We start from the raw sequence: 72,089 nt of genomic DNA, 5'->3' as shown, positions 1-72,089 counted from the left end.
CTTCCCTTGGCACCGTGCACTCGTACCACTGCACGCTTTTGGGTCAATATATCCCGTCACTGCTCAGGGACGTTGTCTCTATTCCCTCTCTCTCTCGTCCCAGCACCATGCGCTCGTACCACTTCGGGTCAATAGACCTCTCTCTCCCTCTATATCTTCCCTTGCGTCGTACCCTGAACGCACTGCCGTGCTCTCGTCCCAGCACCGTGCACTCGTACCGCTTCGGGTCAATAGACCTCCCTCTATATCTTCCCTTGCGTCGTACCCTCACACTGCCGTGCTACCTCCACACGCGCGTTTTAGGATGCACCTTTTGACCCCCTTTTACCCCTAGATCGTCTTTGTCCTCCGTCTCCGTCCCTCCGGGACTCACTACAGATGGTTCTTTTGTACGGATGTCCTTCCCTTGCGGTTTACAATGCCACAGCTCTAACTTGAAGGTGGTAAATTAAAACATACTCACCCCAACAGCTGGGTCATTGTTCCATTCGGGAAGTCCGTACCCTGCTCGCTGCGCCAAATGTTGGGGAAGAGAGGGAAGGCTTCCTCTCCCACGAGCGGGCCCACTGATATAGAGGGTCGACGCTCGCCCCAGTCCACGAAGCAATTCTCAAAGTTAGCAGACAGAGACGGATGGCAAAGTATAACGATCTTTATTACGAACGTCCGGGAACACCTCTTATCACAGTAGCCTGTGAGTGGAGATGCTCTCCGAACAGCACAATCATACAACTCTTATACATTTCAAAACCCCTCTGTTCCCGGACAAGACCTCCCTAGATTTCTAATTGAACTACCTTATCAGTACTACTTCTCTAATTGGACTACCTTATTAGTGCTACTTTGGATTGACAGGCCAAGACCCTCGTGACCGCTTTAGGCCGTGACTAGAATGACTTCATTAGGTCGGAATTTGTTATACATTTCCTTGGTGCCTGTGAGTCGTCTCGAGCCTCTTCGCAAGGTCTTATCAATGTCTGTTTAGGTTCTCACATCATATCCTGTCGGAATATTATTGAATTGATAACTTCTGGAGCCTTGGTACAAGGCCGACGAGGGGCCTTTTACCTCCTTGTGGGCCATTGCGGGAACCAGCACTTTAACTTTTGTCCCGCTGGTACTCCTAATACCAAATTTCTCTTACAGTGTCCTCTGCTGTAAAGACTGATACAAAATATTTGTTCAGAGTTTCTGCCATCTCCATATTCCCCATTACTAATTCCTTGGTCTCGTCCTCTAAGGGACCAACATTTACTTTAGTCACGCTTTTCCTTTTTATATACCTATAGAAATTCTTACTATCTGTTTTTATATTTTGTGCTAGTTTACTTTCAAAGTCCATCTTCCCTTAATCATTTTTTTAGTCGTTCTTTGCTGGCTTTTAAAAGCTTCCCAATCTTCTGTCCTCCCACTAGTTTTGGCCACTTTGTATGCCCTTGTTTTTAATTGGATACCACCCTTAATTTTCTTAGTCATGGATGGCTATCTTTTCTCTTCCAACCCTTTCCTCTTCACTGGAATATATTTTTCTTGAGAGTTGTGAAATATCTCCTTAAATGTACACCACTGTTGATCAACTGTCCTACACTTTAATCTATTTTCCCAGTCCACTTTACCCAACTCTGCCTCATACCTTCATAGTCTCCTTTACTTAAGCTTAGTATGCTGGTTCGAGATCCTAATTTCACAACCTCCGAATTTCAAATCCAGATGATCATGCTATGATCACTCATTCCAAGGGGATCCTTCACTAGGAGATTGTTTATTAATCCTGTCTCATTACACAGGACTAGATCTAAGAGAGTCTGCCCCGTTTGGTTCTGTTACATACTGCACAAAGAACCTGTCCCTTATGCATTCTACGAACTCCTCCTCAATTACCTATCATATGTAATATTTCCTGGCAATGCAAAGCTCAATGAGCTATGACTTGCATGTCAAATGGTGTCTTGCTCAAGATATTTCATTGTGGTCTTTGAAACTGACTTAATTTATGGTTCTGTATTTGATGGCTTTTTACATTTTGCAATAATTATAGACTTTACTATTGCCTGTGTTACATCGTGATATTTTTCTGTATATCAGAAATCAGGAGTGTATCATAGGCAAGCTATAGAATTTCCAGTATAACAACAATTTACATTTATATAGTGCCATTAACATAGTAAAACGTTCAATGGCAATTCGCAGGTGAATTTTCAAACAAAATTTGAGATATTGAGGCAGGTGACCAAAAGCTTGGCCAAAGAGAGAGGTTTTCAGGAGCGTTTTAAAGAAGGAGAGAGGCGGGAGAGGTTTGGGGGGGGGGGGGGGTGAGGTGCGGGTTCGAGTTTGGTGTTGAGGCAGCTAAAGGCACAACTGCCAAAGGTGGAGTGATGAAAATCGGGGATGACAATTGGAGGAGCACAGAGATCTTGGAGGGTAGGACTAGAGGGGGTTACAGAGATGAGGGATGAGGTCACGGAGGGATTTGTAAACAAAGATGAGAATTTTAAAGTCGAGGCATTGCACAACCGGAAGCCAATGTAGGTCAGCGAGCAAAGGTGATGGATGCACAGAATATGGGCAGCAGAGTTTTGGATGAGCAAGTTTACAGCGGGTGCAAGATGGGAGGCTGGCCATGAGAGCATTGGAATAGTCGAGTCTGTTATGTATGTTAACTGGGTTTTACCTGCCACCAGAGGGCGCGACTGTTGGAGTTCTAATGGTCACTGGCAGACCTGCGCAAGCTGTGTATATAATGTTGGCAGCCATGTTGAATCCTCACTTTGAGAATGAATAAACTGGAGTAAAGTCATGCCTAAACTAGCTCACCGTACTTAGCCTCGTGGCGTTATTCGATACTTAAGCGTCTAGATGTAACAACGGCATGGATATGTGTTTTAGTAGCAGATATGCTGAAGCAGGAGTGGAGATGAGCAATGTTACAGAGGTGGAGGTTGGAAGCTCGTCTCGGATTAAATAGAACAGCATAGTTGTGGATGGTCTGGTTTGGCCTCAAGACAGTGGCCAGGGCGAGGGATGGAATTGATGACCAGGGAACACAGTTTGTGGCGTGTAGCTTGCTCCTGAGATATGCTATGTCCCATTCAATACATGTATACGGTTAAGTTTTATTTCATAGGCAGCATAGCATGTCTATGGAATTTGTCTGTTGCAGCAAGTATAAATAACGTTGGGAGAGAGACCAAATTCTAAACGGAATCTGAAACTTACGGTGCATTATTTTGTAATTCAAATGTTGTAGTAATATAGCATGTAATGATTTATTATATTAAAGGTAAAGGAAAAAAGACTTATATTTATATAGCGCCTTCATGACCGCCAAATGTCCTAAAGCACTTTATAGACAATGAAGTACTTTTGGAGTGTCATCATGTTGTAATGTGGGAAACACGGCAGCCAACTTGCGCACTCCTAGTTCCCACAAACAGCAATGTGATAATGATCAGATAATTTGTTTTTGTGATAATGATTGAGGGATAAATATTGGCCAGGACACCGGGGATAACTCCCCTGCTCTTGTTCGAAATAGTGCCATGGGATCTTTTACGTCCACCGGAGAGAGCAGATGGGGCTTCGGTTTAACATCTCATCTGAAAGACGGCACCTCGAACCATGCAGTACTCTCTCAGCAACGCACTAAAGTGTCGGCCTAGATTTTATGTGGTCAAATCCTTGGAGTGGAACTTGAACCCACATCTTTCTGACTCGGGTGGCAAATAAATGCAAATTGTTGAAACAGTATAGCACGTTCTGATTTAATTAGGGAAAAATAGCTTTCGGGGTTGTCATGTATGTAACCTTCATGTAACTGTAACCTTCATGTAACAACACTGCATACTGTATACACCTAAGAAATGCACACCTTGACCACAGGGGGTGAACTTGTGGGAGACACTCCTCACCTGGTCATCCAGGTAGAGAAAGGGAGGTCCCATGCAGGGTCATCACTTCTTGGTCCTGTGAATAAAGGTTCGGGTCACAGAGTGACCTTGTCTGCAGAATGTGCCTCGAGTGAATTTATAGTAGTGTGTAAGGACATTATATTTGGCGACGAGAAACGGGAATCAACGACTCATGAGAATGGCCACCGGTAGCACAGAGGAACGGTACTGTGTTGCTGAGGACTGGGACGATTTTGTTGAGAGGCTCCAGCAGAGCTTTGTCACGAAGGACTGGCTGGGAGATGCAGCGGCTGACAAGCGAAGGGCGCATCTACTGACCAGTTGTGGACCTAAGACGTACGCGCTGATGAAAGACCTGCTCACACCCGAGAAGCCAGCGGACAAAACCTTTGAAGAGCTCAGCAAACTGATCGGTGAGCACCTCAAACCGGTGAGCAGTAAACACATGGCCCGACACCGATTCTATACACACCGACGTCGGGAAGGACAGAGCATACCGGACTTCGTTGCGGACTTTCGATGCTTGACCAGCCTCTGTAAGTTCACAGACACCTGCAGGGGGGAGATGTTACGGGATTTCTTTATTGAGGGCATTGGTCATGCCGGGATTTTCAGAAAGCTAATTGAGACCAAGGACTTGACCTTGGAAGCGGCGGCGTTGATGGCTCAGACCTTCATGGTGGGGGAGGAGGAAGCCAAGATAATATATGGATCAGGGAGTTAACATTGTAAACGCGACTCAGAACCCCGCAGGCAGGCAAGGGCAATTCAACACCACCCAGGCAGCAACAGACTCTAGAGTGAGTCCTCAACAGAGACAATGGCAGGTTGAACGGACATTTACGCCATCACAGTGGACAATGCGTCCCGGGTTGGGGCTATTGACACCCACTAACAAGAGTGCTCAAGAGTAATTAAAGAGACAATCAGAGAGGAATGCCTGGTAACAGCTCTTTTGTACACAACAATCTCAGCTCATGCTGGAGGTGCGGGGGCAGACATACTGCAAAAACCTGTAGGTTTCAACAATTTATCTGTAGAAATTGTAACTTCAGTGGACATTTAGCCAGAATGTGCAGGAAGCCCACAGCGAGGCTAATTTACAAGGCAGATGAACCAGAAGAGGGGTCTGCAAGGCAGGTTGATGCTTGGGACAAAGCAATGGATGCTGAAGTTCAGCGGGTTCATGTGGCAAACATCCACAGCTTGTATACCAAAACGCCTATGATGATGAAATTCCTATTAAACGGCATCCCGGTACGCATGGAGCTGGTCACAGGGGCCAGCCAGTCACTTATGAGTGCGCAACAATTTGAGAAACTATGGCCACTCAGAGCTAGCAGACCCAAACTAGAACGTATTGACATGCAATTAGAGATGTACACCAAAGAGATCATCCCAGTGCTAGGCAGTGCAATGTTTGTGGTCACACATAATGGATCAGAGAACCGGCTGCCACTCTGGATTGTCCCGGGAAACGGTCTCGCGCTTTTGGGGAGGAGCTGGCTAGCCGAGATGAACTGGAAATGGGGGGATGTGCACGCCATTTCATCTATGGAGCGAAGTTCATGCTCACAGGTCCTACAGAAATTTGAGTCACTATTTCAACCTGCTATCGGGACTTTCAAAGGTACCAAAGTAGTGATACGCATCACCTCGGACGCCAGACCAGTGCACCACAAAGCCAGAGCTGTGCCGTATGTGATGCGGGAGAAAATTGAGTGTGAGTTGGACAGGTTGCTAAGAGAGGGCATAATTTTGCCCATTGAATTTAGCGACTGGGCAAGTCCCATCGTCCCTGTGCTAAAAACGGATGGCTCGGTCAGGATCTGTGGCGACTACAAGGCCACTATCAACCGAGTGTCACTACAAGACCAATACCCGCTTCCGAGAGCGGAGGATCTTTTTGCTACGCTGGCAGACGGCAAGCTGTTCACCAAGTTGGACCTCACTTTGGCCTACATGACCCAGGAACTGGCCAAAGATTCCAAGCTACTGACCACCATCACCACGCACAAGGGGCTGTTTGTCTACAACAGGTGTCCATTTGGCATTCGATCAGCGGCCGCTATCTTTCAAAGGAACATGGAAAGCCTGCTCAAATCCATCCCTGGAACAATCGTATTTCAGGACGACATCCTTATCACGGGTCGAGACACTGAGAAACACCTCCACAACCTGGAGGAGGTGCTATGCCGACTGGACCGGGTAGGCCTGCGACTAAAGAAGTCCAAGTGTGTGTTCTTGGCCCCAGAGGTCGAGTATTTGGGCAGAAGGGTTGCCGCAGGCAAGATCCGGCCTACCAAATCCAAAACTGAGGCGATTCGTCGTGCGCCCAGGCCCAGCAACACATCGGAGTTGCGTTCATTTCTGGGACTCTTGAACTATTTCGGGAACTTTCTGCCGAACTTAAGCACATTGTTGGAGCCGTTACACATGTTCCTGCGTAAGGGTTGTGATTGGTTTTGGGGGGACTGTCAGGAACAAGCTTTCAATCGGGCGCGGAACCTGCTTTGTTCTAATAAGCTGTTGACTCTGTACAACCCCTGTAAGCAATTGGTTTTGACATGTGATGCATCATCCTATGGGGTTGGATGCGTGTTGCAGCAGAGTAATGATGAGGGCCAACTCCAACCTGTGGCTTATGCCTCCAGGTCGCTCTCCCAAGCAGAACGGGGATATGGGATGGTTGAAAAGGAAGCACTCGCATGTGTCTACAGGGTGAAAAAGATGCACTAGTACCTTTTTGGCAGAAGGTTCTAGTTAGGAACGGACCACAAGCCGTTAACATCCCTGTTGTCAGAGAGCAAAGCTGTCAATGCCAATGCGTCAGCTCACATACAACGATGGGCTCTCACGCTGGCTGCGTATGACTACACCATACGGCACCGGCCCGACACTGAAAATTGCGCTGACGCGCTCAGCAAGCTTCCACTGGCCACCACTGAGGGGGCAGCGGAGCAAAGCGCTGAGATGGTCATGACTGTTGATGCCTTTGATAGCGCAGGCTCCCCCATCACAGCCCGCCAGATCAAAATCTGGACCAACAGAGATCCCCTCCTATCCTTGATTAAGAAATGTGTCCTGACTGGGGACTGGGCGCCCGCACACGGAGCATGCCCTGAGGAGGTCAGACCGTTCCACAGACGGATGGATGAGCTCTCCAAATAAGCTGACTGCCTACTATGGGGCAGCCGGGTAGTCATGCCCCAGAAGGGAAGGGAAGCATTCATCAGGGAACTCCACAGCAAGCACCCAGGCATCATGCTAATGAAGGCCATTGCCTGATCACATGTATGGTGGCCGGGAATTGACTCATACCTGGAACACTGTGTTCGCAGGTGCACGATATGTGCCCAGCTGGCTAATGCCCCCAGGGAGGCCCCACTCAGCCCGTGCCCTAGCCCACCAGGCCATGGTCACGTATTCACTTAGACTACGCGGGCCCGTTCATGGGAAAAATGTTCCTCATTGTTGTTGATGCGTACTCGAAATGGATCGAGTGCATCATTTTGAATTCGTGCACGACATCCACCACTGTGGAGAGTCTGCGTGTGGTCTTTGCGACCCACGGCTTGCCGGACATCCTGGTTAGCGACAACGGTCCGTGTTTCACTAGCTATCAATTCCGGGAGTTCATGTCGGGTAATGGCATTAACCATGTCAGGACAGCAACGTTCAAGCCGGCTTCCAATGGCCAGGCAGAACGTGCGGTCCAAATCATAAAGCAAGGCATGCTCTGGATTCAAGGACCCTCCCTTCAATGCCGCCTATCGCGCCTCCTGCTGGCCTATAGGTCCCGACCGCATTCGCCCGCGGAACTACTCGTGAAACGTACACTTAAAACTCGGCTGTCCCTCATTCATCCAGTCCTGATAGACATTGTTGAGGGCAAGCGCCAGTCCCAAAATGAGTATCATGATCATAACTCAAAGGGGGGATGTATAGAAATCGATGACCCTGTATTTGTTCTTAATCACGCTTTGGGGCCCAAGTGGCTTGAGGGTACTGTAATTGGTAAAGAGGGGAATAGGGTCATAGTGGTCAGACTCAACAATGGGCAGATATGCCGCAAGCATCTGGACCAAGTAAAAAAAAAGGTTCAGCATGGACACTGAGGAACCTGAGGAAGATCATGAGATGCTGCCCACACCACCGCCAGTGAACGAGCAACAAGAACATTCAGCAGCATGCACAGTCCCTGGGGCCAGCCCGGACAGGCCGGAATCACCACAGGTGACAGAGACGCATGCCAAGGCTCAACAACCAGAGCCCCAACTGCGGCGCTCCACGAGAGAGCGTCGACCACCTGAAAGACTTAATCTTTGACCCCATAAGATGTTGGGGGGGGGGGGAGGCGATGTCATGCATGTAACCTTCATGTAACTGTAACCTTCATGTAACAACACTGCATTCTGTATACACCTAAGAAATGCACATCTTGAACACAGGGGGTGAACTTGTGGGAGACACTCCTCACTTGGTCATCCAGATATATAAAGGGAGGTCCCACGCAGGGTCATCACTTCTGGGTCCTGTGAATAAAGGTTCAGTTCACAGAGTGACCTTGTCTGCAGAATGTGCCTCGTGTGAATTTATAGTAGTGTGTAAGGACATTACAGGGGTGGTCTTGAATATAAGGAAATTAATTCTTTATTACATACAATTAGTTGATTTTGAGCATTGCTATAGTATTACTTTTTACCAAGTAGCTAGAATGTAACAATTACATGAATGTTTGGATTGATGATTCTTAGCAAACAGAAGGTTTACAGCTTAGAACCATAGAAATTTACAGCGGAGAAGGAAGCCATTCCGGCCCATCGTATCCGCATCGGCCGACAAAGAGCCGCACGGCCCTCGGTCAGCAGCCCTGAAGGTTACATATAAACCAATGAACAATGGCAGAAAGATAAAAAGCACCCAGCCCAACCAGTCCGCCTCACACAACTGCGACACCTCTTACACTGAAATGTTCTACACACTGCCCCAACCGGAGCCATGTGATCTCCTGGGAGAGGCAAAAAACAGATAAAAACCCAGGCCAATTTGTGGGAAAAAAATCTGGGAAAATTCCTCTTCGACCCATCCAGGCGATCGAAACTAGTCCAGGAGATCATATCTGCACCGGCCAACAAGAGGTTATCCAGTCTAATCCCAATTTCCAGCTCTAGGTCTGTAACCCTGCAGGTTACAGTACTTTAAGTACCCATCCAACCATCACTTAAGGTTTCTGCATCCACCACTCTTCCAGGCAGTGAGTTTCAGATCCCCACAACCCTCTGCGTAAAGAAGCCCCACCCCCACCCCCACCGTCCGCCCGCTCAAATCCCCTCTAAACCTTCCACCAACCATCTTAAAATTATGCCCCTCATAATAGACCCCTACTATACACTATGTCCAGGCCCCACAATATTTTGTACACCTCAATGAGGTCTCCTCTCAACCTCCTCTGTTCCAATGAGAACAAATCCAGCCTATCCAATCTGTCCTCATAACTAAGATTCTCCATTCTAGGCAGCATCCTCGTAAAACTCCTCTGTACCCTCTCTAGTGCAATCATGTCCTTCCTATAATACGGCGACCAGAACTACACGCAGTGCTCCAGCTGTGCCCTAACCAGTGTATTGTACAATTTAAGCATAACCTCCCTGTTCTTATATTCTATGCCTCAACTAATAAAAGCAAACATTCCGTTATCCTCTTTTAACCACCTTATCCACCTGGCCTGCTACTTTCAGGGATCTGTAGACAAACACTCCAAGGTCCCTATGTTCATCTACACTTTTAAGTGGCCTACTACTTAGTGTGTATACCCGTTCCTTATTAGTGCTCCCAAAGTGCATTACCTCACACTTCTCTGAATTAAATTTTATTTGCCACTGCTCTGCCTACTTGACCAGTAGATTGATATCCTCCTGCAGCCCATGACTTTCTTCTTCATTATCAACCACACAGCCAATTTTAGTGTCGTCTGCAAACTTAACATAAGAACATAAGAAATAGGAACAAGAGTAGGCCATACGGTCCCGCGAGCCTGCTCCGCCATTTAATACGATCATGGCTGATCCAATCATGGACTCAGGTCCACTTCCCTGCCGGCTCTCCATAACCCCTTAATCCCTTATCATTTAAGAAACTGTCTATTTCTGTCTTAAAATTAATTAAATGTCCCAGCTTCCACAGCTCTTTGAGGCAGCGAATTCCACAGATCCACAACCCTCAGAGAAGAAATTTCTCTTCACCTCAGTTTTAAATGGGCGGCCCCTTATTCTAAGATTATGCCCTCATGTTCTAGTCTCCCCTAGAGAAACATCCTCTCTGCATCCACATTGTCAAGCCCCCTCATAATCTTATACGTTTCGATAAGATCACCTCTCATTCTTCTGAATTCCAATGAGTAGAGGCCCAACCTACTCAACCTTTCCCCATAAGTAAACCCCTCATCTCTGGAATCAACCTAGTGAACCTTCTCTGAACTGCCTCCAAAGCAAGTATATCCTTTCGTAAATATGGAAACCAAAACTGCACGCAGTATTCCAGATGTGGCCTCACCAATACCCTGTACAGTTGTAGCAAGACTTCCCTGCTTTTATACTCCATCCCCTTTGCAATAAAGGCCAAGATTCCATTGGCTTTCCTGATCACTTGCTATACCTGCATACTATCCTTTTGTGTTTCATGCACAAGTACCCCCAGGTCCCGCTGTACTGCGGCACTTTGCAATCTTTCTCCATTTAAATAATAACTCGCTCTATGATTTTTTTTCTGCCAAAGTGCATGACCTCACACTTTCCAACATTATACTCCATCTGCCAAATTTTTGTCCATTCACTTAGCCTGTCCATGTCCTTTTGCAGATTTTTTTGTGTCCTCCTCACACATTGCTTTTCCCCCCATCTTTGTATTGTCAGCAAACTTGGCTACGTTACACTCGGTCGCTCCCTCCAAATCGTTAATATCGATTGTGAATAGTTGGGGTCCCAGCACTGATCCCTGCTTACTGATTGCCAACCCGAGAATGAACTATTTATCCCAACTCTGATTTCTGTTCATTAGCCAGTCCTTTATTCATGCTGATATATTACCCCAACCCTGTAAATTTTATCTTGTGCAGTAACCTTTTATGTGGCACCTTGTCAAATGCCTTCTGGAAGTCCAAATACACCACATCCACTGGTTCCCCTTTATCCACTTCTTAATCATACTCCCTATATTCAAATCTAAATCATTGAGATATATACTACAAAAAGCAAGTGACCCAGTACTGAGCCCTGTAAAACCCCACTGGAAACATCCTTCCAGTCACACAAACATCCATCAACCAATTACCCTCTGCTTCCTACCTCTAAGCCAATTTTGGATCCAACTTGCCACTTTGTCCTGGATCCCTTGGCCAGTCTTCATGACCAATCTGCCATGTAGGACATTATCAAAAGCTTTGCAAAAGTCCATATACACTACATTGTACGCACTACCCTCATCGACCCTCTTGGTTACCGCCTCAAAAGATTCAATCAGGTTAGTCAAACACGATCTTCCCTTAACAAATCTGTGCTGACTGTCCCTAATTAATCCTTTCCTTTCCTTTCCAAATGTAGATTTATCCTGTCTTTCAGGATTTTTTCCAATAATTTTCCCAGCACTGAGGTTAGGCTGACAGGTCTGTAATTACTCGGCCTATCCCTTTCTCCCTTCTTAAGGGTACCACATCAGCAGTCCTCAATCCTCTGGCACGATGCCCAAATCCAAAGAGGACTGGAAAATGATGGTCAAGGCCTCTGCTATTTCCTCTTTTACTTCGCTCAACAGCCTGAGATCCATTTCATCCGGGCCTGGTGACGTATCTACTTTCAAAGCTGCTAAACCCCTTAATACTTCCTCTCTCTCTATATTTATTTCATTCCTCCTCGATAGTAATATCTGCATTGCCCCTTTCCTTTGTGAAAACAGATGCAAATATTCATTAAGAACTTTACCAACATCTTCCGCCTCCACACAAAGATTACCCTCATGGTTCCTAATAGGCTCTACCCTTTCGTTAATTACCCTCTTACTCTTAATATATTTATAGAACATCTTAGGGTTTTCTTTAATTTTACTAGCCAAGAATTTCTTGTGCTCTCTCTTAGCATTCCTAATATCCTTTTTTATTTTGCCTCTGAACTTTCTATATTCCTCTAAAGATTCTATAGTATTTAGCCGTTGGTATATGACATAAGCGTCCCTTTTTTTCTTTATCCTCCCCTGTAAGTCCCAAAACATCCAAAGGACTCTAGAATTATTATTCCCCGCCTTTTTCTTTAAGGGCACATATTTGGCCTGAGCCCTCCGGATCTCCTCCTTGAATGCCTCCCAATGTTCCAACACTGATTTACCCACAAGTAACTGCTTCCAGTCCACAATGCCAAATCAATTAGCAAAATTAGCTTTTCCTCAATTCGGGACTTTTATTCCAGGCCTATCCTTGTCCTTATCCATAATCAACTTGAATCTGACTGATTATGGTCATGGGCAGCCAAGTGCTCTCCCATTAATGCTCCTTCAACCTGCCCAGCTTCATTCCCCAAAACTAAATCCAAAACCGCCCCCTCTCATGTTGGGCTTGCTACATACTGACTAACAAAAGTTCTCTTGAATGCATTTCAAGAATTCCACACCCTCTATACCCTTCACACTATATTTGTCCCAATCAATATTTGGATAGTTCAAATCCCCTACTATTACTGCCCTATGGTTTTTGGACTTCATAGCAATTTGCCGACATATTTGCTCCTCTATCTCCTTCCCACTATTTGGGGGTCTATAATACATGCCCAGCAGTGTGATCGCTCCTTTTTTATTTTTCAATTCGACCTATATGGCCTCATTTGATGATCCCTCTAACATATCATCCCTCCTCACAGCTGTAATAGTTTATTTAATTAGTACCACAACACCCCCCCCCCCCTCTCTATCTTGTCTAACAATTGTGTAACCAGGAATATTGATCTGCCAAACCTGGCCCTTTTTCGGCCATGTTTCTGTAATGGCTATAATGTCATACTCCCCAGTATCTACCTGTGCTCTTCGCTCATCTGCCTTGTTCGCTATACTCCTTGCATTAAAGTAAATACCACTTAGCACAGGAAGACCTCTTTGATTACTACTTATTAAGCCTTGTCTCCTCTGTCTTACAGATTCGATTTCTAAATTCTTACTATCCAATTTCTGCTTCCTTTCCTATTAAATTTGTTCTTGGGTTCCCATCCCCCTGCCAGCTAGTTTAAACCCTCCCTAACAGCACTAGCAAAACTCCCCGCGAGGATATTGGTCCCGTCCGGTTTGTACAGGTCCCATCTCCCCCAGACGCGGTCCCAATGCCTCAAAAATTTAACGCCCTCCCTCCTACTCTCCAGCCACGTGGTTCATCCTCTCTATCTTTCTATTCTTGTACTCATTAGCATGTGGCACCGGTAGTAACCCGGAGATTACTACCTTTTGAGGTCCTACCTTTTAATTTTCTTCCTAACTCCCTGAATTCTGCCTGTAGGACCTCATCACTCTATTTACCTATGTCATTGGTCCCAATATGGACCATGACCTCTAGCTGTTTACCCTCTCCCCTCAGTATGCCCTGCGTCTGCTCTGTGACATTCTTGACCCTGGCACCAGGGAGGCACCATACCATTCGTGAGTCACGTCTACGGTTTCTATGGCTTGGATTTTGTGGCCTGTGGCGAACAAATGGTGCTTACCGTTCATTGCGCTTACAGCTGCCCACAGACTTTTTCTGGGTTTTTGAGCAGCAACTTGGTCATCATTAGTCCGAAACAGCACTGCACCCTCTGCAGGGGATCTGGGACCTGTGTGAATAGGGCAAGCAAAAGCGTATCTCGTCAACCAATCGGATTGAAGAATACTTACTGAGGCATGCAGTGTCTTTTTTTTAAAGAGACTTTTTGGAAGTTGCAGTGATTAAAATCTCCAACAATAATTAAAATTTGAAGGAATGAGACTCCACACTTGTAAAAGTAAATTTTCAGTGCCAGAGAGGTTGTTTATAATTCACTTATACTTGAATGGGCAATTTCTAACTTTTTCAGGCGCGTTTAGTGGGTATCTAGTGGGTAAGCACCACAACTTCACGCCTTTCATGTATTTGACTGCCAAATCTCTCAGCGAGATACCGGTGGAGTGAAGTCTGTGGAGGAGCAGAATAAATCAGACAGCAATTTCCTGATTTTTGCATTGAACTGCACATGTGCGGATGCTGGAAGTTGCTGTCCGATTTACACCGTAATAGCGGTAAGCGCTGTTAACCTCACCATTATTCTTAACACAAAATCTGGGCCTATATGTTTGTGCAACAAGTATGAGATGTGTACCCGTGTCACCTTTTGTTGCAGTTCAATCTGCCGTCATCACCCCTCTCCTCAAAAACCCCACCCGTGACCTATCTGTCCTTGCAAACTACCACCCCATTTCCAGCCTCCATTTCCTTTTGAAAGTCCTTGAACATGTTGTCGTCTCCCAAATCAGTGCCTATTTTTCCCGCAACTCCATGTTTGAATCCATCCAATCAGGTTTCCACCCCGCCACAGTACTAAAACGGCTCTTATCAAAGTCCCAAATGACATCTTGTGTGACCATGGTAAACTATCCTTCCTCATCCTTCTCGATGCATCTGCAGGAATTGACACAGCTGACCGCACCATTCTCCACCAACTCCTCCGTCGTCTAGTTGGGTGGAACTGCCCGCGCCTAGTACCATCCTTATCTAACCAATCGTGACCAGAGAATCATCTGCCATGGTTTCTCTCTTCAGCCCTGCACCATTACATCTGGAGTCCCCTAAGGATCTATCCTTGGCCTCTTCCTATTTCTCATCTACATTCTGCCCCTCGGCGATATCATCTGAAAACACAATGCCAGGTTCCACACGTAAGCTGGCGACAGCAAGCAATATCTCCACCACTTCCCTCAATCATCTCTAATTTGTCTCACTGCTTGTCCGACATCCAGTAACTGGATGAGCAGAAATTTCCTTTCATTAAATATTGTGAAGATCGGAAGCCATAGTCTTTGGTCAACACCACAAACTCTGTTCCCTAACCACAGACTCCATTCCTCTCCCTAGCAACTGTCTGAAGCTGAACCAGACTGTTCGCAACCTTGCTGTCATATTTAACCTAGAGGTAAGCATCCCACCACACATCAGCTCCATCACCAAGACTGCCTACTCCACCTCTGTATCATTGCCAGACTTTGCCACAGCCTCAGCTCATCTGCTATTGAAACCCTCATCCCTGCCTTTGTTAGCTCCAGACTTGACTCTTCCAATGCTCTCCTGGCCAACCTCCCATCTTCCACCCTACCTAAACTTGAGCTCATCCCAAACTCTGCATGTTGTATCATAGCTCACACCAAATCCTGTTCATCCATCACCCCTGTGCTCGCTAGAAAAATGCAGGGAGCAGCGCCAGCCCTTATACATGGCCGCCTTCGATCTTACAAAGGCCTTTGACACTGTCAACCGCGAGGGTCTATGGAGCGTCCTCCTCCGTTTCGGATGCCCCCAAATGTTCGTCACCATCCTCCGCCTGCTCCATGATGACATGCAGGCCGTGATCCTTACCCACGGATCCACCACAGACCCAATCCACGTCCAGACCGGGGTCAAACAGGGCTGCGTCATCGACCCAACCTTTTTCTTCAATCTTTCTCGCCGCCATGCTCCACCTCACAGTCAACAAACTCCCCGCTGGACTGGAAATAAACTACAGAACCAGTGGGACCCTGTTCAACCTTCGCCATCTCCAGGCCAGATCCCAGACCACCCCAACCTCTATCGTCGAGCTACAGTACGCGGACGACACCTGCGTCTGCGCACGTACAGAGTCTGAACTCCAGGACATAGTCGATGTATTTACTGAGGCGTACAAAAGCATAGGCCTCACGCTAAACATCTGTATGACAAAGGTCCTCCACCAGCCTGTCCTCACCGCACAGCACTGCGCTTCCCCCCCCCCCCAGTCATCAAGATCCACGGCCCTGGACACCGTGGACCACTTCCCGTATCTCAGGAGCCTCCTATCAACAAGAGCAGGGATCAACGCAACCTTCGGCCGCCTGAGGAAAAGTGTGCTTGAAGACCAGGCCCTCAAAACTGCCACCAAGCTCATGGTCTACAGGGCTTTGGTAATACCTGGCCTCCTGTATGGCTCAGAGACATGGACCATGTATTGTAGACACCTCAAGTTGCTGGAGAAATATCACCAATGATGTCTCCGCAAGATCCTACAAATCCCCTGGAAGGACAGGCGCACCAACATCAGCGTCCTCATTCAGGCAAGTGCTCTACTCGGAGCTCCTTCACGGCAAACGAGCCAAAGGTGGGCAGCGGAAACGCTACAAGGACACCCTCAAAGCCTCCCTGATAAAGTGCGACATCCCCACTGACACCTGGGAGTCCCTGGCCTAAGACCGCCCTAAGTGGAGGAAGTGCATCCGAGAGGACGATGAGCACCTCGAGTTTCAATGCCAAGAGCATGCAGAAACCAAGCGCAGGCAGCGGAATGAGCGTGTGGCAAACCAGTCCCACCCACCCCTTCCCTCAACGACTGTCTGCCCTACCTGTGACAGAGTCTGTGGCTCTCGCATTGGACTGTTCAGCTGCCAAAGAACTCATTTCAGGAGTGGAAGCAAGTCTTCCTCGATTCTGAGGGACTGCCTATGATGATGATGATGTTGCTCGCTGACCTACATTAGTTCCTGGTCTGGCAACGCTTCTATTTTAAAATTCTCATCCTTGTTTTCAAATACTCCACGGCCTTGCCCTTTCCTATCTCTGTAATCTTCTCCAGCCTTACTATGAGTTCTCTGCGCTTCTCCAATTCTGGCCTCTTGTGCTCCCCTGATTTTAATCGCTCCACCATTAGTGGCCGTGACTTAGCTGCCTAGTTCATAAGCTCTGGAATTCCCTCCCTAAACCCCTCTACCTCTCGCTCGTCCTTTAAGATACTCCTTAAATCCTATCTCTTAGACCAAGCTTTTGGTCATCTATTTTAATATCTCTTTATATGGCTTGTTGTCAAATTTTGCTGAACACTCCTGTGTAGTGCCTTGGAACATTTTACTACATTAAAGGTGCTATATAAATGCGAGTAGTTATTGGGTATGTACTGTAGATTGATGAGCATCACGCAACCACATTTAAACATCTTTTTAAAAGCCATATCTTGGGAGCATCTCCATCTCGGTAACTCCTGATTTTTCTGCTCCTCAAATTCTGGCCTCATGCTCATCCCCAATTTTAATCACTCAGCCGTGGACCGCCCCGCATCTAGTTGCCTGGCCCTAAGCTCTGGAATTACCTCCCTAAACCCCTCTACCTCTTTTTCTTTAAGACACCGATTAAAACTTATCTGTTTGACCAAGTTCTTGGTCACCTGTACTAATATGTGGCTCTGTGTTTGACGACGCTCCCGAGAAGCGCCTTGGGACATTTTACGACATTAAAGGCACTATATAAATGTAAGTTATTGTTATAGTATGATCTACTTCATTTTTCTGTTTTATCTCAGCATGGTTAACAAAGTGCAAAAACTACTTTTATGAAGTTTATACTATATATTGTTTTGAAACAAGACATTAACTTAAAATAATTAATTTAATTTTTGTTTTGTATATTTTCTCCTCAAATTAGCTATGTAATTTTAGTGTTATGGTGCAAATAAAACAAGACATTGACTTAAAATAATTAATTTAATTTTCCTATTGGTGGACTCGATTGATACAAGATAAATGCATACCTGGGAGTAATCAGAAGGCAATAATCTCATTGATGGATTCCAATCACATCATGAACCACAGAGTGCAGATGAAGCAATTTATAGTCATCATTTAAATCTCCTGATGAGATTGCAGCCTTCAGCACGCTGTTAGCTTACTTTTTTAATAACATATGCTCTGACGTTCTTGGCTGTATGCCTAGCACTAGCCATCATGGCAGATATTAGCAGTCATTGGCACATTATGACATCAACACATGAAGGGCTACCGTCTGCGATTTAAATCACTGCAAGTTAATATTGATCAAGATTATAGAAAATATTAGTCAATATTTAGTCTAAACTAAAACATTTTTATATATAGAAGAAAAAATATATATGTTTAAATCCATGTTGGAGTTAATCAATAGGACCAAATCAAAATATTGTGATTATTCAACATTCAAATACATTAAGGGCATGAAGTAGTGGTACTTACCCACTAGATAATCACTAAACACTCCAGAAATTTATCTCTAGCCTCAATTATTCACTAATCACTGTACTACGCGATATCTCGCTCCAATGGATCTACTGTAATACCTTTCTTGTGTTTAATTTTTGTCATTTACTTTAGCTACATTTTCCACGACTAGTCTCCCTCCACTCCCATGATTTCATCCCCTCTTCCCAATTTTGCCCCACAAGTAACTTCTTCAACCCCTGCTCTGGGGTTGTCTTTAACTGACTAGTTCTTCATGTAGTGTTGACACGTCTGATTCTATTACTACTGTATAGTAGTCATGAATCTCACACACTTTGAAATTTTATGAAGGTAGTCCAAAGCAATTTACCATTTAATTGGAAGTTCAGATGCAAACATTCAAGCATTCTGAGGTATTTAGTGCTGACGATTTAGAGGAGATGACAGGTGCTTATGGAAATTAAATGATGCCAGGCACACAATTAATTTTGGATTCATTTTACCACAAAATGAGACTGCTAGCTCTTTATATTTACAGAATGGATACACCCAAATTGATTTGTACAGTTATCACTAGGTACGTCAGCACTTTGTCAGCTGTGTATTTGATACATGTAGAACCCCACCATACATACTCGAGCCTCCAAACTAAAACACAGAGCAATCCACAGGCAGATTTTGCACTTCTTCCATTTTGAGTGTACACAATGTCTTCGATTTTGTGATAGGAATAATGGTGAGGCTGTTATTAAGGAGCAAATCGAACAACAACATATGCAGTAATCAGGAAGTTGCAGCTCAAGTTGCCCTGCACCTCCACAAGCTTCACTACACTTGTATCTCGCCGAGAGATTCGACATTCAAATACATTAAGGGCATGAAATTGTGGTACTTACCCACTAGGTACCCACTAAACACTCCAGAAAAGGTTAGGGCTTGTCCATTCAAGTATAAGTCAAATTTTAATGGTGTGATAGGTCTTCATTACAACCAACCTCTCTTGCACCGAGTATTTACTTTCACAAGTGTGGAGTCTCATTCTTTCAGATCTTAAGTATTGATGCAGATTTAAAAAAAAACTACATTTGTTTTTTTAATTTTTCTTTGTCTCTTTTATCGCTCTCTTAATCCCCTCTTTATTTCCCTCTCTTTGTTTTGCTTTCTGTACATGATTTTACATTTAATTAAGTATTCTAAGTTACACTTCCTGGTTTAGACTCTGCGTGCCTCAGTAAGGATTCTTCAATCTAATTGGTTGAAGAGACTGCTGTTGCTCACACAGGTCCCAGATCCCCTGTAGAGGGTGCTGCAATGTTTCAGCCTCCCAATGACATAGGTTGTCACGCAAAAGCCCACAAAGTATGTGGACAGCTGTAGGCGTAATGAATGTTGACTGCAAAATCCTGTAGGGGGAAAATCTAGGGGCAGATTCAGCAGAGCTGATGTGTCGGTGCCCTAAAATGTAGGCGGGGGTACTGTGCAGGTAACCAGCTAAAATCACAGTTTACCAGCATAGAACACCAGTATGCTTTCAATGTCTCAACAGTGGGATATTATGTGGAATCATTTGCAAAAATCCCAGCCCAGTGATTCACCTGTCCACGTCTCAATAATGAATTAAGTTGGCAGGTCAGTAATCAAAATTGGCCTGGAATATAGCTGGTTCAGGATGGAAGATTCAAACTGAATTTGTCACAGAAATTGACTGAGTTCAGTCTTCCATCATCATTGTTGGAGCCACCTTGGACCCTTGCCTTCGCCCCACCCTCTTCCCCCTCTAAGACGACAGTTGTTAGGATATGCATACTAATTGTTTCATGACTATCATTAGATGGACAGTAGATATCAGAAACTTCATGAGCAGTTTGGTGAGTAGCATAGCTCCCTATACCATGCCACCGAATTCCTGGCTGCAACATAGACAGGCGCTATACCCTATAAGAATAATGGTTCCACCAGCTTTAGGACCAACTACCTATCTTAGTTCAGTCTTCCATCATCCGGTAAGTCATTGTTGGAGCTAAACTTGGTGGTAGGGATTAAGATTTTTAGCAAATTATTTGCAGCCGTTGACAATCTAAGTTTCGACAACAGCTTGTATTTAAATAGTACCTTTAACACAATGACGCTTCCCAAGGCACTTCACAGGACTAGTGTGAGATTTTTAAAAATTTGAAACCGTGCTGCATAAGGAGAAATTAGAGCAGGTGATCAAAGGCTTGGTCCAAGAGGTAGGTTTTAAGGAGCGTCTTGAAGGAGGAAAGAGAGGTGGAGAGGTTTAGCAGGGAGTTCCAGAGCTTGGGGCCGAAGCAACAGAAGACACGGCCACCAATGGTTGAGCGATTATAATCAGGGATGCTCAAGGGGGCAGAATTAGAGGAGCGCAGACATCTCGGGCGGGGGTTGTGGGGCTGGAGGAGATTAGAGATATTCACTTTATTTAAAGGGGGGGTGGGGGGGAAACCCCATTGACCAGGAATAAAACCATTGCATGGATGCCAACATGACTTGGTCTGAGGAGAGAGGGGCTCATTTCCTGCAGTGGCCCAGCAGGGCCGGGGGCACCGAACTGTCTCCGCCTGAGTTCCGCTCAAACATACGTCAACGCGCCAAGTGCGGGCTCGCTCCGTTGGTGACGATGCTGAAGGCGGAAGAAGGTGAGCGAAAAGGCTTTATTTCAACAGCGGCTAAAAAGGGCGACATGATGGTGGCGCCGGGCTGGCAAACGGGAAAGCGCCGCTCCGGAAATTCGCTGCTTTCTAAAAGTTGTATTTCTTGCTGGAGCTGGGTCGGAATTGCCCGGCTTTGTGTTGTTTGGGTTCCGCCTGGCGAGGCCCGCGGCCCGCACCGATGTTGTTGTAACTGTTGCAATGATTACATTCGCTCCTGAAAGTTGCAGACAATGTGTAACATGTTTTCAAAATCTAGCAAAGTTCTTCCCTGGAAAATGTAAATAATTGCAATAAAAGTGAAAGGGTAACTAACACTGTCATGTGATACACAACACTCCCCCTTCAGTTATAAAACAAACGGTACTAACTCTCTTATGCTGGCCAGGAATTGTGAACAAATTACATTTCCTGTTATTTGTCTCGACTATATTCTGAGGTCTCGCCATGTCCACCGATTATCAACTACGTGACCGGTTTTTTTTTAAACTTGACCCTACTCCATTTCCAAAGGACAGTTTTGGAATTGTTTTTTGGGCAGTTTTTGTTCCAAGAACAAAATCTCTTCAGATGTTGCCATGTAATGGTGGCTCGTTTATTATTTATTTGGAAACCAGCGTGCTACCAGTTTCTGGTAAGCTCTGGTCTGCACACTGCCAGTGAAACTGGTTAAATAAATCTTTTGTTTTTAAGGGGCAATGAAAATGAAATTACATCAGTAATTAGGTCATTTTTCACTCTTCAGTATGCAAACAGGGGGTTTGTGAGAGACATTGCCCTAGCGATGGAATTTCTTAGAAGTTGACATTTTTTATAAGGTTTAATCCCGTGCCCGGTACTCTGAAATGCCAGACTATGTTGTCACTGGGATTTTAATCAAGTGTAATGATAGCAGTGTGCAGAACACCTAGGAGTACAATTAGATTGTAGACTCTCGTTCCAAACTAGTTGTTTCTACTGAGGCAGCACTAGGGTGAAGTATTGAGGTGTTCAATTCGGAGCATCCCACAAAATCCTTAATGGCTGCTGTGTGATTATAAATACTGACAATGCTGGTTTTTGTGAAGAAATATAATTTGTAACTTTTTTTCATCAAATGGCTGGTGATATTTTGCCACAAAGCGGCTGACCACCCATGTTTGCTGTGTGAACAGTAATCATCAACTGTGCTATGTCTTTAGACAGTGCTGTGTGGTGAGGACAGGCTGGTGGAGGACCTTTGTCTTACTGATGTTTAGCGTAAGGCCCATGCTTTCGTACGCCTCAGTAAATATGTCGACGATGTCCTGGAGTTCAGCCTCTGTGTGTGCACAGACGCAGGCGTCGTCCGCGTACTGTAGCTCGACGACAGAGGTTGGGATGTTCTTGGACCTGGCCTGGAGACCACTCCAGCAGGGAGCTTGTCGACTGTGAGGTGGAGCATAGCAGCGAGGAAGATTGTGAAGAGGGTTGGGGCAATGACGCAGTCCTGTTTGACCCCGGTCTGGATGTGGATTGGGTCTGTGATGGATCCGTTGGTAAGTATCACGGCCTGCATGTCTTCGTGGAGCAGGCGGAGGATGGTGACATACTTTTGGGGGCATCCGAAACGGAGGTGGATGCACCATAGACCCTCGCGGTTGACAATCAAAGGCCTTCCTACCTCTTTCCTCAATGACTATCTGTCCCACCTGTGACAGAGACTGTGGTACTCGTATTGGACTGTACAGCCACCTAAGGACTCGTGTTAAGAGTGGAAACAAGTCTTCCTCAATTCCGAGGGACTGCCTATGATATGTCTTTAGAAGATCAAAGAGATAGGGGATAGGCTAAAAGGTGGTCGATGGAATTCAATTTCATTAACACGAGGGGATGCATTTTTATTGGAAAAAAAACATAATTATAGTCTGAATGGAAGTCAGCTCTGTGCTGTAGAAGAGCAGAGAGAGCTAGGGTTACAGTTTCGCAGGACATTCAAGGCAGTATCCCAGGTTGATGAGGCTTTAAAAAAAAACTAATTGAATTCTAGGTTTTATCACAAGCTATAGAATATAAAAGTCAAGAGGTAATGATGAGGCAATGTAAAACCTGAATAGGACCAGTTAGTGTATTGTGTGCAGCGAGGATATTGATGCTTTGGAGAAGGTACAGTACAGATTCACTGGGATGCTGCTTGATATGAGGAAATACAAATAGGAAGAAAGATTTGAAAATTTTGATCTGTTCCATTAGAATAACAGAGATGATGGGGCGATATGAAAAAAGTGTTTAAAATTATGGAAGGACAGGACAGTACTGTTTAGAAACAGACTATTTCCAGTAGTTTAGGTGTCAAAATGACGGGCCACAGATACAAGATTAAATGCAAGACATTTAGAACAGAGAGCAGGAGAAACCTCTACAATTCACAACCAGGGTTTTTGGTAGAGGCAGAAACTTCACGATTAGATTGCATTGGTGGATGAAGGAAAAAGAATAGAAGGAATATGGGAATACAATGGATAAAATGATTGGAGCTATTTACTCACATGGAGGTTAAATGCTGGTATAGACTGGTGGAACCAAATTGGCAGTTTACGTGTTAGAACCTCTTTTTTTCCTCCCCTCTGAAAGCATTCGGTATTAGCAGCTCTCCAGTATCTTGTCGCGATGGCATTTCTTCACGTGTGAACTTGGCAGTGAGTGTTAGCTGTTTGAGGAAAGGCATCACAGTTGAGCAGATCTGCACATCCCCATTTTCTGGCAGAAGTCACCAGTTGGGGCACATCCAATCTGTGTGGCTCAATGCTACATCAGATGATGTCAATAACCACTGGGCCATCCGAGAAGCTGAGCAAAGTCATAAATGGGAAGTTGATACAGGCGGGGAAAAGATTTTTAATTTTTAATACTTTGCTATATTGTAAATTTTTGCAGAGTAAATATTTGTATTGCGACTCTGGTTATTATTTAGACACTAGCAGTAGAATTGCAATGTTGATCACCAGGAAGTAATATGCAGAATTTTGTGACTGCATGTATGCTGATGTTGCTGTCTATTTATAGTGATTATCTATTGACAGATGCTTCTCATTGCTACCTTTATTTTCGGAATCCTAAGCCTGTGGATGTTGGTGTGGCTCTGGCGTGATATCCGCAACAGGTCACCGGGTCAGAAGAGACCTTTTTTCAGCCTTTTGAACCAATACCTGACTCTCAGGGCTGAGAGTGTCCTGAGCCTTTTGCAGCGACGGAGACTCGAATTGAGCACCAAAAATATTCAGCAAGTGCAACACGACACTCTTCTCTGCAGGATCCTCAGGAACAGAAACACGGAGTATGGCAAATTGTACAGATTCTCCGAAATTACAGACCGTGAGACCTTCTGCAGCCTTCACCCACTGACGCGATATGATCATTACAAAGATTACATCTGGCGTGTTGCTAAAGGGGAACAAAATGTGTTGATTTCAGAGAGACCAAGTGTCCTCTCTATGACATCAGGAATTTCAGGCTCCAGTGCAATGTTACTGAGTACTAGGACGACAGCTAATGACTTCCATCAGGTATTGGTAACTCTTGTTATATAAAGTATGTTTGTGTTTGATGCCTGACTTACCCAGAACCTAACTTCTAAGCTATTTCTTCCCCTTTTACCTCCCCAGCTCTTCTGAGTTTATTGACACTTTTTTTAGGGTGCAGTTCCATGATTGCCATGATTGTCCTGGGTTCTGGGCTTAAGTGACCATTTCTTGCATAAGTTGAGACAGTGCGGTAGATTTTGATTGTGCAGTAATGTAAAATGAATGATAGCGAATCGACAGCCTGTTTTACATCTCTCCAGAATGTTATTTCCATTGACTTACCATCCAACTGTCTGTGAACAATGCCATGAGAGATATGCAATTTACGTAAAAACTAGATTATCTTTTATTTATATATATATTAGATGTGTCTGTGGCACACCAGGAACTCTTTTATTTAAATTATAAATAAAAGGTAATCTGGTATACGACAAGCACCTTTCCCTATTCAAATTATGATCAGAAAAATCTGTGAAATTTGAGCCAAAAACAGCGCAGATGACTATAATATAACCTTGTACAAGGGGAGAGGTGTGAACCCAGAATGTGTCTTTGCACAGGGAGTGTGGAATCTGTCCTTGTATTAGCAAGGCAAAGGCAGGGTTGTAGGACTGGAATGTGTCCTTGCACTGGCAGGAGTAGGGAGGGATATGGATGGGATGCTGCCTCACAAAAGATGGGGTGGGGGAGATGTGTTGAACTGGAATGTGGCCTCACACTGGCTGAAGGGAGAAGGCTGGAGTGGAAGGAGTATTTCTTTCTGTGTACCTTAATGTCTAATGCCACTATATAAAAGTAATCAACATCATTCAGCACAATAAAGTTGAAAGTTTGAACATTACAGAACATCAAGGAAAGACTGAAGATAATGAACAAAAAGGGGAGAAATAGGGTGGGTGGTTCTGTGAATCTGATTATATTTATGTGTTGCAATGATTGTGGATGTGTTTGAGAGGCTGTTTCTGTGTAATGTGTTCTGTATATGGCGGTGCTTTAACTCTACACCTCAATTCCCTTTAGAAGGTGAAGTTTAAAGAGAGAGATGTATTTTCCCCTTTTGTAACTTGGAACCTTCATAAACCAAACACAGACCAACTTAGTGAACTAGCACAGTAACCCCTGATAGTTAAAAACACTAAGGACACTTGAAGCATTGTGGAATAGTCAACATAATGGCCGGGATTTTGCATTGCGAATAATGGTGTGGCTGACGGCACTCGCCGTTGTTATGGAGTAAATCTGACAGTAACTTCTGGAGTATGCACATGCGCAGTTAAATGCGGAAATCTGGAAGTTGCTGTCTGAGTTACTCTGCTCCTCCATAGGCTGCGCTACAATAGTAACACACCAATAGACTCGGCATTGAAATCCAGGTAAGGGCATGAAGTTGCAATACTTACTCACTCGGTACCCATTAAACGCACAAAAAACGATAAGACTGGTGCATTCAGTTGGAAGATCATTTTTAAGGCGTGGTAAGTCATAATTACTGACAAACAACCTCTCTGGCACTGAAAATTTAATTTTATAAGTGTGGAGTCTCATTCCTTTGGAATTTAATTATTATTTTACTTTTTCTGTCTGTCTCTGTTATGTCTCTCTCCCTTAATCCCATCTTTCTTTCCCTCTCTCTTTATTTCACTTTCTGTACATGACTTAAATCTCATTTATACTGACTGATTTATACTTCCTGGTTTAGACCCGGTGTGTCTCAGTGACGATTCTTCAGTCTGATTGGTTGAAGAGCCTCGCTGTGGTTTAACCTGCTCACATACGCCACAAATCTCCTGTAGAGGGTGCCGCACTGGATCAGACACCAGATGTCAGCAAGACTCCACTCAAACGCCTGTGAAAACTCAGGGCAGCTGTCAACGTAGTGAATGGCGGGTGCCGTTCCTTCGCTGCTAGCCGCAAAATCCAGGGCCAGTGTATACATGCATACTGGGTACTCGAGTCAGTGCACAAGCTCAGGAGGTCGGTGGACCCCTTGATCACACCGTATCATATTATCTGGCTCAGCATCGGGTGGGAAGAGTGTGGCACCTGAGGTTGACCGGTTTTTTCGAGCCCACACCTAGAAAGAGGACAGGACTTGATTAATGACTGGGTTTTCAGCTTGACATTCAGGGTTATAACAATTAAAATTAGATAACCCCAAAGAAAAAAATCTCTTGTTTTGAGCACATTTCTTATCTGTGTATTTCTGACGGTATTTCAGAGTACCTGTGTGTCAATTTCATTGTCTGTTCTTCATTGACTAGTGGAACAAAGAATCTGGATGTCTATCTGAGTGTGTGTTTGTGTGTGTGTCTTACAACTGAGAAGGTGATTCATCCGTTCTTTGTGTGTTAAGCCATATATCTTCAGTGCACTTCAGATCAAAGTATCCAGTGCTTCCTCAGTGTGGACTCCACTCCAGTACATACTGATGCGAAGAAGACTGGATACCCCCTCATCCATGCCGTTGTTACCTCTAGATTTGACTATTCCAACACACTCCTGGCTGGCCTCCCACATTCTACCCTACGTAAACTACAGGTGATCCAAAGTGGCACCAAGGGTTGCCTGTGTCCTCACTCGCACCAAGTCCCGCTCATCCATCACCCAGTGCTCGCTGACCTACATTGGTTCCTGGTTAAGGAAGGCTTCGATTTCAAAATTCTCATTTGTTTTCAATTCCCCCCCGCAACCCCCGAGATGTCTGCGCTCTTCTAATTCTGTCCTCTTGAGTATCCTTGATTATCATCGCTCAATCATCGGTGGCCGTGCCTTCTGTTGCCCAGGCCTTAAACTCTGGAATTCCTTCCCTAAACCTCTCCATCTCTCTATCTCTCTTTCCTCTTCTTAAAACCTACCTCTTTGACCAAGCTTTTGTTCACCTGCCCTAATTTCTCCTATGTGACTCTGTGTCAAATTTTTTTGTTTCATAACACTCCTGTGACTCACCTTGGGACGTTTCACTACATTAACGACATTATACAAATACAAGTTGCTGTTGTTCACAGCTCATTTTTGAGAAAGTATAAAATTCCTCTGAAACCTATAAACAATCATCAAACATAGACAACATTCGAATTCAAATAAGACCATCACCATCATTGGTTTAAGCTGACCGAGTAAGTTACAGTTAATTTAATTAACAAATGATTTTATTTTGATTACAAGGGATTCCCAGATGTTTGCAGGTGTTTTGGTGATCAGATTTCACTATCTGTTTATAATTTGACCATTTCTTTGCCGGGGACTGAATAAGTCAACTTCCTTTTTTATAATTACATAGCATTGCAGTGGTCGTACTGCACAATTCGGGTGTTTTTAATACTTGTGAGAAAGACTTTCCATGACCCTAACCCTAGCCCCCAACCCTAAATGCAACACCGTCAGACTGATGCGGGTGAAATATGTGCATCTGGACAAAAGCCCCCCAAAAAAGGCTGGCAAGGGCTGCTGTTGATCAATGGGCTGCTTTTGATCAATGGGCTGTTGTTGATCAATGGGCTGCTTTTGATCAATGGGCTGTTGTTGATCAATGGGCTGTTGTTGATCTATGGGCTGCTGTTGATCAGTGGGCTGCTGTTGATCAATGGGCTGCTGTTGATCAATGGGCTGCTTCAGTGGGCTGCTGTTGATCAATGGGCTGCTGTTGATCAATGGGCTGCTGTTGATCAATGGGCTGCTGTTGATCAATGGGCTGCTGTTGATCAATGGGCTGTTGATCAATGGGCTGCCGTTGATCAATGGGCTGTTGATCAATGGGCTGTTGATCAATGGGCTGCTGTTGATCAATGGGCTGTTGATCAATGGGCTGTTGATCAATGGGCTGCTGTTGATCAATGGGCTGCTGTTGATCAATGGGCTGCTGTTGATCAATGGGCTGTTGATCAATGGGCTGTTGATCAATGGGCTGCTGTTGATCAATGGGCTGCTGTTGATCAATGGGCTGCCGTTGATCAATGGGCTGCCGTTGATCAATGGGCTGCCGTTGATCAATGGGCTGTTGATCAATGGGCTGCTGTTGATCAATGGGCTGTTGATCAATGGGCTGTTGATCAATGGGCTGTTGATCAATGGGCTGCTGTTGATCAATGGGCTGCTGTTGATCAATGGGCTGTTGATCAATGGGCTGCTGTTGATCAATGGGCTGCTGTTGATCAATGGGCTGCTGTTGATCAATGGGCTGTTGATCAATGGGCTGCTGTTGATCAATGGGCTGCTGTTGATCAATGGGCTGCTGTTGATCAATGGGCTGTTGATCAATGGGCTGTTGATCAATGGGCTGCCGTTGATCAATGGGCTGCCGTTGATCAATGGGCTGCCGTTGATCAATGGGCTGTTGATCAATGGGCTGCTGTTGATCAATGGGCTGTTGATCAATGGGCTGCTGTTGATCAATGGGCTGCTGTTGATCAATGGGATGTTGATCAATGGGCTGCTGTTGATCAATGGGCTGCTGTTGATCAATGGGCTGCTGTTGATCAATGGGCTGCTGTTGATCAATGGACTGCTGTTGATCAATGGGCTGCTGTTGATCAATGGGCTGCTGTTGATCAATGGGCTGCTGTTGATCAATGGGCTGTTGATCAATGGGCTGCTGTTGATCAATGGGCTGCTGTTGATCAATGGGCTGCTGTTGATCAATGGGCTGCTGTTGATCAATGGGCTGTTGATCAATGGGCTGCTGTTGATCAATGGGCTGCTGTTGATCAATGGGCTGCTGATCAATGGGCTGCTGTTGATCAATGGGCTGCTGTTGATCAATGGGCTGTTGATCAGTGGGCTGCTGTTGATCAATGGGCTGTTGATCAATGGGCTGCTGTTGATCAATGGGCTGCTGTTGATCAATGGGCTGCTGTTGATCAATGGGCTGCGATCAATGGGCTGCTGTTGATCAATGGGCTGTGATCAATGGGCTGTTGTTGATCAATGGGCTGTTGTTGATCAATGGGCTGTTGTTGATCAATGGGCTGCTGTTGATCAATGTGCTGTTGTTGATCAATGGGCTGTTGTTGATCAATGGGCTGTTGTTGATCAAAGGGCTTTTGTTGATCAATGGGCTGTTGTTGATCAATGGGCTGTTGATCAATGGGCTGTTGTTGATCAATGGGCTGCTGTTGATCAATGGGCTGTTGATCAATGGGCTGTTGTTGATCAATGGGCTGTTGTTGATCAATGGGCTGCTGTTGATCAATGGGCTGCTGTTGATCAATGGGCTGCTGTTGATCAATGTGCTGCTGTTGATCAATGGGCTGTTGTTGATCAATGGACTGTTGATCAATGGGCTGTTGATCAATGGGTTGTTGATCAATGGGCTGCTGTTGATCAATGGGCTGTTGTTGATCAATGGGCTGTTGATCAATGGGCTGTTGTTGATCAATGGGCTGTTGTTGATCAATGGGCTGTTGTTGATCAATGGGCTGTTGTTGATCAATGGGCTGTTGTTGATCAATGTGCTGTTGTTGATCAATGGGCTGCTGTTGATCAATGGGCTGCTGTTGATCAATGGGCTGCTGTTGATCAATGGGCTGTTGATCAATGGGCTGTTGTTGATCAATGGGCTGCTGTTGATCAATGGGCTGTTGTTGATCAATGGGCTGTTGTTGATCAATGGGCTGTTGTTGATCAATGGGCTGCTGTTGATCAATGGGCTGTTGATCAATGGGCTGCTGTTGATCAATGGGCTGCTGTTGATCAATGGGCTGTTGATCAATGGGCTGTTGTTGATCAATGGGCTGTTGATCAATGGGCTGCTGTTGATCAATGGGCTGCTGTTGATCAATGGGCTGCTGTTGATCAATGGGCTGTTGATCAATGGGCTGTTGTTGATCAATGGGCTGTTGTTGATCAATGGGCTGTTGTTGATCAATGGGCTGCTGTTGATCAATGGGCTGTTGTTGATCAATGGGCTGTTGTTGATCAATGGGCTGCTGTTGATCAATGGGCTGTTGTTGATCAATGGGCTACTGTTGATCAATGGGCTGTTGTTGATCAATGGGCTTTTGTTGATCAATGGGCTGTTGATCAATGGGCTGTTGTTGATCAATGGGCTGTTGTTGATCAATGGGCTGTTGATCAATGGGTTGCTGTTGATCAATGGGCTGTTGATCAATGGGCTGCTGTTCATCAATGGGCTGCTGTTGATCAATGGGCTGCTGTTGATCAATGGGCTGCTGTTGATCAATGGGCTGTTGATCAATGGGCTGTTGATCAATGGGCTGTTGATCAATGGGCTGTTGTTGATCAATGGGCTGTTGTTGATCAATGGGCTGTTGTCAATGGGCTGTTGTTGATCAATGGGCTGTTGTTGATCAATGGGCTGTTGTTGATCAATGGGCTGTTGTTGATCAATGGGCTGCTGTTGATCAATGGGCAGTTGTTGATCAATGGGCTGCTGTTGATCAATGGGCTGTTGTTGATCAATGGGCTGTTGTTGATCAATGGGCTGTTGTTGATCAATGGGCTGTTGTTGATCAATGGGCTGTTGATCAATGGGCTGCTGTTGATCAATGGGCTGCTGTTGATCAATGGGCTGCTGTTGATCAATGGGCTGTTGATGATCAATGGGCTGTTGATCAATGGGCTGTTGATCAATGGGCTGCTGTTGATCAATGGGCTGCTGTTGATCAATGGGCAGTTGTTGATCAATGGGCTGCTGTTGATCAATGGGCTGCTGTTGATCAATGGGCTGTTGTTGATCAATGGGCTGCTGTTGATCAATGGGCTGCTGTTGATCAATGGGCTGTTGTTGATCAATGGGCTGTTGATCAATGGGCTGTTGTTGATCAATGGGCTGCTGTTGATCAATGGGCTGTTGATCAATGGGCGGCTGTTGATCAATGGGCTGCTGTTGATCAATGGGCTGTTGATCAATGGGCTGTTGTTGATCAATGGGCTGCTGTTGATCAATGTGCTGTTGTTGATCAATGGGCTGTTGATCAATGGGCTGTTGATCAATGGGCTGCTGTTGATCAATGGGCTGTTGTTGATCAATGGGCTGTTGATCAATGGACTGCTGTTGATCAATGGGCTGTTGATCAATGGGCTGCTGTTGATCAATGGGCTGTTGATCAATGGGCTGCTGTTGATCAATGGGCTGCTGTTGATCAATGGGCTGCTGTTGATCAATGGGCTGTTGATGATCAATGGGCTGTTGATCAATGGGCTGCTGTTGATCAATGGGCTGCTGTTGATCAATGGGCAGTTGTTGATCAATGGGCTGCTGTTGATCAATGGGCTGCTGTTGATCAATGGGCTGTTGATTAATGGGCTACTGTTGATCAGTGGGCTGCTGTTGATCAATGGGCTGCTGTTGATCAATGGGCTGCTGTTGATCAGTGGGCTGTTGTTGATCAGTGGGCTGCTGTTGATCAATGAGCTGCTGTTGATCAATGGGCTGCTGTTGATCAATGGGCTGCTGTTGATCAATGGGCTGTTGATCAATGGGCTGTTGTTGATCAATGGGCTGTTGTTGATCAATGGGCTGTTGTTGATCAATGGGCTGTTGTTGATCAATGGGCTGTTGTTGATCAATGGGCTGTTGTTGATCAATGGGCTGCTGTTGATCAATGGGCTGTTGTTGATCAATGGGCTACTGTTGATCAATGGGCTGTTGTTGATCAATGGGCTTTTGTTGATCAATGGGCTGTTGATCAATGGGCTGTTGATCAATGGGCTGTTGTTGATCAATGGGCTGCTGTTGATCAATGGGCTGCTGTTGATCAATGGGCTGCTGTTGATCAATGGGCTGCTGTTGATCAATGGGCAGTTGTTGATCAATGGGCTGCTGTTGATCAATGGGCTGCTGTTGATCAATGGGCTGCTGTTGATCAATGGGCAGTTGTTGGTCAATGGGCAGTTGTTGATCAATGGGCTGCTGTTGATCAATGGGCTGCTGTTGATCAATGGGCTGCTGTTGATCAATGGGCTGTTGATCAATGGGCTGCTGTTGATCAATGGGCTGCTGTTGATCAATGGGCTCTTGTTGATCAATGGGCTGTTGTTGTTCAATGGGCTGTTGATCAATGGGCTGCTGTTGATCAATGGGCTGTTGATCAATGGGCTGCTGTTGATCAATGGGCTGTTGATCAATGGGCTGCTGTTGATCAATGGGCTGCTGTTGATCAATGGGCTGTTGATTAATGGGCTGCTGTTGATCAGTGGGCTGCTGTTGATCAATGGGCTGCTGTTGATCAATGGGCTGCTGTTGATCAATGAGCTGCTGTTGATCAATGGGCTGTTGATTAATGGGCTGCTGTTGATCAATGGGCTGCTGTTGATCAATGGGCTGCTGTTGATCAATGAGCTGCTGTTGATCAATGGGCTGCTGTTGATCAATGAGCTGCTGTTGATCAATGGGCTGTTGTTGATCAATGGGCTGTTGTTGATCAATGGGCTGTTGTTGATCAATGGGCTGCTGTTGATCAATGGGCTGTTGTTGATCAATGGGCTGTTGTTGATCAATGGGCTGCTGTTGATCAATGGGCTGTTGTTGATCAATGGGCTACTGTTGATCAATGGGCTGTTGTTGATCAATGGGCTTTTGTTGATCAATGGGCTGTTGATCAATGGGCTGTTGTTGATCAATGGGCTGTTGTTGATCAATGGGCTGTTGATCAATGGGTTGCTGTTGATCAATGGGCTGTTGATCAATGGGCTGCTGTTCATCAATGGGCTGCTGTTGATCAATGGGCTGCTGTTGATCAATGGGCTGCTGTTGATCAATGGGCTGTTGATCAATGGGCTGTTGATCAATGGGCTGTTGATCAATGGGCTGTTGTTGATCAATGGGCTGTTGTTGATCAATGGGCTGTTGTCAATGGGCTGTTGTTGATCAATGGGCTGTTGTTGATCAATGGGCTGTTGTTGATCAATGGGCTGTTGTTGATCAATGGGCTGCTGTTGATCAATGGGCAGTTGTTGATCAATGGGCTGCTGTTGATCAATGGGCTGTTGTTGATCAATGGGCTGTTGTTGATCAATGGGCTGTTGTTGATCAATGGGCTGTTGTTGATCAATGGGCTGTTGATCAATGGGCTGCTGTTGATCAATGGGCTGCTGTTGATCAATGGGCTGCTGTTGATCAATGGGCTGTTGATGATCAATGGGCTGTTGATCAATGGGCTGTTGATCAATGGGCTGCTGTTGATCAATGGGCTGCTGTTGATCAATGGGCAGTTGTTGATCAATGGGCTGCTGTTGATCAATGGGCTGCTGTTGATCAATGGGCTGTTGTTGATCAATGGGCTGCTGTTGATCAATGGGCTGCTGTTGATCAATGGGCTGTTGTTGATCAATGGGCTGTTGATCAATGGGCTGTTGTTGATCAATGGGCTGCTGTTGATCAATGGGCTGTTGATCAATGGGCGGCTGTTGATCAATGGGCTGCTGTTGATCAATGGGCTGTTGATCAATGGGCTGTTGTTGATCAATGGGCTGCTGTTGATCAATGTGCTGTTGTTGATCAATGGGCTGTTGATCAATGGGCTGTTGATCAATGGGCTGCTGTTGATCAATGGGCTGTTGTTGATCAATGGGCTGTTGATCAATGGACTGCTGTTGATCAATGGGCTGTTGATCAATGGGCTGCTGTTGATCAATGGGCTGTTGATCAATGGGCTGCTGTTGATCAATGGGCTGCTGTTGATCAATGGGCTGCTGTTGATCAATGGGCTGTTGATGATCAATGGGCTGTTGATCAATGGGCTGCTGTTGATCAATGGGCTGCTGTTGATCAATGGGCAGTTGTTGATCAATGGGCTGCTGTTGATCAATGGGCTGCTGTTGATCAATGGGCTGTTGATTAATGGGCTGCTGTTGATCAGTGGGCTGCTGTTGATCAATGGGCTGCTGTTGATCAATGGGCTGCTGTTGATCAGTGGGCTGTTGTTGATCAGTGGGCTGCTGTTGATCAATGAGCTGCTGTTGATCAATGGGCTGCTGTTGATCAATGGGCTGCTGTTGATCAATGGGCTGTTGTTGATCAATGGGCTGTTGTTGATCAATGGGCTGTTGTTGATCAATGGGCTGTTGTTGATCAATGGGCTGTTGTTGATCAATGGGCTGCTGTTGATCAATGGGCTGTTGTTGATCAATGGGCTACTGTTGATCAATGGGCTGTTGTTGATCAATGGGCTTTTGTTGATCAATGGGCTGTTGATCAATGGGCTGTTGATCAATGGGCTGTTGTTGATCAATGGGCTGCTGTTGATCAATGGGCTGCTGTTGATCAATGGGCTGCTGTTGATCAATGGGCTGCTGTTGATCAATGGGCAGTTGTTGATCAATGGGCTGCTGTTGATCAATGGGCTGCTGTTGATCAATGGGCTGCTGTTGATCAATGGGCAGTTGTTGGTCAATGGGCAGTTGTTGATCAATGGGCTGCTGTTGATCAATGGGCTGCTGTTGATCAATGGGCTGCTGTTGATCAATGGGCTGTTGATCAATGGGCTGCTGTTGATCAATGGGCTGCTGTTGATCAATGGGCTCTTGTTGATCAATGGGCTGTTGTTGTTCAATGGGCTGTTGATCAATGGGCTGCTGTTGATCAATGGGCTGTTGATCAATGGGCTGCTGTTGATCAATGGGCTGTTGATCAATGGGCTGCTGTTGATCAATGGGCTGCTGTTGATCAATGGGCTGTTGATTAATGGGCTGCTGTTGATCAGTGGGCTGCTGTTGATCAATGGGCTGCTGTTGATCAATGGGCTGCTGTTGATCAATGAGCTGCTGTTGATCAATGGGCTGCTGTTGATCAATGGGCTGCTGTTGACCAATGGACTGTTGTTGATCAATGGGCTGTTGATCAATGGGCTGTTGTTGATCAATGGGCTGCTGTTGATCAATGGGCTGTTGTTGATCATTGGGCTGTTGTTGATCAATGGGCTGTTGTTGATCAATGGGCTGTTGTTGATCAATGGGCTGTTGTTGATCAATGGGCTGCTGTTGATCAATGGGCTGTTGATCAATGGGCTGCTGTTGATCAATGGGCTGCTGTTGATCAATGGGCTGTTGATCAATGGGCTGCTGTTGATCAATGGGCTGTTGATCAATGGGCTGTTGATCAATGGGCTGTTGTTGATCAATGGGCTGTTGTTGATCAATGGGCTGCTGTTGATCAATGGGCTGTTGTTGATCATTGGGCTGTTGTTGATCAATGGGCTGTTGTTGATCAATGGGCTGTTGTTGATCAATGGGCTGCTGTTGATCAATGGGCTGTTGATCAATGGGCTGCTGTTGATCAATGGGCTGCTGTTGATCAATGGGCTGTTGTTGATCATTGGGCTGTTGTTGATCAATGGGCTGTTGTTGATCAATGGGCTGTTGTTGATCATTGGGCTGCTGTTGATCAATGGGCTGTTGATCAATGGGCTGTTGTTGATCAATGGGCTGCTGTTGATCAATGGGCTGTTGTTGATCAATGGGCTGCTGTTGATCAATGGGCTGTTGTTGATCAATGGGCTGTTGATCAATGGGCTGTTGTTGATCAATGGGCTGCTGTTGATCAATGGGCTGTTGATCAATGGGCTGTTGATCAATGGGCTGTTGTTGATCAATGGGCTGTTGTTGATCAATGGGCTGCTGTTGATCAATGGGCTGTTGTTGATCATTGGGCTGTTGTTGATCAATGGGCTGTTGTTGATCAATGGGCTGCTGTTGATCAATGGGCTGCTGTTGATCAATGGACTGTTGATCAATGGGCTGCTGTTGATCAATGGGCTGTTGATCAATGGGCTGTTGTTGATCAATGGGCTGCTGTTGATCAATGGGCTGTTGTTGATCAATGGGCTGTTGATCAATGGGCTGTTGTTGATCAATGGGCTGCTGTAGATCAATGGGCTGTTGTTGATCAATGGACTGTTGATGATCAATGGGCTGCTGTTGATCAATGGGCTGTTGTGGATCAATGGGCTGTTGTGGATCAATGGGCTGTTGTTGATCAATGGGCTGCTGTTGATCAATGGGCTGCTGTTGATCAATGGGCTGTTGTTGATCAATGGGCTGTTGTTGATCAATGGGCTGTTGTTGATCAATGGGCTGTTGATCAATGGGCTGCTGTTGATCAATGGGCTGTTGATCAATGGGCTGCTGTTGATCAATGGGCTGCTGTTGATCAATGGGCTGTTGATCAATGGGCTGCTGTTGATCAATGGGCTGCTGTTGATCAATGGGCTGTTGATCAATGGACTGTTGATCAATGGGCTGCTGTTGATCAATGGGCTGCTGTTGATCAATGGGCTGCTGTTGATCAATGGGCTGTTGTTGATCAATGGGCTGTTGTTGATCAATGGGCTGCTGTTGATCAATGGGCTGTTGATCAATGGTCTGCTGTTGATCAATGGGCTGCTGTTGATCAATGGGCTGTTGATCAATGGGCTGCTGTTGATCAATGGGCTGCTGTTGATCAATGGGCTGTTGATCAATGGGCTGCTGTTGATCAATGGGCTGCTGTTGATCAATGGGCTGTTGATCAATGGGCTGCTGTTGATCAATGGGCTGCTGTTGATCAATGGGCAGTTGTTGATCAATGGGCTGCTGTTGATCAATGGGCTGCTGTTGATCAATGGGCTGTTGATTAATGGGCTGCTGTTGATCAATGGGCTGCTGTTGATCAATGGGCTGCTGTTGATCAATGGGCTGCTGTTGATCAATGGGCTGTTGTTGATCAATGGGCTGTTGTTGATCAATGGGCTGCTGTTGATCAATGGGCTGTTGTTGATCAATGGGCTGCTGTTGATCAATGGGCTGTTGATCAATGGGCTGCTGTTGATCAATGGGCTGTTGTTGATCAATGGGCTGCTGTTGATCAATGGGCTGTTGTTGATCATTGGGCTGTTGTTGATCAATGGGCTGTTGTTGATCAATGGGCTGCTGTTGATCAATGGGCTGCTGTTGATCAATGGGCTCTTGTTGATCAATGGGCTGTTGTTGTTCAATGGGCTGTTGATCAATGGGCTGCTGTTGATCAATGGGCTGTTGATTAATGGGCTGCTGTTGATCAATGGGCTGCTGTTGATCAATGGGCTGCTGTTGATCAATGGGCTGTTGTTGATCAATGGGCTGTTGTTGATCAATGGGCTGCTGTTGATCAATGGGCTGTTGATCACTGGGCTGCTGTTGATCAATGGGCTGTTGTTGATCAATGGGCTGTTGATCAATGGGCTGCTGTTGATCAATGGGCTGTTGTTGATCAATGGGCTGCTGTTGATCAATGGGCTGTTGATCAATGGGCTGTTGTTGATCAATGGGCTGCTGTTGATCAATGGGCTGCTGTTGATCAATGGGCTGTTGTTGATCAATGGGCTGTTGATCAATGGGCTGTTGTTGATCAATGCGCTGCTGTTGATCAATGGGCTGTTGATCAATGGGCTGCTGTTGATCAATGGGCTGCTGTTGATCAATGGGCTGTTGATCAATGGGCTGTTGTTGATCAATGTGCTGTTGTTGATCAATGGGCTGTTGATCAATGGGCTGTTGATCAATGGGCTGCTGTTGATCAATGGGCTGCTGTTGATCAATGGGCTGTTGTTGATCAGTGGGCTGTTGATCAATGGGCTGCTGTTGATCAATGGGCTGTTGATCAATGGGCTGCTGTTGATCAATGGGCAGTTGTTGATCAATGGGCTGCTGTTGATCAATGGGCTGCTGTTGATCAATGCGCAGTTGTTGATCAATGGGCTGCTGTTGATCAATGGGCTGCTGTTGATCAATGGGCTGCTGTTGATCAATGGGCTGCTGTTGATCAATGGGCTGTTGATCAATGGGCTGCTGTTGATCAATGGGCTGCTGTTGATCAATGGGCTGCTGTTGATCAATGGGCTCTTGTTGATCAATGGGCTGTTGTTGTTCAATGGGCTGTTGATCAATGGGCTGCTGTTGATCAATGGGCTGTTGATCAATGGGCTGTTGATCAATGGGCTGCTGTTGATCAATGGGCTGCTGTTGATCAATGGGCTGTTGATTAATGGGCTGCTGTTGATCAGTGGGCTGCTGTTGATCAATGGGCTGCTGTTGATCAATGGGCTGCTGTTGATCAATGGGCTGTTGTTGATCAATGGGCTGCTGTTGATCAATGAGCTGCTGTTGATCAATGGGCTGCTGTTGATCAATGGGCTGTTGTTGATCAATGGGCTGTTGTTGATCAATGGGCTGTTGTTGATCAATGGGCTGCTGTTGATCAATGGGCTGTTGTTGATCATTGGGCTGTTGTTGATCAATGGGCTGTTGTTGATCAATGGGCTGTTGTTGATCAATGGGCTGTTGTTGATCAATGGGCTGTTGATCAATGGGCTGCTGTTGATCAATGGGCTGCTGTTGATCAATGGGCTGTTGATCAATGGGCTGCTGTTGATCAATGGGCTGCTGTTGATCAATGGGCTGTTGATCAATGGGCTGCTGTTGATCAATGGGCTGTTGATCAATGGGCTTTTGTTGATCAATGGGCTGCTGTTGATCAATGGGCTGTTGTTGATCAATGGGCTGTTGATCAATGGGCTGTTGTTGATCAATGGGCTGCTGTAGATCAATGGGCTGTTGTTGATCAATGGGCTGTTGATCAATGGGCTGTTGATGATCAATGGGCTGCTGTTGATCAATGGGCTGTTGTGGATCAATGGGCTGTTGTGGATCAATGGGCTGTTGTTGATCAATGGGCTGCTGTTGATCAATGGGCTGCTGTTGATCAATGGGCTGCTGTTGATCAATGGGCTGTTGTTGATCAATGGGCTGTTGTTGATCAATGGGCTGCTGTTGATCAATGGGCTGTTGATCAATGGGCTGTTGTTGATCAATGGGCTGCTGTTGATCAATGGGCTGTTGATCAATGGGCTGCTGTTGATCAATGGGCTGTTGATCAATGGACTGCTGTTGATCAATGGGCTGTTGATCAATGGGCTGTTGTTGATCAATGGGCTGCTGTTGATCAATGGGCTGCTGTTGATCAATGGGCTGTTGTTGATCAATGGGCTGCTGTTGATCAATGGGCTGTTGATCAATGGGCTGCTGTTGATCAATGGGCTGCTGTTGATCAATGGGCTGTTGTTGATCAATGGGCTGTTGATCAATGGGCCGCTGTTGATCAATGGGCTGTTGATGATCAATGGGCTGTTGATCAATGGGCTGTTGATCAATGGGCTGCTGTTGATCAATGGGCTGCTGTTGATCAATGGGCTGTTGATCAATGGGCTGCTGTTGATCAATGGGCTGTTGATTAATGGGCTGCTGTTGATCAGTGGGCTGCTGTTGATCAATGGGCTGCTGTTGATCAATGGGCTGCTGTTGATCAATGGGCTGTTGTTGATCAATGGGCTGCTGTTGATCAATGAGCTGCTGTTGATCAATGGGCTGTTGTTGATCAATGGGCTGTTGTTGATCAATGGGCTGCTGTTGATCAATGGGCTGCTGTTGATCAATGGGCTGCTGTTGATCAGTGGGCTGCTGTTGATCAATGGGCTGCTGTTGATCAATGGGCTGCTGTTGATCAATGGGCTGCTGTTGATCAATGGGCTGCTGTTGATCAATGGGCTGTTGTTGATCAATGGGCTGTTGATCAATGGGCTGCTGTTGATCAATGGGCTGTTGTTGATCAATGGGCTGTTGTTGATCAATGGGCTGCTGTTGATCAATGGGCTGTTGTTGATCATTGGGCTGTTGTTGATCAATGGGCTGTTGTTGATCAATGGGCTGCTGTTGATCAATGGGCTGTTGATCAATGGGCTGCTGTTGATCAATGGGCTGTTGATCAATGGGCTGCTGTTGATCAATGGGCTGCTGTTGATCAATGGGCTGTTGATCAATGGGCTGTTGATCAATGGGCTGTTGATCAGTGGGCTGCTGTTGATCAATGGGCTGCTGTTGATCAATGGGCTGTTGATCAGTGGGCTGCTGTTGATCAATGGGCTGTTGATCAATGGGCTGCTGTTGATCAATGGGCTGTTGATCAATGGGCTGTTGATCAATGGGCTGTTGTTGATCAATGGGCTGCTGTTGATCAATGGGCTGCTGTTGATCAATGGGCTGCTGTTGATCAATGGGCTGTTGTTGATCAATGGGCTGTTGATCAATGGGCTGTTGTTGATCAATGGGCTGTTGATCAATGGGCTGTTGTGGATCAATGGGCTGTTGTGGATCAATGGGCTGTTGTTGATCAATGGGCTGCTGTTGATCAATGGGCTGTTGTTGATCAATGGGCTGTTGTTGATCAATGGGCTGTTGTTGATCAATGGGCTGTTGTTGATCAATGGGCTGTTGTTGATCAATGGGCTGTTGATCAATGGGCTGCTGTTGATCAATGGGCTGTTGATCAATGGGCTGCTGTTGATCAATGGGCTGCTGTTGATCAATGGGCTGTTGATCAATGGGCTGCTGTTGATCAATGGGCTGCTGTTGATCAATGGGCTGTTGATCAATGGACTGCTGTTGATCAATGGGCTGTTGATCAATGGGCTGCTGTTGATCAATGGGCTGCTGTTGATCAATGGGCTGCTGTTGATCAATGGGCTGTTGTTGATCAATGGGCTGCTGTTGATCAATGGGCTGTTGATCAATGGTCTGCTGTTGATCAATGGGCTGCTGTTGATCAATGGGCTGTTGATCAATGGGCTGCTGTTGATCAATGGGCTGCTGTTGATCAATGGGCTGTTGATCAATGGGCTGCTGTTGATCAATGGGCTGCTGTTGATCAATGGGCTGTTGATCAATGGGCTGCTGTTGATCAATGGGCTGCTGTTGATCAATGGGCAGTTGTTGATCAATGGGCTGCTGTTGATCAATGGGCTGCTGTTGATCAATGGGCTGTTGATTAATGGGCTGCTGTTGATCAATGGGCTGCTGTTGATCAATGGGCTGCTGTTGATCAATGAGCTGCTGTTGATCAATGGGCTGTTGTTGATCAATGGGCTGTTGTTGATCAATGGGCTGTTGTTGATCAATGGGCTGTTGTTGATCAATGGGCTGTTGTTGATCAATGGGCTGCTGTTGATCAATGGGCTGTTGTTGATCAATGGGCTGCTGTTGATCAATGGGCTGCTGTTGATCAATGGGCTGTTGATCAATGGGCTGCTGTTGATCAATGGGCTGTTGTTGATCAATGGGCTGCTGTTGATCAATGGGCTGTTGTTGATCATTGGGCTGTTGTTGATCAATGGGCTGTTGTTGATCAATGGGCTGCTGTTGATCAATGGGCTGCTGTTGATCAATGGGCTGCTGTTGATCAATGGGCTCTTGTTGTTCAATGGGCTGTTGATCAATGGGCTGCTGTTGATCAATGGGCTGTTGATCAATGGGCTGCTGTTGATCAATGGGCTGCTGTTGATCAATGGGCTGTTGTTGATCAATGGGCTGTTGATCAATGGGCTGCTGTTGATCAATGGGCTGTTGATCACTGGGCTGCTGTTGATCAATGGGCTGTTGTTGATCAATGGGCTGTTGATCAATGGGCTGCTGTTGATCAATGGGCTGTTGTTGATCAATGGGCTGCTGTTGATCAATGGGCTGTTGATCAATGGGCTGTTGTTGATCAATGGGCTGTTGTTGATCAATGGGCTGCTGTTGATCAATGGGCTGTTGATCAATGGGCTGTTGTTGATCAATGGGCTGTTGTTGATCAATGGGCTGCTGTTGATCAATGGGCTGCTGTTGATCAATGGGCTGTTGTTGATCAATGGGCTGTTGATCAATGGGCTGTTGTTGATCAATGCGCTGCTGTTGATCAATGGGCTGTTGATCAATGGGCTGCTGTTGATCAATGGGCTGCTGTTGATCAATGGGCTGTTGATCAATGGGCTGTTGTTGATCAATGTGCTGTTGTTGATCAATGGGCTGTTGATCAATGGGCTGTTGATCAATGGGCTGCTGTTGATCAATGGGCTGCTGTTGATCAATGAGCTGTTGATCAATGGGCTGTTGTTGATCAATGGGCTGTTGTTGATCAATGGGCTGTTGTTGATCAATGGGCTGCTGTTGATCAATGGGCTGTTGTTGATCAATGGGCTACTGTTGATCAATGGGCTGTTGTTGATCAATGTGCTGTTGTTGATCAATGGGCTGTTGATCAATGGGCTGTTGATCAATGGGCTGCTGTTGATCAATGGGCTGCTGTTGATCAATGGGCTGCTGTTGATCAATGAGCTGTTGATCAATGGGCTGTTGTTGATCAATGGGCTGTTGTTGATCAATGGGCTGTTGTTGATCAATGGGCTGCTGTTGATCAATGGGCTGTTGTTGATCAATGGGCTACTGTTGATCAATGGGCTGTTGTTGATCAATGGGCTTTTGTTGATCAATGGGCTGTTGATCAATGGGCTGTTGATCAATGGGCTGCTGTTGATCAATGGGCAGTTGTTGATCAATGGGCTGCTGTTGATCAATGGGCTGCTGTTGATCAATGGGCAGTTGTTGGTCAATGGGCTGCTGTTGATCAATGGGCTGCTGTTGATCAATGGGCTGTTGATCAATGGGCTGTTGATCAATGGGGTGTTGATCAATGGGCTGCTGTTGATCAATGGGCTGCTGTTGATCAATGGGCTGCTGTTGATCAATGGGCTGTTGTTGATCAATGGGCTGTTGATCAATGGGCTGTTGTTGATCAATGGGCTGCTGTTGATCAATGGGCTGCTGTTGATCAATGGGCTGCTGTTGATCAATGGGCTGCTGTTGATCAATGGGCTGCAGTTGATCAATGGGCTGTTGATCAATGGGCTGCTGTTGATCAATGGGCTGCTGTTGATCAATGGGCTGTTGATCAATGGGCTGCTGTTGATCAATGGGCTGCTGTTGATCAATGGGCTGCTGTTGATCAATGGGCTGCTGTTGATCAATGGGCTGTTGTTGATCAATGGGCTGCTGTTGATCAATGAGCTGCTGTTGATCAATGGGCTGTTGTTGATCAATGGGCTGTTGTTGATCAATGGGCTGCTGTTGATCAATGGGCTGCTGTTGATCAATGGGCTGCTGTTGATCAATGGGCTGCTGTTGATCAGTGGGCTGCTGTTGATCAATGGGCTGCTGTTGATCAATGGGCTGCTGTTGATCAATGGGCTGCTGTTGATCAATGGGCTGTTGTTGATCAATGGGTTGTTGATCAATGGGCTGCTGTTGATCAATGGGCTGCTGTTGATCAATGGGCTGTTGTTGATCAATGGGCTGCTGTTGATCAATGGGCTGTTGTTGATCATTGGGCTGTTGTTGATCAATGGGCTGTTGTTGATCAATGGGCTGCTGTTGATCAATGGGCTGTTGATCAATGGGCTGCTGTTGATCAATGGGCTGTTGATCAATGGGCTGCTGTTGATCAATGGGCTGCTGTTGATCAATGGGCTGTTGATCAATGGGCTGTTGATCAATGGGCTGTTGATCAGTGGGCTGCTGTTGATCAATGGGCTGCTGTTGATCAATGGGCTGTTGATCAGTGGGCTGCTGTTGATCAATGGGCTGTTGATCAATGGGCTGCTGTTGATCAATGGGCTGTTGATCAATGGGCTGTTGATCAATGGGGTGTTGATCAATGGGCTGCTGTTGATCAATGGGCTGCTGTTGATCAATGGGCTGCTGTTGATCAATGGGCTGCTGTTGATCAATGGGCTGCTGTTGATCAATGGGCTGTTGTTGATCAATGGGCTGTTGTTGATCAATGGGCTGTTGATCAATGGGCTGCTGTTGATCAATGGGCTGCTGTTGATCAATGGGCTGTTGATCAATGGGCTGCTGTTGATCAATGGGCTGCAGTTGATCAATGGGCTGTTGATCAATGGGCTGCTGTTGATCAATGGGCTGTTGATCAATGGGCTGCTGTTGATCAATGGGCTGCTGTTGATCAATGGGCTGCTGTTGATCAATGGGCTGCTGTTGATCAATGGGCTGTTGATCAATGGGCTGCTGTTGATCAATGGGCTGCTGTTGATCAATGGGCTGCTGTTGATCAATGGGCTGCTGTTGATCAATGGGCTGCTGTTGATCAATGGGCTGTTGATCAATGGGCTGCTGTTGATCAATGGGCTGCTGTTGATCAATGGGCTGTTGTTGATCAATGGGCTGCTGTTGATCAATGGGCTGTTGTTGATCAATGGGCTGTTGTTGATCAATGGGCTGCTGTTGATCAATGGGCTGTTGATCAATGGGCTGCTGTTGATCAATGGGCTGTTTAATGCGTGATGCATCTAACAAAACTTAGTAATAAAATATTGGAAAACTTCTGAAGGATTATTACAATATGAAGGTATTATTGATTACATTGTATCAATAATTTAAAGTCTCACTGGAATACGAAGAAGCTATTGAAAGCAGTGGGATGTGATTTATTATCCTACACATGAGCTGATCTGGCTCGAGATGGAGTTCCAACTTCATGCCACGAGTGGGATATCAATCATATCAGCAGGTCTTCACCTTGTATGCTGTTTATACTACACATTACAAACAAGTTAATCTTAATTAGGTAGATAGGTTAAAAGGGGTTTTATGGCAGGGTTCAATCTTTGCCGATTAGTTCCAATTCAGCACAAAATGATGATGCTAATTATGCTATTCCGTGTGTGTGACATTTGCAACTTGGATGTCCTCTTCAAACACATTTTCTAAGACAAATTAGTTCCAGTAATTAGAATGATGCATCTATCCTATAGAAAAAGCCGTTATTTGCTGCAATTTCTCCAGTATTCTGAAACAGTTTGCTTTGTTTTAATACTAACTAAAACTACTGTTTTCCCTGTTATTATAGGGCTTTGGTGTGTGCTTTCATTCAATGCTTAATGTCTACCCAGAGACGAGAAATTTACAGAGGACTGCAAAGTTTTTCTACCCTCCTAATTGGATTAATTCAGAATCAGGGATTCCAGTTGGCCCCAACTGCCTCTCGCCCATGACCTCCAAGCGCAAGTTGAATATGTACTCTACACCAGCGGCTGGATTTGAAATTACTACCGAACCTGAGGCACTGTACGTTCATCTCCTTTTTGCCCTCAAAGATAGAACCTTGGGAATGCTGGAGGCTAGCTTTGCTTCCATAGTTTATCACAGTTTTGCTTTTCTGCAGAGTAAGTGGGAGCAGTTGATTGAGGATATTCGGCTGGGCCGAATAAATCCCGAGCTGAACATTACTGATGATGTCCGCCTGAAGCTCAGTTCTCAATTAAAGCCTGATCCTCGAAGGGCCACAGAACTGGCTGCAGAGTTTGGGTGTGGATTTGATGGGATTGCTCACAGGGTGTGGCCCCACCTCAACTTGGTTCTTGCCGTGGATTCTGGCTCCAATGAACTGTATGGAAGTCACCTGAAACAATTCTACTGTGAAGGAGTTCCTATTTATTCTCCAGTTTATGCAGCCACTGAAGGTAACAATGCATCGCTTAGTATCATCATCATCATCATCATCATAGGCAATCCCTCAGAATCGAGGAAGACTTGCTTCCACTCTAAAAATGAGTCCTTAGGTGGCTGATCAGTCCAATACGAGAAACACAGTCCCTGTCACAGGTTGTGGGAAAGGGTGGGTGGGACTGGTTTGCTGCACGCTCCTTCCGCTGCCTGCGCTTGATTTCTGCAAGCTCTCAGCGATGAGACTCGAGGTGCTCAGTGCCCTCCCGGATGCACTTCCTCCACTTAGGGCGGTCTTTGGCCAGGGACTCCCAGGTGTCGGTGGGGATGTTGCACTTGATCAGGGAGGCTTTGAGGGTGTGCCTGTAACGTTTCCTTTGGCTCGTTTGCCCTGAAGGAGTTCCGAGTAGAGCGCTTGCTTTGGGAGTCTCGTGTCAGGCATGCGAACAATGCGGAGCTGATCGAGTGTGGTCAGTGCTTCAATGCTGGGGATGTCGGCCTACTTTTCTGCATTTCTTGTGGTTGCTGCCGTCCCGGGGTCAGGCTCGTGAAGCAACCTGCTCCCAGGCTCCATCAATGTTGATCTGTAGTCACCTGTTAAGAGAAGCTTGAATTTATGTAGGGCCTTTAACATAGAACAACACCCCCAAGGCACTTTATAAAACGTATAAGGAAAATCCGATGACAGGTCTAAGATGGAAAGGTTAGAAGGGATGATAAAATGTTTGGTCGGAGGTGGATTTTAAGGAGGGTTTAAAGTATAACTGCCTAGCCCAGGTTGAATTGCTCTCCCACCCACAGAACCGAGGCACATTTCATCTTATGTCTAAGATTTCTAAATCTCTGGCATTAAATTGACAGCAAGATCAATTCTTTTAAAACAATTTGGAATAAGTTTATTAAACACATACACATGCAAATAGTCTACCGAACATAACAGCAGTCTATTGGTATTCTACGGACTCGACTTAATTACAACAGATACAATGATGTTACAATAAAAAAGGTATGATTTACTTCCCTCTGGCAAAGCACATGGCCTGCTCCTTTGTCTTTAGAGGAAGGTCCTGCTTTTTGCCGTGTGCTTAAGAAAAGACAGAGAGCAATCTTTGGCTTGAGTTTTTAATACCCCGTAAGGTCAAAGCTTCAGGATTGGGTCTTGGTTCCAGGGCCGTTCCTGATTGGCTTCTCCTCATACATGTGTCTGTCTGGAGGGCCGGTGCCATTCCTTGATTAGGTTAATGGCTTTCCAATTAACATCTTTTCTAGTTTGGTGAGTTTCAAAGCCATGCTTCCTTTGTAACTTGAGCTCTGCCCAGCCAGGTATCCATTTGTCTCTTCAAACTTGTCTTTTCAGATAATCTACACTTTTAATATTTATATATACAAAAACAATATTATCATAACTAAACACTTTTATTCTTACATGTCTCAAAAATGTGGTCATATAGGCCCTGAATTTCCGTTTTGGCCTTCCCGCGTGCATTTCAGAGAAAAAATACACACCTACCTTAAGCTGCTGCCCACGTTCGACTTTCCGATGCTGAGGCCTCTCCTGCCTGCCAGTCACAGCACATGCACGTCGACGCATGTGCAGGCCTACAGCTGGAGTCACATGGCTCTGGGCAACCAAAGTATCATAGTAATAGGATTTCCGCAGGGTCCTAAACTCCTATTACTATGATTGTGATAGAGCCCCAAACACCCAAAACACTAATTAAAAAATAGAAACTAATTACACTACATGCATTTAAATTAAAGTTATTAATGGCTTTAAAAAAAAATCTGGAAATTATTTTTAAGATTTTTAAAATAAACTTACCGTTGTGGGGAGGGTTTTTAATAAAATACGTTTTAATAACTTTATTTTTATGTGTGTGTTTTTTAAAACAGGCGCAAGATTTTTGAGGACATTTGTAAGCGTAAATATCGGAAATTTCCACTTCCAAATGTCTTCGCTCCCGAGATGCGGCCATCTGTCAAGCCAAAAACTTGACAGATCGGAATTGTCGGTTTCCAGCGCGTGCACATTGCGTGCTGGAAACCAGCATTTCCGATGCCTTCCCGGGTCCGTAGGATCTTTGTACGGACCCAGGGAGGCCGGAATTGTTGGCCCATTGTATTATAAAACTGTAGTGAAAGTAGCCATATTTTCACTGATTGTCTCGATCGCAACACAGCGTCACAGTACAGTCTCGGGATGTTCTTCAGTCACAACATTCATTTTTTTTATTTTAAAAAACTAAAATGTTTAATAAACAAATTATCACAACCAACCTGACCTACCTTTCCAGTTAAGAAGCTGACAGTTATATGTTCTTTATTCTACCATGACCATCACATCAAGGAAAACTAGGCAGAAATTACAGCCCTTCAAAATATGTATAATATCCAACAATAGATCATTAAGTTTTATATTCTTACAGTTAAAGTCTTTCAGTGGCAGAAGGTGGGTAGTGTGGTCCACAATGATCAGTGTTGGGACGATTGCTGTTCACAATTTACATGAACAATTTAGACTTCGGAATCTAAAAAACACAATTTCTTAATTTGCGGATTATACCAAATTTGGGGGGGGGGGGATTGCCAATACTGAGGAGCACTGCAACAAATTACAGGAGGACATTAATAAACTTGCCTCTCGCCGACTCACGAACTCTCGCTGCCTCCCTTTTTCTTTTCTCTATCAGTACGTAATATTTAGCATTGTTGTTGCCAAATTAAGTTTATCTGGGGGTTAAGTCATGGCAGGACAGCTCGGAGACGTGTTATGCTCCTCCTGTACTATGTGGGAAGTCAGGGACGCTTCCAGTGTCCCTGACGACTACGTGTGCGGAAAGTGTATCCGCCTCCAGCTCCTGACGGACCGCATTACGGTACTGGAGCTGCGGGTGGATTCACTCTGGAGCATCCACGATGCTGAGAATGACGTGAGTAGCACGTGTAGCGAGTTGGTCTCACCGCAGGTAAAGGGTACACAGCCCGTGACCAGCAGGATGAGCAGTGCAAGGAACGTAGTGCAGGAGTCCCCTGCGGTCATCCCCCTGCAAAACAGATACACTGCTTTGAGTACTGTTGAGGGGGATGACTCATCAGGGGAGGGCAGCAGCAGCCAGGTTCATGGCACTGTGGCGGGCTCTGTTGCACAGGAGGGCAGGAAAAAGAGTGGGAGAGCGATAGTGATAGGGGATTCCATTGTAAGGGGAATAGATAGGCGTTTCTGCGGCCGCAACCGAGACTCCAGGATGGTATGTTGCCTCCCTGGTGTAAGGGTCAAGGATGTCTCGGAGCAGGTGCAAGACATTCTGAAAAGGAAGGGTGAACAGCCAGTTGTCGTGGTGCACATTGGTACCAACGATATAGGTAAAAAACGGGATGAGGTTCTACATGACGAATTTAGGGAACTAGGAGCTAAATTTAAAGAGTAGAACCTCAAAGGTAGTAATCTCAGGATTGCTACCAGTGCCACGTGCTAGTCAGAGTAGGAATTGCAGGATAGCTCAGATGAATACGTGGCTTGAGGAGTGGTGCAAGAGGGAGGGATTCAAATTCCTGGGACATTGGAACCGGTTCTGGGGGAGGTGGGACCAAGTACAAACCGGACGGTCTGCACCTGGGCTGGACCGGAACCAATGTCCTAGGGGGAGTGTTTGCTAGTGCTGTCAGGGAGGAGTTAAACTAACATGGCAGGGGGATGGGAACCTATGCAGGGAATCAGAGGGAAATAAAATGGAGGCAGAAGCAAAAAATAGAAAGGAGAATAGTAAAAGTGGAGGGCAGAGAAACCCAAGGCAAAAAACAAAAAGGGCCACATTACAGAAAAATTCTAAAGGGGCAAAGTGTGTTAAAAAGACAAGCCTGAAGGCTCTGTACCTCAATGCGAGGAGTATTCGGAATAAGGTGGATGAATTAACTGTGCAGACAGCAGTTAACGGATACGATGTAATTGGCATCACGGAGACATGGCTCCAGGGTGACCAAGGCTGGGAACTCAACATCCAGGATTATTCAACATTTAGGAAGGATAGGCAGAGAGGAAAAGGAGGCAGGGTGGTATTGCTGGTTAAAGAGAAAATTAATGCAATAGTAAGGAGGGAGATTAGCCTGGATGATGTGGAATCGGTATGGGTGGAGCTGCGGAATTTCAAAGGGCAGAAAACATTAGTGGGAGTTGTGTACAGACCACCAGACAGTAGTAGTGAGGTTGGGGACAGCATCAAACAAGAAATAAGGGATGTGTGCAATAAAGGTACAGCAGTTATCATGGGCGACTTCAATCTACATATTGATTGGGCTAACCAAACAGGTAGCAATGCGGTGGAGGAGGATTACCTGGAGTGTATTAGGGATGGTTTTCTAGACCAATATGTCAAAGAACCAACTAGAGAGCTGGCCATCTTAGACTGGGTGATGTGTAATGAGAAGGGACTAATTAGCAATCTTGTTGTGTGAGGTCCCTTGGGGAAGAGTGACCATAATATGGTAAAATTCCTTATTAAGATGGAGAGTGACACAGTTAATTCAGAAACTAGGGTCATGAACTTAAGGAAAGGTAACTTCGATGATATGAGGCGTGAATTGGCTAGAATAGACTGGCAAAGAATACTTAAAGGGTTGACGGGAAATTGTGTTAGGGAAATTGATGGGATTGAAGGCCGATAAATCCCCGGGGCCTGATAGTCTGCATCCCAGAGTACTTAAGGAAGTGGCCCTGGAAATAGTGGATGCATTGGTGATCATCTTCCAACAGTCTATAGACTCTGGATCAGTTCCTATGGACTGGAGGGTAGCTAATGTAACACCACTTTTTAAAAAAGGTGGGAGAGAGAAAACGGGTAATTATAGACTGGTTAGTCTGACATCAGTAGTGGGGAAAATGTTGGAATCAATCATTAAGGATGAAATAGCAGCGCATTTGGAAAGCAGTGTCAGGATCGGACCAAGTCAGCATGGATTTATGAAAGGGAAATCATGCTTGATGAATCTTCTGGAATTTTTTGAGGATGTAGCTAGCAGAGTGGACAAGGGAGAGCTAGTGTATTTGGACTTGCAAAAGGCTTTTGACAAGGTCCCGCACAAGAGATTGATGTGCAAAATCAAAGCGCATGGTATTGGGGGTAATGTACTGACATGGATAGAGAACTCGTTGGCAGACAGGAAGCAGAGAGTCGGGATAAACGGGTCCTTTTCAGAATGGCAGGCAGTGACTAGTGGAGTGCCGCAGGGCTCAGTGCTGGGACTCCAGCTCTTTACAATATCCATTAACAATTTAGATGAAGGAATTGAGTGTAATATCTCCAAGTTTGCAGATGACACTAAACTGGGTGGCGGTGTGAGCTGTGAAGAGGACGCTAAGAGGCTGCAGGGTGAATTGGACAGGTTAGGTGAGTGGGCAAATACATGGCAGATGCAGCATAATGTGGATAAATGTGAGGTTATCCATTTTGAGGGCAAAAACACGAAGGAAGAATATTATCTGAATGGCGGCAGATTATGAAAAGGGGAGGTGCAACGAGACCTGGGTGTCATGGTTCATCAGTCATTGAAAGTAGGCATGCAGGTACAGCAGGCGGTGAAGAAGGCAAATTGTATGTTGGCCTTCATAGCTAGGGGATTTCAGTATAGGAGCGGGGAGGTCTTACTGCAGTTGTACAGGGCCTTGGTGAGGCCTCACCTGGAATATTGTGTTCAGTTTTGGTCTCCTAATCTGAGGTAGGATGTTCTTGCTATTGAGGGAGTAGAGCGAAGGTTCACCAGATTGATTCCCGGGATGGCAGGACTGACATATGAGGAGAGACTGGATCAACTGGGCTTGTATCCACTGGAGTTTAGAAGAATGAGAGGGGATCTCATAGAAATACATAAAATTCTGGCGGGATTGGACGGGTTAGGGGCAGGAAGAATGTTCCCGTTGCTGGGGAGTTCCAGAACCAGGGGTCACAGTCTAAGAATAAGGGGTAAGCCATTTAGGACTGAGATGAGGAGAAACTTCTTCACTCAGAGAGTTGTTAACCTGTGGAATTCCCTGCCGCAGAGAGTTGTTGATGCCAGTTCATTCGATATATTCAAGAGGGAGTTAGATATGGCCCTTACGGCTAAGGGGATCAAGGGGTATGGAGAGAAAGCAGGAAAGGGGTACTGAGGGAATGATCAGCCATGATCTTATTGAATAGTGGTGCAGGCTCGAAGGGCCGAATGGCCTACTCCTGCACCTATTTTCTATGTTTCTATATTTGAAGAATGGGCAAATAATTGACAAATGAAGTTCAACACAGATAAACGTGAGGTATTACATTTTGATCAGAAGAACAGGGAGGTCACTCATTACTTGGAAAGTGCGTGTCTAAGTGGGGTAGAGAAACAAAGGGATCTGGGAGTACAAATACACATCACTAAATGTTGTGCCACAGGTTAACAAGACCATTTAAAAAAAGCAAACCAAAGCACTAGGGTTTATTTCTAGAAGGATAGAATTGAAAAGTAGGGAAGTTATGCTAAACCTGTATCGAACCTTGGTTAGACCACACTTGTGTGTACAGCTCTGGTCGCCATATTATAAAAAGGATATAGAGGCACCTGAGAGGATGCAGAGAAGATTTACAAGGATGATGCCAGAAATGCGAGGGTATACATATCAGGAAAGAATGAACAGGCTGGGTCTCTTTTCTCTTGAAAAAAGAAGTCTGAGGGGTGACCTAATAGAGGTCTTTAAAATGATGAAAGGTTTTGATCGAGTGGATACAGAGAGAATGTTTCCACTTGTGGGCAAGAGCATAAAGAAACTTCTTTACCCAAAGAGTGGAACTCGCTACCACAGGGAGTGGTTGAAGCGAATAGTATAGATGCATTTAAGGAGAGGCTAGATAGGCAGATGAGGGAGAAGGGAATAGAGGGCTCTGCTGATAGCGTTAGATAAGGAAAGACGGGAGGAGGCTCGAGTGGAGCATAAACATGGACTGGTTGGGCCAAATGGCCTGTTTCTGTGCCGTATGTCCTATGTAAACCTATTTTACATAGTAGAATCTACCATTTGCTGCATTACATGCTCTGACAGCTTGTACTTGTTTGTTATTTAAGATAATTTCCTCGCCCCTTTGCATGGCTTTTCTCCGGAATGGTCTGCACAGACCTATTTCCTACATCGGGAAATGTCCTTCGGGAAGATTTAAATCACCAGCGCAACTTATCAACACTGAGCTTTTGCCCTTATTTCGCCAGTGCTGCGATTTCTGCCCTGCAATGTAAACATTGCGGATTCTGGTATTGTTTCAGGCAGAAGAAATTCTGCACTATAAGTGTAATATCTAGTTAACATTCTAGGGGCAGGAACAGTGTTTAATCTACGCGGCTGTACAGCTCTGTGAACTTTCCGTGCAGTGGGCTCACCGGCTTCTCAATGAGGAAAAACGTGCTAGCGTGTTTGGGGAAACATTAACTGAAGCCTCACCACTCGCATTCTGTATTGCTCGCATGGCAGGTGAACACCTACATGGATCGATTGGGCCAAGCAGTCTGGTTCCATGCTGTAATTGCTGTGTTATTCCATGTGTGGTCCTTCTGTATTAATTCAAAATATTGATGTGCAGCTGCAGGGGCTCTTGTGTTTCTGGAATCGATCTGGAGGGTTTGGCTTATGTGGTGTTCTAGTCATAACCTTGTACAGTTGTTGACAACCTGAAGGCACATTTTCAATCTTAAAGAACGCGGGCCCTGGTGTGGAGTAAAGCCATTTCCAATTTCCTCCCACCCTCTTCTGAAGGAGGTAAGGTTTCACAAGTGCAGGCAGCTATCCATCATCTCCCCAAACAGTCAGGTTTCAAGTGCGATACCAAACAATGAGTGTCGACAGGCTACTCAATCGCAGCCCGATACTTTCACCCCCCCCCCCCCCCACCTTGATGTCCACACACATACTTTCCAGCAGGAATCATTGGCCTGAGATTTGTGGTCAGCAGTGAAGCGAAGGCGTTTGCTGCTGGCCTCAAATACACTTCGCAAAAGGATCTCACAATCCCTGTGTCAAGAACTCAGATTGTCCGATCTTCAATTCCGTGCCATTGAATAGCGGTCAGGAGTTGGAACGCTGGCTGTTTTTTGTTTCACTGATCTAGCCCAAGACCGAACACCCTCGAGCATGTTTTGGTTGTAATAGCTTAAATCTCTTTCTCTTAGGTCTCATCGGAGTGAATCTGTGGCCAGAGAAAGAACAACGACATTACCTCCTATGTCCACAATCGATGTTTTTTGAATTTATTCCTGCTGACTGCTGCAATGAAGAACAACCACAAACACTGTTTATGGATGAAGTGAAAGAAAGCGAGTTATATGAACTGGTTGTCACAAATGCATCTGGTTTGTACAGGTACAAATTATAAGTTATTTTTTTTTAAAGATGTAATTGACAGATTCTGTTACATATATTCTTTTACATTTGCTCTCAAGATTATTTTTTTTCATATTAACATGTTGTACAATTTACATCCAAGGCAAAAGTAAAAATATACAACCTACACTAAAGCAAAATCTATCGCTCTCGGTCCTGAATATATTCAACAACTGAACCTCAACAGCTCTCTGGGGTAGAGAATTCCAAAGATTCATGACTCTCAGAGGAACTTCCATCCCTTTTGTATTCCAGCCCCTTGAGATAAAGGCTCACATTCCATTAGCCAATAAATTAATTATTTGTACCTGTCCATTAGTTTTCATTGAGTTCGGTACAGGGACCCCTTAATCTCTCTGCTCCTCCACAGTTCCTAGCTTCTCGCCATTTAGAAAATACTCTGATTTATTTTTCTTGGGTCCAAAGTGGATGGCTTCGCACTTTTCCACACTGATCTCCATCTGCCACGGTTTTACCCACTCTCTTCAATCTATCAGTGTTCCTCTATACTACTTACTATATCACCTAACTTAGTGTCATCAGCAAACTTAGCTTTATGGCTCTCTATTCCTTCATCTAAAGTCATTGATATTTTGGAACCTCGAAGATTAACTGTGGCTTGTGTTAAGATCGTTTTTTTGATGTATCCAATTTTATTTTGGATGAGATCAAAAGAATAATGAGATCATCGTTGAGAAAGTAGAAGTGCTCCTGTGAGGGCTTCATTGTTGTAGCGGGTGCAGCGTCGAGAATCCGGAACCCTCGGGAGCGAGGCTGTTCCGGATTCCAGGCTTTTCCGGACTTTTGATCGTCTTTCTGACGTCACGAATCCAGAAACACCTGAGCCCAGGTTCCCGCCGAGGAGCTGTTCGGGCCGCTGGCCCCGTTGATGAGGTCGTTGGGTGAAGCCCTGTCGCGGAGGAGGTGTTTGGGCGGGCCCCGTCGCGGAGGAGGTGTTTGGGTGGGGCCCCGTCGCGGAGGTGGTGTTCGGGCGGGCCCCGTCGCGGAGGAGGTGTTTGGGTGGGGCCCCGTCGCGGAGGAGGTGTTTGGGTGGGGCCCCGTCGCGGAGGTGGTGTTCGGGCAAGGCGGCCCTTAGGCAAGGACAGCGGCGGTGAGGCGAGGTCCGAGGCCGGCGGGTCTGGATTCCGAAACCTTTCTACCGGATTCCAGACAACCCTGCCACCGATCGTCCCGGATTCCGGAACTCCCGATTTTCGACGCTGCATCTGTAATATGACAGTGTAGTACCATCACTTAGCCACTGCATGGTGCTGTGAGATAATTGTGTGTGCTGACAGTAAAATGTCCCCTCTCTCATCCTGTGGACCTGTGAAAGGTCATACCCAGCACTTGTGTAGTCTGAGGAAGCCTTGGCATAATGTGCAGAATTCCCTAAACCAATGCAAACATTGTGATAAACTGGAGCTGTTAAAACAATTACAGTATCATTGGCTCCTCACTTATCAGCTTCACTGCTGCCCTTTGTGTTTTCCTGTTTTCTCCTGAAGTCACTTACTCATGCTGAAGTAGAGTTCTGCCAGTGCCTGCAGCCCTTCAGTACTCTGTTCAAGGGACCAATCTTCACGTAAGCCTCGACAGTATGTGCTAGCAAGCTATTGTGTTATGCACAAAGTCACAGCTGAGCTGGATAATGTCCTCACCTGCAGAGTCGCTGGAAAGTTATGAGAAGCAGAATCCTCAGTTACTTTTCTCTCTCTCTCTCTCCACCCTTTCCCTCAACCCCTTGGACTGCTGAGGCAAACTATAGTGCCTCGACTGCGGGTCTACCTGGGAGCAGCTTGAGCCTGGGGCCTTTCTACACTGCGTGGCTCGGCTCACAACAGTCAACATATCAACTGACCCATTGGCCTTTTGAACAGAAGTAAAGAGGTGTTTTGCTGCAACGCTGTCTGTCGGGTTCACTGCTGCATTGTTATCATAGGTTAAAGTGTTACCCAGACTCCTAAGTCTACATGCTGCAAATGGCATCCATCCATCTTTCAGTAAGTGTATAAAACAATACTGTTAGTATTGTCTGCTGCTCCCTGGACAACTTTTAAAGTGTTGATAACATAAAACAGTGGCGACCATGCACTAATGAGCTTAGTTGCAACATTTTTATTCCTTTTTAAGTCCCGTGACACACTGTGTATTACTGCACTAGATTTTTTGGTTTTCATTTAAGCTTCTGTTTTTAACTGGAAGGCAACTGAGGCATTTTCAGGATGATTGAAACAGTTGGCCATGTAGTATTTATGTCCAAGGATATAATCACTTTCTATAGATAATAGTTATACTGTTCAGGGCAACTCTAGATACAGTGGCCGAGAAATTCGGCCGTGCAGTGTCTGCTTTTGGGCAATAATTGCCCTCCAAAGCCTCCAATATGATGGGCAGGAATCGCATACTCATTATAAGCAGATGATGCTCCCCGCCATGTTGGTAAAGGACAAAACAATCAGTGTGCAGCGCCTACGCCTGAAATAGGCGATAGGCCCTTTGCATATGCAATTAAGAGGCCTCGCTCCTGTTTGAGGCCCTCACTGCAAGATTGGTTTGCCCTGAAACAGTTAGCTGCACTCAGGAACACCAGGTCTATATGCAGCCTAACAGACGGTCCTTAAAGGGGCTGCCTTTTCGACTGTTACCAGCAAAGTAAGATTTTAAAATATACTTGCCCTGATTGTGGAGTTAGGAATAGCGGGAATACTCCTCCCAACCCACATTGAAAGAACAGTGGCCACCACTAGCTGTCCTGGCCTCTTCCTGACCTGGTCGCCCCCTTCATCACTGACCGGATGGCCGCTGCTGGAGTCACAGCAGCCCGATCTTTGTTTCCGTTTCGCAGTTCCCGGGCTCGATGGCAATATTGGTTGTGTATCTTGCGCCTCATCATTTCAAGCACTGGGATCGTTCTTCCCCAACCCCTCACCCCACCCAGGCTCCTAAATGGGTGCGCCTGAATTTCTAGCCCAGTGTACAGGTAACTCTCGATTATCCGGGTCCCTCGGGGATTGGGCTATGGCGGATAAACAATTTCTCCGTTAGTGCGATTGGCATTATAAAGTTAAAACCAGATGCCTTCCCCGACCGAAATTTAAAATCCTGTTACAATGGTTTCCCGTTGGATCCGTGTGCGGATAATCGAGAGTTGCCTGTATTATTGATCGGAATACTCGCCCTGTGCGAGTGCTGTGACCTCACTACCTTGGTGCTTGAACTGCCACTGTCTATTGGGTAGGTTCTCAAACTTGCAGCTCCTGTAACCAAAACACTGGAAGAACTTTGTGGAACATACTTATAAGTTGGGATACAGATTCAGTCTCTCAAGTGCTCAGTTCCAGATATCAGCTGTATTGCTTCATGGAGCAAACTAGCAGATGCTAGATCCATCCCCACAAGGAATGATCAGAGGAAGAGTCACTACAGAACTCAACATGCACACTTCCGGGGGAGTGATTCCAAGTAGCATCAGCAGCGGCTCAGGAGTGGGATTGATTAAGAGTGGGAGAGGGGAATCTTGCTTCATGTAACAAATTACAGCTCATCATTGAACAACAACAACTTGTATTTATATAGCGCCTTTAACGTGGTGAAACATCCCAAGGCGCTTCACAGGAGTATTATGAGATTTAAAAATTTGACACCAAACCGCACAAGTAGAAAATCACGCAGGTGGCCAAAAGCTTGTTTGAAGAGGTATGTTTTAAGGAGCGTCTTGAAGGAGGAGAAAGAGGTAGAGAGGCGGAGAGGTTCAGCCACGGAGTTCCAGAGCTTGGGGCAGAGGCAACACAAGGCAAGGCCACTGATGGTTGAGCGATTATAATCAGGGATGCTCAAGAGGGTAGAATTAAAGGAACGCAGACATCTAGGGGGGGGGGGGGGGGGAGGGGGAGGGGGTTTGTGGGGCTGGAGGAGATGACAAAGATAGGGATTGGCGAGGCCATGGAGGGATTTGAAAATAAGGAATGAGAATTTGAGATTGTGGCATTGCTTAACCGGGAGCCAATGTAGATCAGCGAGCACAGGGGTGATGGACGCGTGGGACTTGGTGTGAGTTAGGACACGGGCAGCCGAGTTTTGGATCACCTCTAGTTTACGTAGGGTAGAATGTGGGAGGCCAGCCAGGAGTGTGTTAGAATAGACCAGTCTAGAGGTAACAGAGGCATAGATAAGAGCTTCAGCAGCGGATGAGCTGAGGCAAGAGCGATATTAAGGTGAAAATAGGCGGTCTTAGTTATGCTGTGGATATGTGGTCGGAAGCTCACTTCAGGGTTAAATATGACACCAAGGTTGCGAACAGTCTGGTTCAGCCTCAGACAGATGTTAGGGAAAGGGATGGAGTCAGTGTCCAGGGAGCGGAGTTTGTGGCAGGGACCAAAAACAACGGCTTTGGTCTTCCCAGTACTCAATTGCAGAAAATTTCTGCTCATCCAGAACTGGATGTTGGACGAGCAGTCTGACAATTTAGAGACCGAGGAGGGGTCGAGAGAAGTGGTAGTGAGGTAGAGCTGGGTGTCATCAGCGTACCTGTGGAAACTGACGCTGTGTTTTCGGATAATGTCACCAAGGGGCAACATGTAGATGAGGAATAGGAGGGGGCCGAGGATAGATCCTTGGGGGACACCAGAGGTAACGATGCGGGGGTGGGAAGAAAAGCTGTTGCAGGTGATTCTCTGGCTGCAATTAGATAGATAAGAATGGAACCCCCACCTAGTGCAGTCCCACCTAGCTGGACGACGGAGGAGAGGCGTTGGAGAAGGATAGAATGGTCAACCGTGTCAAAGGCTGTAGACAAGTCAAGAAGTCCATGAGGTCCTCACACTTATTGTCAGAGGTGAGGGTGGAGACTGGGGAGGGATAGTTTGCCTTTGTCACAGTCACAAAGGATGTCATTTGTGACTTTGATCAGAGCCGTTTCGGTACTGTGGCAGGCGCAGAAACCGGATTGGAGGGATTCGAACATGGAATTGCAGGAAAGATGGGCATGGATTTGGGGGGTGACAACACGTTCAAGGCCTTTAGAGAGGTTGGAGATGGGGCGGTTGTTTGCGAGGATGGAGGGGCTCAAGGATTGTTTTTTTTGAGGAGAGGGGTGATGACAGCAGATTTGAGAGAGAAGGGGACAGTACCTGAAGAGAGAGAACCGTTAACAATGTCAGCTAACATGGGAGCCAGAAAAAGGAAGTTAGGTAGTCAGCAGTTTGGTGAGAATAGGGTCATGGGAGCAGGAAGGAGTCTCATGGACAGGATGAGTTCGGAAAGGTCATGGAGGGAGATCGGAGAGAAACTGGAGAAAGATGTGAGGTCAGGGCTAGGGCAGGGGGGATCCTTCGAGGAAGTTTGGCCCAGTGGGCTAGGGGAAGGGAAGAGGCAGGGGTGGCCAAACTGATGGTCTGAATCTTAGAGACAAAGAAGTCCATGAGGTCCTCACACTTATTGTCAGAGGTGAGGGTGGAGACTGGGGAGAGGGGTTTAAAAAGACGGTTAGTAGTGGAGAATAGAAACCAGGGTTTATCTTTACATTCCAGAATGATTCTGGAACAGTGAGCAGTTTTGGCAGACGAGAGCAGGACCCGATAGTGCTTTATGTGGTCCACCCAGTTCTGGCTAAACCAGTCGTCCACCATATCCGTTCAAGTCTGCGTCCCTTGGACTTAAGGCAGCGAAGATCAGGGCTGTACCGGGGAGAATTGTATGTGCACAATCTGAAGAGAATTGTCTGTTACTTCCTGCTGGCCGTTTAAAGTGTCAGTGACATATTACATAGAAAAAATGGATTGTTGTTTTTAATCTGAACCCGTCAACGTGTTAAAGATTTGTAGCACACTCTTTACTGCCGTATGCTCTTCTATGTGTTGCAGATAGGTATTATATCCTAGTAGATCATTGTTATTGTTCAATAACATCCAATCTTTTCTTAGCTGCTATAAACATTGCTCTGATCTAACATGACCATGTTGTCCTCTGTCATGGGACTTTTAAAAATACCAGTTTCATATGAAAAATGTCACATTCTATAAACAGATGAGATTCCTGTCACATTATCAAGTAGAAAAAAATGCAACTGATTCCACAAAAATGCTTCAGAAAATGGAAACACCACAACAGAAATTTTTCACTGAACATATGACTTCATTGGAAGCAAGTGGCAGATTTAATGCTGGATCCAACACCTATTATTAAAAACTGTCAGGAAGCTAAAGGACTTGTACAGATTAAATGATTGGACATGCACTTCTGAATGTCATCAATTATGCAGCAAGGTTCTAAGATGTATGCTTAACTGCAATAATTCAATACTTCAGCATTGCAGATGCCGGTTGTCAGACTGCTTGTGCAACATCCAGTATTGCACGGGTTGCTGTTTTCTCCAGCTAAACAGAGATAAAGCTGAAGATACCTCTACTCTCTTTTGCTCTTGCCAAAAGCTCTGTACTCTTGACATTGATTCCATCACCCTCGCATGTCACTGTCTTAGGCTGAACAAGGCAGTTTGCAGCCTCAATATCCTATTCAACCCTAAGCTAAATTTCCAATCCCATATCTTCACCATCAGAAAGACTATCTATTTTTACCTTTGTCATATTGATCCCTATCTCAGCCCATCTGCTGCTGAAACCCTCATCTATGCCAGAATGAACTATTCCAGTGCTCTCCTGGCTGGCCTCCCATCCTTCATCCTCTATGTTCAGCTCATCCAAAACTCTGCTGCCGAGATCATATCCCATCCATCACCCCATTCCTTTTTGCCCTATATTGGCTCCTGGTCCCTCAACCCCCATTAAACATAAAATTCTCATCCTCATATTTAAATTCTCATCCTCATTTTTACATGTCTTCATGGCTGTGCACTTTTCTGTTTGTGTAACCTCCTCTAGCCCGACAAACCCCTTCCCCCAAACTCTCCATTCCTTTGACTCTGATCTCTGCACCATGGGACATTATTCTATATTAAAGGCACGGTAAAAATACTAGATGCTGTAGTATGTTGGTCATTGTTGTAATCCTCTTGTGTTTTGAGCATCAGGTTTCACACAATGCAATGGGACGATGTCAAGGCGAGATCTCAGCAGAGATACAGGCTTTAGTATATCGCCAGTTCACTGTTCAGATGAAACAACGGAAAGATTTAACAAACCTACTCCCATCCCAGCCTCTCCACTCCCCTGTGTGACTGAGAACAGACCTACTCCCAGCTCTTCTCATTCCATTGTGTAACTGGTTGCTGGGCTGAGAAACCCCATTCCACTCAGCTGCTCACTACTTTCTGCAACAGCTTGAATGAGGTTAGCGAATTGGTTATTTGGGGGATCGCAGACATTATCCCAAATTGCCAGGTCTGCCCCCCATGGTTGAATAGTATAACGTATTGTCCTTCTGCAGTATAAATGAAAACAAAACTCAAAATTGAACTTTAAAGAGTTCCCATTCGCTTGTGCAATGCTCTAAAACAACTTGTGTTTTCAAGTGTGTGACATTGTTGATCTTTTCAGGTACCGGATGGGGGATATTATAAAGGTGGTGAGTTTTCACAATCAGTGCCCAGTCGTTGAATTTAAGTACAGGTGTGTAGGTTTAATTTCCTCACTTTGATCTATTTAATTTGTCCTCTGTAAAGTATTTTACTGAATTTACAAACCTTGACATTTGTTCATTTTACTTTGTCAGACAAGGCCAGATGTTAAATGTCAGAGGAGAGAAAATCACAGAGGCGACCTTCTATCAAACACTGCTACGTGCAGTTAGGCAGTGGCCTGGAGTAGTGCTCCTTGATTACTGTTGCGTAGAGAGCGGCCTTTTGGGTAAGAAAAAGACAAATGACCTGCTTGGTAACTGCTAAAGTTAAAGATGCTAAAACCACAGATGTTTGAATTATAAAGATTGCATCATCTGTCAGATTTTATACGATTACTTGTGCCTGAAACTCTGGGGCTTGATTTGTTCATAGAAGCGTGCCTCTTCAAGGTTTTGGTAATGGGCTGTGCTTATTGTGAAGGAATTTGAGCGGGACGGAGTTGGCTGGAACAGTGAGTCTTTTCACCTTTGACATGTGGGTACAAATCCACCCAGAGTGGGGGAAAGCAGATGAGCTTGCTCTGACGGAGCTAACGCTACAAATGCAGTGAGATTTGGGCAGCCCCGGTCCTTTCATTCGCAGGCCACGTTTGCCGATAATTTGGTATTAAATTGGCAATGCCAGGCAGTAATGCCACAAGGACAGCTGGTGTGCGAGCTGGAAATCTCTCACTGGTGCAGTAGGAAGTGGCCCTTTGAGGTTGTGTCTCAGACACTTTGTTTGCAGGACAGGGAGCTTTACTCTGTACAAAGGCAAAATACTGAGGATGCTGGAAATCTGCAATATCAACAGAAACTGTTGAAACACTCAGCAGGAGAGGGAAACAGAGTTAACATTTCAGGTCGATGACCCGTCGTCAGAACCACTTTACTCTGTGTCGAGCTGCACTATAATTGCCCTGGGAGTGTTTGATACTGAAACTTGGTGCTAAAAGAACAAAAATGTTCCATTGTCCAGCACTAACGCTCTTCACTTTGATGAGCACAAATCAATTAATCAAAAAAATTTATATTTTTAATAAAAGACTTATTTTAAGCATTGTATGTACATAAGAACATAAGAAATAGGAACAGGAGTAGGCCATACGGCCCCTCGAGCCTGCTCCGCCATTCAATAAGATCATGGCTGATCTGGCCATGGACTCAGCTCCACTTACCCGCCTTCTCCCCGTAACCCTTAATTCCCTTATTGGTTAAAAGTAGAGGCAATGAGTAGAGACCCAAACTACTTAACCTTTCCTCATAAGTCAACCCCCTCATCCCCGGAATCAACCGAGTGAACCTTCTCTGAACTGCCTCCAAAGCAAGTATATCCTTTCGTAAATATGGAAACCAAAACTGCACGCAGTATTCCAGGTGTGGCTTCACCCACACCTTACATAGCTGTAGTAAGACTTCTCTGCTTTTAAAATCCATCCATGTAATGTGATCCTTCAACTAGAATATTGTGTTAGTTTTGGTCTCCTAATCTGAGGAAGGATGTTCTTGCTATTGAGGGAGTACAGCGAAGGTTCACCAGACTGATTCCCGGGATGGCAGGACTGACATATGAGGAGAGACTGGTTCAACTGGGCTTGTATCCACTGGAGTTTAGAAGAATGAGAGGGGATCTCATAGAAACATATAAAATTCTGATGGGATTGGATAGGTTAAAGGCAGGAAGAATGTTCCCATTGCTGGGGAGTTCCAGAACCAGGGGTCACAGTCTAAGAATATGGGGTAAGCCATTTAGGACCGAGATGAGGAGAAACTTCTTCACTCAGAGAGTTAATCTGTAGAATTCTCTACCGCAGAAAGTTGTTGAAGCCAGTTCATTAGATATGTTCAAAAGGGAGTTAGATATGGCCCTTACGGGCAAAGGAATCAAGGGGTATGGAGAGAAAGCAGGAAAGGGGTACTGAGGTTGAATGATCAGCCATGGTCTTATTGAATGGTGGTGCAGGCTCGAAGGGCCGAATGGCCTGCTCCTGCACCTAATTTCTATGTTTCTAAAACAGGAGACCAGGCATACAGATGATAATGGGAGGCCAGTAATGCTTATGAGATAATCCATCAGATGCCATTGTAGTGCTGTGGTTCTGAGAGCGGGTTTGAGGTGAGATCAGAGCATTGAAAGCAAGATACTCATCATGGGTGATGACTAAGACCACATTGTTTTGAGCTGTGCATTCTTACTATATACAAATTTATGTTGGTTTGCCCTGTCATCTGCCATCTGGAGATGAAGTTATGACACTACTCATCCAGTTCTGCAGCATGATTTAATTTGCAATGCCGCTTAAAGATGTTCCAAAATGAAGCTGAGAAGGCCAAGCATCTGGTCGTCTTAGCTTGGGGAAACGAGGGGCCAGGTCAGAAGGTCAACACCCAGGAAAGAACATTATTGAGATTTACAGTCAAAGAGTAACCGATTACAATCGCATTTATTATAATAATGCTCCTTTCACAGATGGAATGGCTTGGTTTTCCGAGGGAGACAAATCAAATTAGGTCACGCTGTTAAACTAAAATGAGCCACGCTCCAGTTCGGTGAGAGTTCGTGGTGCTGGGAAGTACCCAGAACATCTCGTCCAATGGCAGAGTGCAGAGTTGAGATTGTGAACTCGCAGCGTGGGAGCTTGTGATTCGTTTTGTTATTCAGACTTCAAGCATGATTTTATTGTGTGTTTGCTGCATTCATGCCATTGCTGACTATGCACCAATCACTCTCCAACTCTCCTTCAGTGACGTACCACGCTAAACCCCACACTGGTGTCTAAATCCAGCACTGCCTGAATACCCAGTATTCCTGTCCTTTGCTGACACAGCTCAGGGGTCACAGTCTAAGGATAAGGGGTAGGCCATTTAGGACCGAGATGAAGAGAAACTTCTTCACTCAGAGAGTTGTGAGCATGTGGAATTCTCTACCACAGAAAGTTGTTGCAAACAGTTTGTTAGATATATTCAAAAGGGAGTTAGATGTGGCCCTTATGGCTAAAGGGATCAAGTGGTATGGAGAGAAAGCAGGAATGGGGTACTGAAGTGCATGATCAGCCATGATCATATTGAATGGTGGTGCAGGCTCGAAGGGCCGAATTGTCTACTCCTGCACCTATTTTCTATGTTCTATGTTTCTATAGCTGAGATTATTGACGCTGATACCTTCCCTATGCCAGGGATTTGCAAACCTTGGAAGCTGGGGGCTGAAATCCGTGTATGAGATGCATACGATTACAGAACAATGTGAGCCTGCTTCTAACTACAAAATGCACAACTCTCTGCACAGTAAAATGTGGATGAAACATCAATGGGGTATAATACCAGTCAGAAATGGTGATGTGTGGACTTGCCTGGAACTCAGGAAATATCAGGGAGTCTAGAACTCATTCCTGGAAGGCCATATAGCCAGACACTTTCCACATAAACCTAGCGTACTCCACGAGAAAGTCGCAGGACAGCCGCAAACTACCAATCTTCTAATGTTCCACAGTGAAGAATGCATCAAACCTATAAGACCCATCCTGATATTCGTAAGACTTTTCATACCGACTGAATCAGATGAACCCCAGGAACAATGCATTGATGTTGGCTTTGCTCAGTTAGTTGCACTCGCTTTTGGGTGAGAACATCGTGGGTTCAAGAACTAATTGCATAATCTAGGCCATGCAAATTCTTCTCTTTGTACATTTCATTGAGTACTGAGGAAACATCGTATTGTCTTTCTGATTAATCATTAAACTGAGGCCTTTTCCAGTGATTTAGATGTATGTAAAAGATCCCATAACACTATTCAAAGAAGAGCGAGGAGATCGCTGGACTAGACACTGTAAGGCAGGTTCCTTTTGTACCAAAAATATTGATATATTTGCCATCACGATGGTGGTGGCCAATATTGCTCCCTCAACCATCACCACCAGAAACATTAACTGGTCATTAATCTCCTTTATTGTCTATAGGACCTGGCTGTGTGTAAATTAAATGTTGCGTTTGATCACATACAGTGATTGCACTTCAGAATTAATTAACTGGTTATGAATTACTTTGGCATATCCTGAAGAGCTGATAAAGCACGATATAAATGCACGCTCCTCTCTCTTTCCTTCAATGTACTAGGACATTCCTCTGGGAAAATACTATGACAAACTGTAAAGTAATATATGTAGCTACTTTTTTATTAAGGAAAATGAATATAGATTAACACATTGACAATCTTCAGCGGTTTAATAGTCACTACAGGAAACTAATGCATTGATAATGACAGTCTGGTCCTCAACTGTGACCTCCAAAGGCTGATTTCCGTCAGCCTGTGTGGAGCTGATGGATGTTAGTAAACTTCAAAATACTATAAATCTGCAAAACTGATGACTGCAATGTAAGGTAGCCGGATTTTAATTTAAAGCTTTACTGTCTGTTATAAAATGAAGTGCTGAAACACTGGGCAATGCTGATGTGGGTCCATATATTACAGATAATTAAAATTTCTACTTGCAGGACCATTTTGTGGTAGTTCAGATCCCCATTATGAAGTTTTTGTGGAGATAAAAGGAGTCAGAAACTTGTCAGAGGATCAGCGCTACAAGGTGAGAGGTCATTTCTTCTTGTCCTGTATGGAGAGAGGTATGTTTGGTTAATCTTGTTGTTTTTCCTCTCTTGTTGGGTTAGACAGGCTGCAGATGTGTGAATCTGACTGATAATCTTCACCATCAGAGCAATTTGCTGATTTTGCATTGAGTGTCAGCGGTGCCTCAGTGAGTAGCCCACTCGCCTCTGAGTCGGAAGGTTGTGGGTTCAAGTCCCACTCCAGGGACTTGAGCACATAAATCTAGGTTGACACTGCAGTGCAGTACTAAGGGAGTACTGCACTGTCCGAGGTGCCATCTTTTGGATGAGGCATTAAACCGAGGCCTGTCTGCTCTCTCAGGTGGATGTAAAAGATCCCATGGCACTATTTTGAAGAAGAGCAGAGGTATTTTTCCGGTGTCCTGGTCAATATTTATCCCTCAATCAACATTACTAAAACAGATTATCTGGTCATTATCACATTGCTGTTTGTGGGAGCTTGCTGTGCCCAAATTGGCTACCGCATTTCCAACATTACAACAGTGACTACACTCCAAAAGTACTTCATTGACTGTAAAGCGCTTTGAGACATGGTCGTGAAAGGCGCTATATAAATGCAAGTCTTTTTTCTAACCCAATAGAAGAGTTAGGGTTAATTTTTGATTTGTTATGTGAGTGATTATTAGCAAAAACCAAGTCACACCATTATAATTACATGCTCTGTACGTGATTTTTCAAATACATTCTTATTGATGTTCTCTTTCCTATCTCTTTAGCTGGACCAATGTCTTCAGGAAGATTCGGTGCTGTACCAGTCATTTAGACGCAAGGGTAGCATTGGACCAGTGAGAGTTCATATTGTGGCACCAGGCAGCTTCAAAGAGCTAATGAATTTTATCATCGCAAATTTAGGCACTTCCCACAGTCAGTTCAAAATGCATCGTGTTATAAGGAATAAAGAATTTTTGGACTTTATTCAAAGAAAAGTAATTTCATGAAACCTTTGCTCATACATTTTTATGTTTTTCCATCATAAATTGGCAGTTTGCACTTTTACCCTCATTCACCTATTCGTTACTTAAGATTGATGAAGACCCCACCATCCCTTTATGGATGGAGCTCAATCCCAGACTTGTCTAACGGATTTGGTTTATATCTTTTGTAGCGATTAAGCATGAAATTAGCACTGGGGAGCAGGCGGGCTGTGCAGATATAAAAGGCACACTCAAACACCCTTCTGGAAAAAGCTTTGCCAATATCCGTTTATTCGTAATACAATATATCGATGAGTGAAATGGGTCTGCTCAAAAGAACTGAAACTCCTGCCTCTGTGCATCCTGCAAGAGTGATGTCGCTCACAGGGATCAGGGATTTGCTGATCTGAAACCACTTTAAGAGAAATCAATTATTACTGTAAATAATCAGTTTATTACTTTGCATAATTATGTATGCTTTTATTTTCTGCATTAAAACCATTTTGGTTATAACCTTTCATATACTGTGATTGAATTTGCTTACATTAATGCACAATTTGATTTTATAATTTCAGCGTTTCTCCCCTTGCAGACCGCTTGCCGTTGTGTGTCTCCAGGCTAGATGTAGGCCACTGACTTTCTCTACAACCGCAATCAATGCCATTCTGCTCAGGCCTGACTGTAAGGAGTCTAGTGCAGTAGATGTCATGTGATGCTCTGTCCGATTCAGCATCGCGGAGAGCTGATCCGTTATACCCAACTGAAGTGAGAATGACTCTCGGCTGTGTAATTCAGACGTGGTCATTTAGATGGCTGTCACCGTTGAACCACTTGAGCTACTAATCTCGCCTGTGATTGTGATCGGCAGCACTGTTGTGATGTTGAGCAATATTTCCAGGACTAATTGTCAACTGCTATATCATGTGACAGAAGAGCATCTTCAGTTTGAACCAGTGGCTCCCCAATGAAGAGTGTTTTAGCTCTAGAGGATCATTATGTTTAGCTTCTAATCTGGCCGGCCCCTTTATGGCCAGTGTATAAATACTCACTATTTAAATAGGCAAAACCAGATCATTGGAACTGCTTCTAAACACTTGGGGTTAATCAGAGGGCAATTGTAACCGATTTCAAATTTCTAGCTGTAAATCAGAAGAAAACAGTGACCCAGAATTTGCGGTTGTGATGACAACAAAACTGTTGGCATTCACCGTCATTACTGGGTAAAACTGACAACAACTTCTGCTGTCCGTACACGTGCAGTTAAATGCGGAAATTCAGAAGAAAATTCTTTACCCAAAGAGTGGTGAGAATGTGGAACTCGCTACCACAGGGAGCGGTTGAAGCGAATAGTATAGATGCATTTAATACAAATTTGTTGTTGTTTAAGGGAAGGCTGGACAAGAGAGAAGGGAATGCAGAGTTATGCAGATAGATTTAGATGAGGAAAGACGGGAGGATGCTCGAGTGGTGGAATGGACTGGTTGGGCCAAATGGCCTGTTTCTGTATCGTATATCCTATGTAAATTGCTGCCAGTGTTGCAGTCTTCACAGATCCAATCAACACAGAATCACTGATTTGACATGAACGTCAACTTTTTACACACTATTCTCACTGTTAAAAGCTTTTCATTCGGATAGAAACATAATGGGGGAGACTTTTGCCTTAATTTTCGGAGGTTTTCTCAGCGGTACAGCTGTTTTTCTGCAAGAAACCTCCCGACAAAAGTTTCCCCCTTTTTAAATGGAACTGCCCACATCTCGAAACGACCGCCGGGAGCAAAACCGCCAACACGCACCACCGAGAAAATCGCCAGGGCGTAAGTTTGGCCTCAACGGAAGCCCATCCAGATCGCCGAGGGAACCGCCCTGTGAGAGTTGCACAAACAGGGCGGTAGGTAAGTACTCTGCAAAGAAAGGTAAGTTAAAGGTTCTTTATTTATTTTTTAATTGTAAAACAGCGATTAACTGTAAAACTATCTTGGAAATGTTTTATAACTTTATTTTTAGTGAATATTTTGTTTAAGTTTTCCTCCCTCCCTAGGCCCAACTCAGAGTAAATTTTAAAAAAATTTAAGAACTGCCCCGTTTCACCAATTTCACCGCTGAGCATACTGGTATAAGATTTATTTTCTCACCGGGTGATATTTTTTACCTTAATTATGGAAATTCTTGCCCGTGTTAGTTGCAAAACGTTAGCGGTTTTTCTGGGCGGCAATCGGGCAGTGAGGGGCTTTAGGGAAAGTCTAGCCATGTATTACATCGTACAATGTATTATTCTGCTGATAAGGCGATGCTCCAAGTTACCAAAGTCTAACTGCTGTTAACTTAAACATTGGGTAAAACTGATTAGAGCTTATTTGCTCTTCAGCTTGAAGTTTTTTTCTGAAATTATGATTGTTAACATCAGTCAGAGGTCACAGACAGGCTGAGTCCTGTATCATTGAGATATTTACACTTCCTGGGATGACATTGCTTTATCCATTTCTAATGACTAGCTTTCTACCTTTTTTGAAAGTGTGACGCAGAAATTTATATATGTGAGGGAGTGACCCTTGGAATTGTGACAGATACAGGCACACACAATGTACCGTCCTTAATGTATTTAAAGTATAGTCAAGTTTGCATGATGCAAAACCACTTACTGTTATAATCCACATATATTATAATAATGGAATGTCCCAGCTATGCTTGGTATGTTTTTTTACACATTTGAGTTTGTACATTGTTATGGCAGTATAATGTAATAAATTGTCTAACGTTTGCAGTCCTTATTTTAAAAAAAAACAGAAAGACTTGCATTTGTATTGCTCCTTTCATGACTTCAGAACGTCATAAAGTGCTTTACACCCAATTAAGTCCTTTTTTTTTAAGTATAGTCACTGTTGTAATGTAGGAACATGGCAGCCAATTTTTTCACACAGTAAGGTACCACACATAGTAATGTGATAATGGCCAGATCATCTATTTTTAGGTATTTTTGAGGGGTAACCATTGGCCAGGACATCAATTAACAAAAGATTGAATCATATTATACAGTCTTTCAAGTTTGAATTGCGTGTAAATGTTAACGAACGACCACAGATTGACCTCAACAGATTGTTTTCTCGTACTGGCTCCAACTTCTTATCAGCATGAGGCTTCCTAAAAGGAGCAGTTCTTTAAGAAAGGCTGTTAAATTGCAATATTTTTGCACCCATAGCTGCTGCTAATTTTATGAAACAAACACCACCTCTAAGCTTCATCCGATGGATGCTGGAGTTCTCAAGATTTTCAGGGGTCACTACCGGATGTTACTGGCTGGACAAAGACTAGTTTCCTAGGAAACCAAGGCTGAATTCTCCCATCGGTTAGCTGGATGCCAAGAAATTTGTTGCTGGAAGTTGGGATCATGTGATGCAGAACAACAGCGCGAAATGCTTTTGCTATGCAGGTATGGTCAGTAATCATCCCCAGCAACAAAGCATTGACTACGCTCGACCAGCTCCGGTGGACGGGCCACATTGTCCGCATGCCCGACGCTAGACTCCCGCAACAAGCAGTGTACTCTGAGCTCCGACACGGCAAGCGAGTCCCAGGAGGGCAGAGAAAATACTTCAAGGATGCCCTCAAATCCTCCTTGAAAAAGCGCAGCATCCCCACCGACACTTGGGAATCCTTGGTGCAAGACCGCTCAAAGTGGAAGAGAAGCATCCTCGAAGGCGCCGAACACTTGGAGTCTCTTCGTCGGGAGCACATGGAAGCCAAGTACAAACAGCAGAAGGAGCGTACGGCAGATCAAGCACCCCACCCACCCGTCCCTCCAACCACCTTCTGCCCCACCTGTGACAGAGACTGTAGATCCCACATTGGTCTCATCAGTCACCTTAGAACTCATATTAGTGTGAAGCAAGTCATCCTCGACTCTGGGGGACTGCCCAAGAAGAAGATGGTCAGTAATGTAGAGGAGAATTTGGTGGAGCTCAGATAAATTGAAGCTGAGTCTGAACTGCAGAGATTTGTGAGCGACTTCAGGAAGCTGGTGCGATCCCTGATGAAGTTCCTCAATCTAACTATATCACAGTGACTCTTTGATCACCCGAACCTCCATTGAAGCTTTGAGCCAATCCGAACCGTAATTAAATAATGAAATGAGTGAGGATAGTGAGAATTTTGAAGCTAACATTGTTCCTGATTCTCCAATTCCAGCACCCTGTCTCAGGGTAGTTTCTGACATTCACCATTACACGCAATGCTCATCTAGCGACTGACTCAAACATGTTGGCTAGTGCGGCAAAAATTGAAGAAGCAATCGCTTCTGATTCAATTTCAAAGACAAAACAATCCAAAATAACTGACTTTGTTAAAGAATGACTTTCAGAATAGCCTGGAAGTGTTGGCAAGTGCTCATAAGGGAAATTCCCCTATTCTTGTATGTATAATGCTACAATTTTGTACGGTCTGACAGAATACATCATTAGGCAGACTCAATAATCTATTATCAATAATAGATTTCAACTATTCAGTAGCTATCATTTTGTTTCTTTTTGATTTAAATACTCAAATGTAAACTTTTTACTGAAATGGGTAGATTTTCACATGCTATTAGGTATGAAATGTTCTCATAATCACTGTACAACTTCCATTCAGCCATAAGGACAGAGGATATAGACGTTGCTGCGGTGTGCTGACGTATGTTATCTATCAAAACAGATCTTAACTACATTCATGTTTCCTCTGGGTCTTAATTTACAGGATGACTTTGACTATCCTGCAGTTTATTAATATCCGCATAAACAGTAGTTTTGAGAAAACCAGTTTTGCTGATGGAACATAAACAGTGGATTCTTGTTTGGTATAACAGAGGTTCACTGTATCTGGAGTTGTTCAGAGTATGTCTGACCACATGATGAAGATAAGAAGCATAAAGTTCAAATTCAGTCACAGTAAGATAGAATTTAAATTGCTAAATTCTTAAATTT

The 72,089-nt window shown here is 45.1% G+C and overlaps 1 protein-coding gene across 2 annotated transcripts; it reads left to right on the top strand.

Annotated features, from left to right (window-relative positions):
- Positions 1–20,775: 20,775 nt before the first annotated feature.
- Positions 20,776–67,880, top strand: ghdc (GH3 domain containing). Of its 2 annotated transcripts, XM_070863998.1 has the most exons (9): positions 20,776–20,800; positions 23,854–24,336; positions 45,062–45,674; positions 53,830–54,019; positions 61,537–61,608; positions 61,712–61,845; positions 66,089–66,177; positions 66,934–67,143; positions 67,724–67,880. In XM_070863998.1, exons 2-9 carry the CDS (start codon positions 23,854–23,856, stop codon positions 67,751–67,753), a joined length of 1,821 nt encoding a protein of 606 aa, XP_070720099.1. In that variant the 5' UTR covers positions 20,776–20,800; the 3' UTR covers positions 67,754–67,880. The 2 variants fall into 2 exon arrangements, with proteins under 2 accessions (XP_070720099.1, XP_070720100.1); XM_070863999.1 differs by lacking the exon at positions 67,724–67,880 and having other exon boundaries at positions 66,934–67,651.
- Positions 67,881–72,089: the final 4,209 nt, after the last annotated feature.

The sequence above is a fragment of the Pristiophorus japonicus genome, chromosome 21 (assembly GCF_044704955.1).
Source record: "Pristiophorus japonicus isolate sPriJap1 chromosome 21, sPriJap1.hap1, whole genome shotgun sequence".
NCBI lineage: Eukaryota > Metazoa > Chordata > Chondrichthyes > Pristiophoridae > Pristiophorus > Pristiophorus japonicus.
Note: the sequence above shows the minus strand (reverse complement) of the source record. Positions and strands in the feature narration are given on the sequence as shown.

What these genes read in the sequence shown, in the direction of transcription:
- ghdc (XM_070863998.1), top strand. Translation starts at nt 23,854, where the DNA reads ATGCTTCTCATTGCTACCTTTATTTTCGGAATCCTAAGCCTGTGGATG. An exon ending in AGTTTATGCAGCCACTGAAG is followed by an intron (nt 45,675 to 53,829) that starts GTAACAATGCAT and finishes TCTTTCTCTTAG; the next exon opens with GTCTCATCGGAGTGAATCTG. An exon ending in AATGCATCTGGTTTGTACAG is followed by an intron (nt 54,020 to 61,536) that starts GTACAAATTATA and finishes TGATCTTTTCAG; the next exon opens with GTACCGGATGGGGGATATTA.